We start from the raw sequence: 72089 nt of genomic DNA, 5'->3' as shown, positions 1-72089 counted from the left end.
AAGATAAAATAATTTTAAATTATTATATCATAAATACTATTAATTATAAGGATTTGTTATTGGCTAATGTATGCACAATAGTTAATGCATGATTTGATATTCAAACTATAACACTTATTTAAGTGGACTAATGAGTTAACCACTAGACCAACTCAATTTAGTTAAAAAATATTTTAATTTGGTTAAAGTTAAACCAAGAAAGGATTTTTCTTTTCTTTTTTTAACTTGCAAGAAAGGATTCTTTAATGTGACTCTCCCTTTTTGAAATTAGCCCGTTGAATAAAACGAGGCCCTTTCATGAAAATAATGGCCTAGTTTCATATTCTGTGAATTAGATTGGATATTGGCCCATTAAGAAATCATATCAACATCCATGACCTTAACCTATCTTCTTGTTCGTTACTTTTTAGGTTTAACCATTTAGGCTTAGGCTCAAAAAAAAATTAATGCTGCATCTCGTTTTCATTGACGTAAGTTCGTGACTTCTGACAAGTCCCCCCCTCCCCCCAAAAAAAAAACTAATGCTGCATCTCGTTTTCATTGACGTAAGTTCGTGACTTCTGATAAGTCGTGTTAAGATTAAATCAATTTTATATGCTGTTGTTAATTTAATTGATTTTCCTTCTGATCAATCATTTAAGCAAAGTTGTCCCTGTTAAGTTTTAAAAGTTGAAAATATTTTACTATATGTATAATAAAATTAGCTACTAAAATCAGCTATGATGAATTTGTACATAAATATATATTATTTAACTTATTTTTAGTATATATTTTATATTTTAACATGTATTTTATATTAATAATTATTTTATTAATTGATTTTAATATATACTTAACATGGTTGTAAAAGAAATACGGATTCACTTTTTAGCATGTTGTGAAAAAAGTGAAAGAACACATGCGAATAGAAAAAATTAAGAGAAGAAATGAAATTAACATAAACTCAATCTACAATAAAAGAACTCAACTAGCTCATTGCGGCAGTTGAAGTTGGGACTCATGGGTGATGTTGATGGCTTCTCTTCTGTACAGAGAGAGATGAGTGCCTAACAAATTAACAACGCCCAATCTGATGTATGTATGTGTTTAAACGTGAACCAAGTCAACCAACACCTAACACAAATAGAGCTTTTAATAACCTCGTAGTCACACGATTTCTCATTTAATGATAACAATAATAATAATAATAATAATAATAATAATAATAATACTTAGAACCACCATGTGGCTTCTGCAATAATGTGGATCTGGTTTTCTGACCATGGGCAGATATAAAAACATTCATCCTTCTATTTTAAAATGGATTGTTTTACCTATAATTTTGAGACAATTTATCTATTTAATTAAAGAATTTAACTAATCTGCCTCATAAATGCACATTTTAAAAATATAATAATAATTTTTTTTTATATTTTTATTTATTCAATGCATTAAAACTTTTAAAGAAAAATTATTTTTACAATAATTTTTATAAAATATATTTTTTAGTGTTTAATCTATGTCTTTAGGAAGAAGTTAGCAAAACTCTTAATTAAATAATAGATTACATCTCGAGTGTTGTGAGGACTAGTTGAATTTATTCACTTTTCAAGTACTTAGTAATCGAAATGTGTAATAAAAAAATTTGACTTAATTGCGGTTGCAATTGAGATATGACAATTTTGACAATTACTTTTATGTAAAAAAAGTAAGAGAAAATAATAGAAAAATAATTTGTGTCTGTTCAAAGTTATGTGAAATAATATAATATAAAAAGATATTTATAGGTATTAAAAAAATTGAAATAATAAAGACGTAATATCTTATAATATATGTTTAGATATGTTAAATAATTTTAATGAAAATTAATTGATCTTAATATATTTTAGCATCTCTCCAAACTCAAGTGACAACTTGAGTTTGAAACTTATTTAAAACAATGAAATAAAGAGAAAAAAAACTGCATAAATTGATGGAAGTGTAAACGAAACTGCCAGAAAGAAACGTAGACAGAACTGTCGTCAGGAAGCGCAGACAAAACTGTCATAAGAAAAGCACGGACGAAACTACAGTAAAAAAAAGTGCAAACGAAATTGTAGCAAGGAAAGCACAGACAAAACTGACGAAAAGATGGTAAACCACCCAAAAACTGCGAAGAGATGGTAAAATAATAAAGGATGACGAAAAATATTTGGTTTCTCCGTGAGAATAGGTAAGTAGCGAATAATAGTGATGTTTGATTCATTATACTTGGAAAGACACAAGTCAGAAAGAATAGGCTAATCGGTGAGGTGAAAAAACAATATTAAAGGAATGATAAAAGACAAAGAAAAATGACATAAAAAAGTATAAAAAATACGATAATTTCACTTGAACAAAAATGACCCACCTTTTTCAAGAAGGATACCATGTTAAAAAGGTAAGAGATAATAATAAAAAAAAAGAACTGTGTGTCTGTTCAAGGTTATGTAAAATAATACAATATAAAAAAATATTTATAAGTACTAAAACAATTGAAATAATAAATATTTAAATATGTTAAATAATTCTAATGACTAATATATTTTAAATAATTTTAAGGGATAAATTTGTTCTTCAATCATTTGAAATTAAAGAGAATTAATTTTACTCATGTGGTTTTATCTTGAAAACCGAATCTACCACCTAAAAAAAATCTGTTTGATTGAACTTTTTTGTTCAAAATAGTATTTTTTGTCCAAAAAATACTTAAAAATGATTTTTTTATCTAAATTATTTAATTTATTTAAAAAATAAAATATAAAATATAAATAAATTTATTAATCTGTCTAAATCGTCAAACTAATTATAAATGGTCCAAGTTTGAAAATTGAGACATTGAATAAAAAAAATAAACGAAATAGTCCGTATAACTCACCGATTTAGACAAGCCAAATATAAACGAAAAGAACTTCCATTTGACAATCTTAACTTTTCGACCAGTTTAAGCACAAATCACTCTTTCACACGTCTAACTTAAAATCATTAAACAAACAAAATTGTAAGTGGAAGATAACTCACCAAGATACACTTTTTCTTTCTTGTACTTTTAGTTTTAAAATCGTTAGAGTGTTAGCTCAGTAGTTTAATATAGGTTTAATTACTCTATTAGTTCTTATAGTTTCGCAAAATTTTTAATTAGGTCTTTATATATTTTTTTTAATTGAGTCTTTACACTAATTTTTTTTCAATTAGGTTCTTTTTAACAGTAATTTGTTTAACTGTATAGAGACTCAATTAAAAAAAATTTGGTACAAGAACCCAAATAATAAAAAAAAAAGTATAGAGACCTAATTAAAAAATAAAATTTGATGCAAGGACTCAATTAAAAGAAAAAAAGTATAGGGACCTAATTAAAAATTTTGCGAAACCATAGGGACCAATAGAGTAATTAAACCTTTAATATATACACACATCCATCCTTGGCTTTGTCACCTGATAAACTTTATTTTATCATTCTGAATTATATCAAAAAGTATAGAGTTTATCAACTATCTTACACAATTTCAGCTCAATTAATTAAGTTTTTCGAATCTTGTTTCTGATGAAGTTGTTTTTGAAAAATATACTTTTTATGTACCTAATTATTAATTTTTTAATCTCTTTTTATGTCATTCGATGCTATGATGAATTTTTTTAAGTGTTTCAGGGTTAAGGTACATTAACAGTCTCGAAAGATCAAAAAGAATGGAGCAAAGAAGTGAATTCGAGAAGCGATTAGATTGCTTGCTAGCACCTCGCGTGAGCAAGCATTCCTTGCGTGGGCGAGCATTCCTCGCGTGGGCGAGTTCCTCGTGTGAGCGAGTATTTCTCGCTTAAGTGAGCTTTCCGCGTGAGCGACAATTTCTCTCGTGCTCGAGATTCTCGCGTGCACGAAATGACTACACGTACTGAGTTAATGAAACACGTGCTTACTCATGTTTTTTGCTTTTCAAAGGTTCACAGTAGCTATTTTCTGATGTATTTTGAAGTCAAGATGAAAAGAAAAAGGAAAACACTCATACACTTTTTATTTTTTCGTTTTTTAAATTTTTAGAACTTTGAATTCTAGAGAAAAGCTCCGACTTCTCTCTAAAATTTAAGAGTTTTTTAGAATTTTGTTTCTAACTCTAAGTTTTAGTTTATAATTTTTATTTTGCTACTCTAATTTTTTAGAGGTTCTTGTTACTTTTATTATGTTATTTTAATTTTATGAACTCTTATTGAATTCTTTTTTTTTTAATGAATTTGATGTTTTATACTTTATTCTTACTTACTTAAATGGGGTAGTTATAAATTTTATTATTCTTGTAATTTATGATGATTTATACACACTAAGTGTTTGATAAATTGTTTGTATTAGTTATGAAGTAGTTTTTCTCTTTTTTGGCTTGGGATTAAGGAATTAGGTAACCTTGAGTTATTGATGTTGAATATTGATTAGTAATTTAGGATTATTTATTAATTTTATTTTTATTAACATTAATCTTTTACTAAGTCAATTAGTAAGTTAGTTAGGACATATAAAGTAAAAAAATGACGTAAAAACCAGTTTAGGTATTTATATCTAATTCTTTTTAGGGATTTAAACTCTTTGCTCACGTATTCAAATTGATTTTATCCTTTAAATGCGATAATTGATCAATTATATAAATTTTTGTTTTTATTTTAAATATAATTAATTTTGATATTTACCTGATATTTATGAGATTTTTTGTTTGAGTTTTATATTAAAATATAAGACATTGATTAAGATAAAATAAATAATAAAGAGTTATATATATTAACCGAATAGAAAAGTATATGTAAATAATTTTTAATTAGTCAATTTTAAACAATTGTAATTAATAATTATTAATTTTATATATTTTTAAAAAATATCTTTAAATAATCATTAATTAATGATAATGAATTAATATAAAATAAATTAAAAAATATTTGTTAATTTATTATTGACTAGATCTTTGTTGATCACGTAACGAAATTAATTTTAAAATATTATAAGTAAAATTTTACGATAAATATTGGTGCTATAAATATTTTTGATGTGGTGAAATTCGAACCTACTCACACTAATAAAATCGTAGCTCTAGTTACAAAAATCCAATTAAAGAGGTTCCAATGGTGTTTGAATTTTGAAAGTTAAGATAAAAAGCTACAAAATTAAGACAAAATTGCGTAAAGCAAAATGTTCAAAACGGCTCACGCTCAAGTAGCAAGATATTACTTCTTAAGTGTCTTACACAAATAAGAAAAACAATGAGATGCATATGCATTATTTATTTTCAACCTAATTCGATCCATCCTAATGTTATAAAATTTGTCCAACAAAAGGAGAACAGGAAATCTAGACACTAAGATTCTAAGAAAGTGAGAGACTAGCAAAAATTATATTACTTTTAGAATTTATACTACAAAAAAGTTATCGGATACTCTTAGATTTATCAAAAAATTTATTGGTAATTTATTTACAGTCAGATTTAATATTGAAATAAATTTAATGATATAAATCTCGTCGATAATTATTTATTGGCGAATTTTTCGTCTGCTACTAATTTAGTGGCGGGTATAAACTTTTAATTGTAAAATTTTAGAGCTTGTTATCGTTGGAATTTTTTTCGATAAATCCGACGATAAACTTATATTTTAATTTTTTTAAAAATTTGTTTAAAAATTTAATATATAATTTTAAATATTTAAATTTAATAATTTATAAACTAACAAAATTTAAAATTTTACCATTTCTTATAATAATTTGTCTATAATTTTTAGTTTAAAGTTCATAAACAAGTTTAAGTATCAAAGTTTATTATTAAAAGAAAAAAATTTTAAGTAAGCAGAAAAATAATTTTTAAAATATACCAATTAACTAACAGCTAGTACTTAATAAATTTATCGTTCACAACATCAACCATATATTGTCATAAATTAAGACAATAATAACCAAATTAAACACTAATTCATAACCAATAAAAATTTTATTATGAACCATTATTAATATTAATCATCTGAAACAATTCTAAAAGTTGAAAAGTAAATAAGTTTTTTTAGTTATCTAAAATTCAATGTTAGTTCTTCAATTAAGTTTAATAAAATTTGACTTGTCAAATTGTTTTTATGTAAAAATCTGCAATAGTAAAAGAGAATTTAATAAAAAAATAACAAAGAATAAAAAAGATAAAAAAAAACTACGGAAAGAATAATAAATTAATAATCAATAATAAGCAGTAGACAAAATAATGTACAATTTATGTATGAGTTATTTGGAAGAGAATGAGTTACTATATATACTTATTTTTATTATCAACTTTTGGTTTTACATCCGTTGACTTTACAAGTCTCTATATATAAATAATTTAAATCATGGCAAAAAAAAGATGTGCCAACAAATCTATTACCAAATAATTCTTAATTTAATGCAACAACAAAAAGTTAGTCTAGACTAAAAAAGATGTGCCACATACATATATAATTTGTGATACATTTCGGATCAATTGCAATACTGAAATATGTTTTATAGACAAATCAAAGAAACAATACAGCAAATCACAAGAATAATGCGAACTAATCACAACATAAAATTAATATTAAGGTTATTGAAATGCAAAATTTTAACAAATAACTTGCATCAAATACTCAAGCAACAGTAATACTATCAGTACTATTATATGTATAAATTTCAGAACAATTATTATTTAAATACCCAAGAACTGAATTAGACAACCTTTTCAATTCAAAACCCTTTAATATTTACAATGAATGATATTTTAATTACAAAACAGTCGCAGGATGATAAAAACTGTGGAAAAAGCAGTGAAAAATTTACCTGAATGGACAGAAGAACCAGAGACAGAGGTGGATCTAAATGGTGGTTCAAAAAAGAAGTTAGAGTTTTTTATTAAAAAAAAATGAAATAGGAAGATGGATAAGGATAACCTATTTGGACAATGGAGGAGAGATACAGCTTCAGGGACAGAGGGAGCGGCAGCTTTTCTAACGATGGCGGAAACAGATAGAACAACTTCGTTTGAGACAATAAAACACGATTTAAGCAACTTGACACAGACTTTAGAAGAGAATGGAGGTAGGCAGCGTTTGCGGAGGGTGGCCGGAGGGACTGCTGGAAGATGTTGCAAGAAAGAGAGAAGAGAGAGGAGAATGGGAGAGAGAGAAGGGTGTTCTCAAAAGTAAAGTAGAGAGAGATGGTCATGCATTTTAAATTTAGATCAGATTTACCGTTGAATTTATCCAACGACGGTAATGCATTGCATATGACCAAAACACAGCGTTCTATTAATTGAGTTTTACTGGCGGATAAATCTGACGATAAATTCTATGGTAATCCCGGCCCCAATTACCGACAAATTTACTGTCGAAATATCAAATTCGACTGTAACATTTTCATCCGACGAATTTATTGTCAAATCTGCCGATAAATCTGCCAATAAAGCTGCCATTAACGTCGGACGATATTCAGCATTTTTTTTTGTAGTGTTAGCTTTCTTCTTCTTAATTTTTTCTGTACTTTGCTTTATTTTTTAATTTTCTTAATAAGATGTGCCAATAAATTTAGGATTGTAATTTTGCACCAAACAATCCTTAATTTAATGCAACAACAAAACGTTAGTATAGACTAAGAAAGATGTGCCACATACATACATATAATTTGTAATACACCCTGGATCAATTAAAATACTAAAATATATTTTATGGACAAATCAAAGAAACAATACAGCAAACCACAAGTATAGTGCGAACTAATCACAACATAAAATTAATATTAAGGCCATTGAAACTCAAAATTCTAACAAATAACTTACATCAAATACTCAAGCAACAGTAACACTACCAGTACCATCATATGTATAAATTTCAGAACAATTATTATTATTTAAATACTCAAGAACTGAATTAGACAACCTTTTCAATTCAAAACCCTTTAACATTTACAATGAATGATATCTTAATTACAAAACAGTCACAGGATAATAAAAATTGTAGAAAGAGCAGTGAAGAATTTATCTTAATGGACAAAAAAATCAGAGGCAGAGGTAGATCTAAATGGTGGTTCAAAAAAGGGGTTAGAGTTTTTTATTAAAAAAATAAAAATAGAATGGAATAGGGAGAGGGATGAGGACAACCTATCTAGACAATGGAGGAGAGATACAGCTTCAGCGACAGAGGGAGCGGCAGCGACAGAGGGAGCGGCAGCGACAGAGGGAGCGGCAGCGACAGTTTTCTAATGACGGTGGAGACAGATAGAACAACTCCGTTTGAGGCAACAAAATACGATTTAAGCAACTTGACACAGACTTTAGAAGAGAATGGAGGTGGGCAACGTTAACGGAGGGTAGCCGGAGGGACTGTTGGAAGATGTTGCAAGAAAGAGAGAAGAAAGAGGAGAATGGGAGAGAGAGAAGGGTGTTCTCGAAAGTAGAGAGAGAGGGCCGTGCATTTTAAATTTAGATCAAGCTTACCGTTGGATTTATTCAACGGTAATGCATTGCATATGACCAAAATACAACATTCTATTAATTGAGATTTACTGGCGGATAAATTCGACGATAAATTCTACGGTAGGTAATCTCGGCTCCAATTACCGGCAAATTTATTGTCGAAATATCAAATCCGATGGTAACCTTTTTATTTGACGAATTTATTGTCAAATTTACCGATAAATCTGCCAATAAACCTGCCGTTAACGTCGGACGATATTCAGCATTTTTTTTTTGTAGTATTAGCTTTCTTCTTCTTAATTTTTTCTGTACTTTGCTTTATTTTTTTTTAATACTTTGGATCAATAAAAATTTATACTCTTTTTATTTAGTTTATCATGTTTATGTTTTTCATGAGCGAGTAATTTTCTATTCTAGCTTGAGATTATTAACTTAGAATATAGCAACCTGAATACCAATTTTTCATGGTTGATGAGTTTAGACATTTAATATGATTAATTTAAATTGATATTAACTCTAATTAACTCTCATTCTCTCCTGGGTTAACTTGTTATTAACGTGTTAACCAGATAAAAAAAACTCCCACAAATTTTTCATGTCTTGATAGTTAACTTGTTAAAACATATTAAATTCTAATTTTATTAATTAAAAATTAAAATTGATTATAACTGTTTTTAGATGAACTCTATTAATTAAGTACTCTTCTCCCATTAATTTATTCTAGTTCATTTAATCATTCAACGAATCAAACACTCAAACCACCAACCTCTGACCTCTGTGATCAATTGTTAAATTCCTTCTTCATCAAGAAACTTGGTTGGACACACTAAAACTACACTCATAAAATGCAACCAACATCTTTTAAAAAATTAATTTTAAATTGATTTGATAAAATAACGATTTTGACACTCGCTATTTTTTTTCTTCACCTATTTCTATATTGCTTAAGACAGTGCCACATACAGCAAGCAAACTTTTTCTAATAGAACGATCAAATTAAAAACTAGGTAATTGGTATAGTGTTTAATAAATGGTGCTTAACTTGTCAAAAAAAATTTAAAAATAATATTTAATTTATAAAATAAAAAATAAATAATTTTAAATATTTAAATTTTATTATAGAAAATAAGTTAGACAAAAAATTAGCTATCACTTTATAAGACTTCTAGAATAATAGTGTCATTTTTTCCCGTCAAACAAGAAAAATATCAAAATTCAGAAAAGCGACAATTTTAATCATATTTTATCATTGATGAAAAAGGTTGACAATATCGCCAATCAAATTATGATATCTCAATAAGATGCATTATTTCTCTCCCTCTATTAAATTAAAAATTGGTCTGTCCATTTCCGGGGATAATTGGGTTCTAGACTTCTAGTGATCCTATGTCATTCCGATTGTGACGGATATATATACCTACCAAAATTAATTGATTCACTAAGGGTGCGTTTGGATTTTTGTTTTCTTTATTTTTTTTGAAAATTTTTGTGAACAAATAAAAAAATAGCATTTTAAATAGACAATGTAAACTCTGTGTGGATAAAATTTAAAATAATTTTATACATCCATCTAATCATATAATATTATTATGTCAACAAAAATAATTATATTTTATATTAATTTTTTAAATAATTATTAAAAAATAAATATAATTAAATAAATTATATAAAATATTTTAAAATATTCTTTAAATAATCTTAACCAAAGACAAAAATTCTGATTCAGGTGTCAAATAGTGCCTCTTAGTTTGGGGGTTTGGTGCACCTGTCACAAGTCACAACTGTGTTTGGTTTAACTGTTCACAACTACAAAGTGGACTTATATTACAAAATAAAAAGGACTAAAAATAGAAACGGCTAAATTATAATTTTTATATCTAAAGTTTTTTGAAGAAAATAAAACATATCTCTAATTTTTAATTTAATTCAATTTTATTATTTATGTTTAAAATACGTTTAAATTATATGATCATTAAAATGTTATAAATATTTTTAAATTTTTTCGAAAACTTCTCTTTTACTCATGTTACATGTTTATCCTTTAGAAATTGTTGTTCTCCATGACGTAGATGTCGATCCCTTGACGCTAAGAAGAGCACTCATGTCATGTTGCTTTTCTCTGAAGTTTGATCTTTAGTTACATACAACTACAACTGTAATAGGGCGCCCCATGCATTTAGATTGAAATTATAATTTAAAATTTTTTTGTTAAGATTAATTTAAATTATAATAATTTGATTAATAAAAATATAATATATTATATATTATTTATTTTTTCTTAATCTGATATTAAATGTATTAACTCTAAAATAGTTATTAATTAGTTTTAGTAATTTACTTTTTTTAATAAATCAAATATATATACTCAATGTGACCATAAATAACTTAGTAATACTTAGACCCACTAACAATTTTTTATATGTTATTTTACTGTCAAGTAAGAACATATCAAAATCAGTTCAAAATAAATAATAAATTATTAGAGAATTCTAATGCACAAAATTCTCGAATAAACAATAAATAATTTAAACCCACTAAAAAATAACTCAACATTTTTTTTATACCTGCAAAACATATACCTGAAATAATATTGTATCAATGTTAGTATACAATTTTACAATCATCGACTGTATTTACTATACGTGACTCCTTCTTAAAAGTTATTCTACATACGTGTGCAGTCGAAAGATAAATTACTTGACTTTATTTTATTTTTCTAAATTACTATAATTATACATTATCCATTAAATGCTACTTGTAATATAATTGTAATATTGTAATATAATTATAATAAAGATATTTTTCTACAATAAATTTAGAAGAGAGAATAGTGCTTTCATTTTGGAGAAAAAATGAATTCATGAGGAATTGGCACTTCACTTTTATTAGTTGATAATGTATTAAATATTGATTTTGTATAATTATAAAAAAGATATTTTTCTAAATTAGTATAATCATGCATTATTCGTTAAATGTTAAATGTAATATAATTATAATAAAGATATTTTTCTAAAATAAATTTAAAAGAGAAAATAGTGATTTCATTTTAGAGGAAAAATGAATTCATGAGGAATTGACACCTCACTTTTATTAGTTGGAGGAAAAATCCAGTTTTAGTATATTTCTCGTTATTATATATTTTTCTCTAATCATATATCCACTGTTTTCTTTCCTTCGTTTCAGCATTTTGAATCTGAGTTTAACTTGTCGTAGTTCTCACTTCTGAGTCATTCTATTAGATGTAGTTATAACTATTGAAATTCTTTGATTAACATAGGAAAAAAATATATTATTATATGATAAAATTAATATGAGTATATTTTGTTATTAAATATAAAAAGTTAATGTAAAATAAGATTATACATAAAAAAAGCAAAGAAAATAAAATTAAAATAGCAAAAACGATAAAAAAATTATTTTTACAATTTTGTTTTGTCCTTTTTATGTATAGAAGATTAGAAAATAATAAACTTTTGACTAAATTAATTTTGTATTTGTTGTATTCAAATTAAATAATTAATAAGTTATATTATTTTAATTTATTCCTTAAATTTATATATCATAAAAATCAAATCAATATACATAATTTTAAATTATGTGATACTTATATATCTAATCAAATCAATTAGTTGATATAATTAATACATTATAATGAATTGTATTTAATGAGTTAAACAAAATAAATTAAGAAACACTCTCAGAAACAATGCTAAGTTCACTCTATCATTAAATGTAAAAAATTGATTTTTATATAATAGAATCGATAATATAATAGACGGCGAGAAAGAGAAAGATAAACATTTTAGATCCTAGGTTGTTTCATTTGGATGTTGTAATGTGGGTATCACATTATTTTACTTATTCTATCCTGTGGACTTTTTTGCAACTTTATTTCAGTATCAATAGAATTTCACTACCTTTTAGTAATAAATTAAAATCCAAAATAAAACTGAAAAAAAGTAAAGAATATAAAATTATTGATTGAAATTTTATTTTATTTTTTGTTATTATAACAGGTATTTTTATTTAATATACCAACACCGTACAAAATTAATCAAAAAAAAGTATAAAATATAAATAAATATACTGAATTAAGAGATAAAATTATATTTGTTATCTCATTTTTACTTTTAGCAGCACAATAGAATATCATGTACTCAACATAATTTAAGATGCAAATTATAATTAATTATACTTTTTATTTTAAAATATTTAAAATTAATCTTAATATAAATAAAAATAATTAATATATTAAATAAATTAATAGAATAAGATAAGTTAACTATTTTTTATTATTTTTTTCTGACTGCCTTTAAAATTACGACTTTTCTTTTTAAATTTGACCGTGAAATAAAATTAGAGTTGTTGGTTTACACCATTAAAAAAAATAATACTATGCAATTATATTTGTGCATATAACATGTTCCTAAATTTTTATATGCAAAACTTAAGATTCTGTATTTCTTTATTTATGCCATAAATAAATATTATTTACAATGATTCGTATTGATTTAAAAGCTTAAAAACTTTTGTACTTATTAATTTTATATTTAATATTAAAATATGAAAATTTACTATGTTATTTTACTATTAATGTATGTCGTATTACATTATAAAATATAAAAATTAAAATGATTATTATATAGCTTAGATGGATTGAACTAATATAAAAATATAAAACAAAATTGTATTATTAAATTTTTGTAATTTTAATTAGTTAATAATATAAAATAAGATAGAAGTGACTATTTATAATTGAATAATTTTGATTGATTAGACTAAAAAAATCGAAAAAAAAGCCAAATTAACTTTAATATTAAATTCATTAATACGATTTTATTTTTATATAATAGTTAGATAATAAATTAGTAAAAGCAAATAGAAGGACGACTTTAATTAGTATTTGATAAAATATTTATTTAGAATAATTAAAAAAAGTAAAAGTATGATATTATTAAAAATAATACATTTTTATGTTTAAAATACATTTAAATAAAATATTTATAAAATATAAAATTTAGAATAACATAACTTCATGAATATTAATCATTAATCAATTATGAATTAATATAAAATTATAATACAATTTATTGACGAAAAATAATCAACAATTAATATTAATAAATATAAAAATCATCCAAACAATTTGATTAAAAGTATGAGTGGTTAATTATCATTTATTATTAATAATATTTTGTTTATAACTAAAACTAAAAATATAATTATTCAGATTTAGATTTTAGAAGAATAAACGTATAAGTAACAAATAATTTATTTTATCATGCATATTATAAATTAATGAATTAAACTAACTGATATAATGAATTATAATTAATTAATTGGTATAAATTATAATAAATTATATGATATTTAAAAAAAAATAAAATGAATAAGAAGAAAATAAAAAGAAATAGAAGAGATAAAAGACTACAATAAAATAAATTGAGTGTGATAGTTTTATTTTTTTTTTACAAATTTTATATCACATCCGTTTCAATAATAATAAATAAAAATACATCAACTTAATATCTAAGAGAAAATGATGAGAAAAAATCATAACACAGTTCTAAAATAAAAGCTTAAATTAAACCATAATATCATTGCACAACACAAATTAAAAGTAATTTCACACTATAATATACCACACAAATAGGTAAATGACTTAAGCTTAATTACAGAATTTTTTTTTTATTTATGCATACATGATAACACCATTGTCTATAAATGCTTCATGGATAACATATCATATATTGCTCTGAATGATGAGCACGGGAGTTGAAGAGTGTATGGTGGTTTGTGTCCACGATAGTTGACTTCTTGCGACGACGCCTCATAGGAAGAAAAAGAATTGTTGTAAAAGCTACCTAATAAAAGAGTAATTGGTAAATGAATGATATTTTCTTCTAACATATATGGTCTTTTATGAGTAAAATAAAAATGAAAGGAATAAAATTTTATATTTTTATATTTGGAATAGAATTTGATATTTATCGTAATAAAATTAAATAACTAATCAGTTATAATTCATGTATTTAAATAAATAAAATAATTTAAATAAAAATATGTTTAAGAATTAATCAAATCAGTTAGTTGATACAAATAATTAGTATAATTAATTTTATTTTATTTATTGAATTCAAAAAAATAAATTAAGAAATAATTGATTGAATTAATTAGTTGATATAATTAATTTATTATAATTGATTGGATTTAATAAATTAAAAAAATAAATAGAAAAACATATGAGACAATGATTTTTTTAACTAAATTAATCTATATTTATTGTATTTAATCATTATAAGTAACAAATCATCTATGCTGTACCTTATAAATTAATGAATTAAAATAATTGATATAATAAATTACAATTATTTGATTGATATGAATTATAATAAATCGTGTGATATTTAAATATCTAATCAAATCAATTAGTTGATATAATTAATTTATTGTAATAAATTGTATTCAATGAATTATAAAAAAATAAATTAAGAAACATGCTCAAAAGTAGTGACGGATCCAGAAATTTTAAATAGTGGAGATAAACATATAGCATATAAAAATAATAAAAAATATTTATAAATATATCAAAATATATAAAAAATAAATAATATAAAAATATTAAATATTAAATAATTTTTATGTAATCATTATCAATATTAATATATTGATAAATAATAATATGGTTATTAATTTAACTTTTTGTAAATTAAATATAATAATAATAATAATAATAAAATATAAATAGATTATCTTCTAATCAATAATAAAAGTGAAATATATTTTTTTATGAATTATATACAATAAATTATTTCACGGTAATTATCATTATCATATATTATTATTATTATTATTATTATTATTATTATTATTTTATCAAAGATAGAAGACTCGAACCCGCAACCTCTTAATTGAATATGGGAAGACTATGTCATTTGAGTTATAACTCATTAGCTTATTATTATTATTATTAAAAGTATTTTTAATTGATAATTGATAAGTAGTTTAATAATGCATTAAATATTAATTTGATATAATTATAATAAATATATATTTTTAAATTAGTATAATTATGTCTTATTCATTAAATATTAATTATAATATAATTATAATAAAGATATTTTTTATAAAATAATTTAGAATAGAGAATAGAAAAGTTCATTTTGGAGGGAAAAACGGAGTCACGAGAGATCGACACCTTACTTTCATTAGTTGGGAAAAAACCCAATTTTAATATATTAAGTAGATAAGTAAATATAACTATTATTAATAATGAATTTTTATCTAACAATTTAAAATTTACAAAAAATGTTTTATAATATTATATTAGAACTTTTAGTCTTTTACTATGAAAGAGCCAAGTGTTCGATTTTTGAGGTCTTTTAAATAAAAGATAAAATTTTAACACAATTACATGAATGAGGGTAAGACATCTTATATATTGTTAGTTAGAGCTGCAACAAATAAAATTGGCTTCCAACAAATTCAAAAATTATAAAATAATAAAATATTGTGACGTGCGGCATGCATCACATATATAAGTTTAAACATGTCAGAGGAAAGAATAATCTGAAAAACAAATAATTTTTTGTTTTTTTTTTCATTTTTTCAAAAACTGTTAATGAAAAATAATTTTAAATGTGTATTTAATTACATAATATTACATAATAAAAATATTTATTATTTATATTGACTAAGTAAATAATTATTTAAAAAAATATATATAATTATAAGATGATGTAAAATATTTTAGGACGAGAATAAATCAAAATTAAATTCTATCTTATTTCGAAAAGTAAATTCTTTTACCCAAAAAGAGATATATAATTATAAGACTACGTAAAATATTTTAGGCTGAAAATAAAATAAAATAAAAATTAAACTCTATATCTTGTTTGGAAAAGTAAATTCTTTTATCTTTCCTGGAAAAGAATACAGCTGTCCACACTTAACAAGAAGAAGAGGGTCTCCCAAGGTCATCTTCTATGCTGACAAAAGAAGGGGGACACAAAAGATAAGAAATTAAAGGGTTAGCTGCGAAATTCCTTTCGGAAAATTTCTTTTCTTAACCTACTCAAATAATTAAAAAACCATAGGTACACGTGCAATGACAATGATAATAAAGAAATCGAAAGAAATTATATATAGACGAATGAATAAAAAAAAAATACATATTAAAAGATTTAAAATAAAAAAATACAATCAAAATTTGTAAAGATTAAAATATATCTAAAAATTAATTATAATAGATAAAAATAGGTGAACTCTATTAATTTGGCTAAACTTTTTAAATAAGCTCTTTTGAAAAAAGAGTTTAAAATATAAGGATTTTTATTAATAATAACTTTTAAATAAATTATTTTGTGTTTGGAAAGTTATTATAGAAGTACTTGTTTTAAAGTTGTGCATTAAATAAGAGTGATAAAATAACTTTTAAAAATAGGAGAAGTCATATTTTTTAATTTCTTCAAAAACTCTTAAATAATTTTTTGAAAAGTTAAAAGTTTATCTAAATTAAAAAATTGTACCAAACACTATTAACATAACTTTTTATAAGTCAAAAGCTAAAAAACAAAAGTAGCTTTTGGAGTTTTCCAAACGGATCCATATATCCTCTTTAAAATAAAGGGTAAATTACCCCTTGTGACATATATATACAGAAATTATTGATAAATTATCATTTCATCAGAATTCCAAAATTCACGTTATCTTCTCTTTTTTTCATGTTTTTCTTGAAATTTAATATCCGTGTTATTTTCATCGTATTAACCAAATACATATCTTCCCTAATTTAAAAAAAAAACTAATGCATTAGTGGGAGCATATTAAACTATTATATTGTCACAAAAAATATTAAATATTATTCAGATAACAATAAGACAAAATGACATAAGTATTTTAATATTTACATTCGCCTCAAATATTAATTAATTATTTTATTATTCATGTCATTAATTACCTACAAGAATTTTATTTAAGGTGTAAATTTATATTTATCATACAAATCCATATCCTCTTGCTTCTCTCTGAATGTAATATCTTCTAATACGAAAAAAATCTTAGAAAGAATAGAGCTAAGAAATATAATTATTGTGCTTGTTGAAATTGGAGATTAAAAACGTAAGAATAAGTTTAAAATCCTAACTTAATTGATTGGAAATGGTGATTTGATTTGAAAGAAATTAGAATTTTAAAATTGGAGAAGAAGAAATGTATTTGGTGGGGATGAGAAAAAATGGCATTATTATCAACTATCAAAAGAAATATAGCTTCAATTAAAAAGAAAAGAGAAGATAATGTAAATCTTAAAACTTTGGTAAAAAATAATTATCAATAATCACTATATATTATAAGAGATAATTTATTCTTTATTTTAGAAAAAATACAGTAGAATTCATCGTAAAAATATATTCTAAATCTTAGAAACCCTTAACAATATTATACTTTTGTTCATAAAAAATAATTTTTTAAAAATATTTTAATATTTTTGTTTTTTTTTTTAATATATAATTGTATCCATCTTAAACTTTTTTATGGTAAGTTTGTCTATTTACAATATAGACAAATGTGTGGTGGACCAAGCAACTAATATATGTGCGTAAGATGGGCAAAAAAGGAAAGCATGTGATCAGAGTTCAAGTTTGATTTTCAATTTTAAGAGAAGAGTTCTTTTAGAGTAGATAAAATTGTAAAGGGTAAATATATTTTTTTTGTCTTTAAAATTTGATACAAATTTTAAAAATATTTTTAAGTTTTATTTTATTTTAATTTTGTCCTAAAAATTTTTAATTTGTATCAAATATATTTCTGACAATTAATTTTTTAAAAACTTTAAAACTAATTCAACAATAATTTTATAAAAACAATCTTTAATACAAGTAAATCAAACATAATTTTCATACATTATTGTTAGACTGATCTTAAATTTTTTTGAAAATTTAACCGTCGAAGATATATTTGATGCAAATCGAAAACTTTCGAGACAAATTAAAATTGAAACAAAATAAAACTTAAGAATATTTTTAAAATTTTTACCAAACTTTAAAAATAAAAAATATACTTTACCCAATCATAAAATATAAAAAAAGGGATAATAAAGGAAACCTTAAAGAACATTATTGTTGTCTACCTAAAAAAGAGTGGCACTTCTCTTTTAGTCCGTTTATTAAAATAAATCGGTTTTTATAATAGTTTTAATGTAATTGTATTGGTTATTTTTTTATTAATAATGTAATAAAGTATATAATTGACTAAAATTATTATTAATTAAACTGATATAATTAGCGAATTAATTTGCTCACGAGAAACAAATTTTTTCATCCAACAAGCTAGAGAAGGAAAAAAAGAAAAACAAATAGTTAACTAAATATTATTTGAAAAAAATTCAACCAAACAAAAAATTTCCCCCTTAGTAGTAGTCCTTAATATTATAGTTTACGGAGCTCACTCCTAAGGAAATAGTTTTTAATTCCATTAATGCCCTCCACCAACTACGTACGTTTACCAATTCTACTAGTTTCTTGCTAGTTAAGTTTCCTTAATTTAATCCTTAATATTAGCTTTTCTTATGGGTGTGTGTAGTTAGAGGGAATACAAGTATATTCCCACAAATTTTGAGGTGGGAATATCTATAGTTTATCTCACTCGAAGGGAAGTCATTTTAATTCCTTTAATTCCTCACTCCCCCACCTACACCTAGGCACCTATTATGTCGTTGTCTTTTCCCATTTCAACCATTGTTTAGTGGATCGACAATAACATTACAATTCTTAATAATAAATTAAGGAAAAGCCTATAGTAAGTAATTTTTGTGTTTTGTGTTATCATTTAACCATAAAAAAAATGAGTGATCTTTTATTATTGGATGTAATCTTATATCATTAAAAATATTATTAATGATCAATTGATAATTATAAAACACAAAAATTATTGGCCCTAACACTCCTCATAAATTAAAGGGTAAAAAACTTATATGTGCCAAGGGGGTTTAAAATTACCCAAATCAGCCAAATGAAATTCTGATACATCAATCCACCAAAGAACAAATATATGTAATTCGAATCAATACAATTCGAATTAGTTTTCAACGTAATTCGAATTGATATAACTCGAATTACTCGAAAAAATTGGCAACACGTAATTCGAATCAACATGTAACGAATTATTCACAACCATTGCGTACAAGTAATTCGAATCAACTTAGAACGAATTATAAAAGCATAATTCGAATTGTCTCAATTTGAATTAGTAGGAACACGTGAGTAGGAGGAAGTTCGAATCAAATTGATTCGAATTACTCACATTTCGAATCAAATGGCTAATTACACATTGTACAATAAGATACTAGAAAAAATACTATATAATGTAAAAAATATATACTAAAAGAAGTATAAAACAAGATTATAGTAAATTAAATTAAAAATAACATATAAAAATGTACTTGTATTTATTAAATTTTAATAACATATAAAAATTTAATGACTTTTTAAATATTTTTTTTATAATAGGAGTACATTTTTATATACTTTAAATATTTTGTATAAAAATGTACTTGTATTTATCATACAAAAATAAAGTGTTGTGCCAATATAATAACATTATAATATTTTAAATCAATTTTTGTCTAGGATTTTAGATTAATAGCAGCACATGAAAAAGTATTATTGGTATTTTAAAGCTAACTTAATTAAAAAAGATAGAACTGTATTTTTTAGGATTTTATGTACATAATTAGGCTAATTTTTTTTAATATTGATCAAAGATGTGTGTTACACTATGTTATTTGATTTTAGGTAAGTTTTACTCTACTATATTTTTTTTTTTACTTTTCAAAAGACACAAATCTAAAAAATTTTATAAATTAATTTAAAAGAAAATATCATTGACATTTTATAAAATTTTATAAAATATCATTGACGTTTTATAAAATTTTATAATTCAAAAGACACAAATCTAAAAAATTTTATAAAACGTCAATGATATTTTCTTTTAACTTAATTTATAAATTTTTTAGATTTGTGTCTTTTAAAAAGTAAAAAAAAAATATAGTAGAGTAAAACTTACCTGAAACCAAATAACATAGTGTAACACATATCTTTGATCAATATTAAAAAAAAATAGCCTAATTATGTACATAAAATCCTAAAAAATACAGTTCTATCCTTTTTAATTAAGTTAGCTTTAAAATACCAATAATGCTTTTTTATGTGCTGCTTTTAATCTAAAATCCTAGAAAAAAATTGATTTAAAATATTATAATGTTATTATATTGGTACAACACTTTATTTTTGTACGATAAATACAAGTACATTTTTATACAAAGTATTTAAAGTATATAAAAATGTACTCCTATTATAAAAAAAATATTTAAAAAGTCATTAAATTTTTATATGTTATTAAAATTTAATAAATACAAGTACATTTTTATATGTTATTTTTAATTCAATGTACTAATAGGAGTTAAAATTAATTTATATTTAATAATTTTCTACTAAAATTAATTTACTATAATCTTGTTTTATACTTCTTTTAGTATATATTTTTTATATTATATAGTATTTTTTTTAGTATCTTATTGTACAATGTGTAATTAGCCATTTGATTCAAAATGTGAGTAATTCGAATCAATTTGATTCGAACTTCCTCCTACTCATGTGTTCCTATCTCAATTCGAATTATACTTTTATAATTCGTTCTAAGTTGATTCGAATTACTTGTACGCAATGGTTGGGAATAATTCGTTACATATTGATTTGAATTACGTGTTGCCAATTTTTTCGAGTAATTCGAGTTATATCAATTCGAATTACTTGAAAACTAATTCGAATTGTATTGATTCGAATTACATATATTTGCTCTTTAGTAGATTGATGTATCAGAATTTTATTTGGCTGATTTGGATAATTTTAAACCCCTTAGCACATATAGATTTTTTACCCTAAATTAAATCTCACTTGCCGGTCGTTATATTATGCTATTTTTTTTGTTAAGAAAATAATATGAGTAATATATTTTAATATTGTAATTTTTTTTGTGTTTTTTAAAATTAAAAGAGGAGTAAAAATTAGAAAATTCGATTTTGTATCTTAAATTTTTTATTTTTTTAAATAAAAATAAAAAAATTCAATTTCAGAAATCAAAAAATTTATTTTTGGATTTTAAATTAAAAAATGTCACATTTAAACTTAACATTCAGCCGTTCATAATCCAAAAAAAAAAAAAAACCATTGTGAATCTAAATATCAAATATAAAAAGTAATTATAGTAAGCCCAATGATTGCTCCGAACAAATATCGAAAATAAAAAGAAAATGAAAAAGCATAGTAATCATAATTCATAAGTTGTAAATATTGTATAACGATAAAACAAATAAATAAACAATAAACTTATAAATATGAGTTATTTTTATTTTCAGAAATTTAGGGATGGACACTTTAGTATATACTGCACAATTATTTCATCATAGATAATTTAATTAAAATGTTATATATTATACAAGTCATATTGTATCTCACAATTTTGGCTTAGTTAAAATTTTGGTCTTATAAAATATTTATTTTCTAGTTTTGGTCCCTGTAATCTTTTTTATTTTTGTTCAATAAAATTTAATTAAGCTAATTATTTTTTTATTCTCAACCATTAATTTCGTGTCTATAAAATTCTTATTTTATTGTTTTGTTTCCTGTAAAATTTTTCTTTTGATTGTGATCGAGAAAAATTTAAAATGTTTTTGATCGTTTTAATTTCTTGCATTAGTTTCTTTTATACATTAAGCGCTTACATCACAAGTTAAATGTAACATGACTTGCCACATAATTTATCACATTAATATTTAAAACTAACTGGAATTAAAATTAAACTCTTTTAAATTTTATTAGACCAAAACCAAAAGAAATATTATACAAAGTAAACAAAAAAAACTATTATTTGTGCACTAAAATTAATTTCAAAAATTAGTCATCATGTATTTATGTATAAGTATATATATAGTTTAACTTATTTTTAATATATATTTTATATTTTAATATATATTTTATATTAGTAACTAATTTTAGTATATACTTAAAATAATTAAAAAAATATTTTATAAAAACAAAATCCATTTAAACCACAATCTATCAATCTATTATATGTTATTAAAATTGAACTTTTTTAATTAATAGAATTGCTGACATGTCATATTTTTTAAAGTATTATTTATTTATTTAAATGTGTTAATTAATTAATTATTTGATTAAAATAAATATCAAATTATTTAATATTTTATTATACCACATTGACTATAACTAATTAAATATATTAATTATTTGATTTAACTAAAATAAATAAATAAATTTTATTTTAATTTGTATTAATTTTTTTGTCTTGTATATTTTTATTAATGATTTTTATTTTTTAAGAATGTCATAATTAATCATTTATTTGATTTTATTGAGATAAATATCAAATTATTTAATATTTGGTTTGATCACGTTAATTATAACTAATTAATTATATTAATTATTTAATTTGACTGAAATAAATAAATTGATTTTGTTTTAATTTATATTAATTTTTTTCATCTTATGTATTTTGATTAATTATATTTAAAAGTATTATAATTTATATATTGCATATTTCTAAGATATTTATTTAACTTACTTTATTTATTCATTATAATTAATTTATTGTCATATTAATATTTGATTAGTTATTTACCAAAAAGTTCTCTTTATTTTTTTTTAATCTTAAATTTCATATATTTATTCATTGTTCATATATTTATTTTTATTTTAATATTAAATCTAATATTTCTATTAATATTTTCTTATAATTTATTGTCTTATATGTTGACCATCAATTATATGATCATGAATATTGTTTTAATTTCTTTAAAAAACAAAATTTTATTTCTTTCTCTTTTATTTTATCTATTTTTTTATTTTATAACTTATTCACTATAAAATATCATATATGCTAAAAGAAAAATTCATTTTTTATTAGATTTTCTTTTATTTGGTAATATTTTTTCCTTCCCGTGATGCATTATTAATTTATTTTTACTCTTTAATATTTTTATAAACTATAAAATGTTATTATTCATTATTGTACTCTAATTTTTCTATCTCTTTTATTTTATTTTTATTTATTTGAGTTTTTATATTTTTATTATAAATTTGATTATTTTAATTCCATATAAGTTATAATTTATCATAATTCTTCACATGTGGTGTCTTTTCAATATTTAAATTATATTCATTATGGACTTAATTTTATTTTTAATTTGGGAGATTGAGTAATGAAATAACATTGATGAAGAGTGTTATATATCTTTTTTTTTTTTTGTCTTTTTGGCTTACCTTCCTTTTATAAAGATTAGGCATAATTATATACAATATAATAGTGGTTATGTATAAAGGATAAGTATAAATTATATTTTATCTATTTATTTTAGTAAATTTTTATTATCTATCTTAAAATAAAAAAAAATATTATAAATTACTTTTTGAACTAATAAGTCTACTAACATTGTGATATGATATTGTGCATTTATTTTATTTTTAACATTTTTGGTAAGTATTTAAACTAACAAAAAAATATAAAATTATTTTCAGGTACAAATATAATTACTTTAACTCAAGAATAGATAAAATATATTAGTATATTTTAAACGATAACAATATTGGTCATATTACTTTAATTTTAAAAATAAATATAATAATATAATATAAAATAATTCTAAATAGATTTTAACAAAAAATAGTTTTTCATAATATTTTTTTACTATAATAATAATAAAAAAAATTCAAAGACAATTTTATTTTATATTAGATTTACTTGTTTAAATTGATTTTAACATAATAATAAAATAGTTTAAAATTTTACTCATAAATCATAAAAAAATATTTACAAATTTATCCATTAACGTTATTTCAAAAAATCTTTAAAAAGATAAAATTCTAATATAAATATTTTAATTTAATCACAAATTATATATTATTATTAATGAATAATTATTATATTTTGAAAATAACTAAAATTATTAATTATTAATTTTATTATTTTTAATATTAAAAATAATAAAGCTTTAAATTTAATTAACTTTATAAACTTTTTATAATAAAATTTACTATATATTTTTTTATTTAAAAAATTAAAAAAATACTTTATATATTTTTTATATTATTCCGTGCGAAGAGTACAGATACATATACCAGTTTTTTATTTAAGTGTCGGGTTCTCGTATATTTATGGTGTCTGTAAGTGTATTTCGTATATAGTATCTTTGCCTGTCTTGCTGGTTGCTACAATTATCCATTTGAGCAGATACAGCACAGCGGCCATTCATTAATTAATTAATAATATGATAATGCAGATAACGTTTTTTTTGTTTGTTTTATGCAACGTGGAGTGTGGATCTATGTTGTTTTTCTATTAAAAATATTATTTATATATTAAAATTAGTTATTAAAATTAAGTATTAATATTTTTTTAAATAATATACGTATATTTTAATTTATTTTTATATTAATAATTAATTTTAATATATATATAATATAAAATTTAAATTTTTAAATTTTTAAAATTTATTTTAAAAAATAAAGTATAATTTATTATTATTTATTTAATAGATGAAATTAAAAAAATATAAAAAATATTTAATAATGAGAGATTTAACTTTATCTTTTAAAATAAAAATTTAAAATTGAGAAGATGCAAATTCTGTAGTATATTTATTTTCCTAGCTATATATAACCCCATTCTCCCTCGTTGATTTTGAAGCAATTCGTTAATGAGTTTGCATGAAGAGTGAGTGAGTTAGTTGAGTTGTTGACAGTTGAAACCGTCTGATATTCATGGCTTGGTTTCTGACAGTATGGATCTTTCTTCTTCTTCTTCTTCTTGAGGAGGGTGCAGGTGGGTCCATTTCAAGCAGCAGTTCAAGCCGGCGGTGTTACAAAAGAGTGTACAGCTTCGGAGATTCCCTTGCGGACACCGGAAACACCTTATACGGCGCTTCCACTCTCCCTCAGGCGTCAGAGATAATTCCGTCATTAAATCTTCCATACGGAGAAACCTACTTTCATCACCCAACTGGAAGATGGTCGGATGGCCGTCTCATCATTGATTTCATTGGTAATACCGGTATCTCCCTATCTCGTTTGTTTTTTTTTTTTTTTTGGAATGGATATTTTTAATTTTTTTAATTATTTTTTAATTGTTTAGTAAAATATAATTTTTTATTATTTAATATTCTTTAATATATTTTTTAGTTTTATTTAAAAAATATAAAATAAAAAATTATATTTTATCAAATAATTAAAAAATAAAAAATTTATTTTTATTTTCTCTTTTTGGTATTTTTTAAATCATAATTTATTTATCTAAATACTATTTACATATTAAAAATATTAACTACCCAAACTTTATATATTTATATATAAATATATATAATTTAATTTATTTATAATATATATTTTATATTTTAATATATTATACCATATCATGCTTGATCTTTTATTATTAGAAGCAACTTTTTTCAGTTTTTACATTTTAGCATACTAAAAGCTTTTTCATGCCAAGGACCAGGGATGCACTTTAAGGCTTTGCACCAAGAATTATTTTTGAATAATTTTTTTAATCAAATTAATCTCTAAAAGATTAATCATGTTTGTCATTCTATTAATATGGTAACAATTTCCGTTAACAATTGGCTACATAAAACGTTAAATAATAGACCACCCCCTAAAACGACATCGTTCTAATTCATAAGAGAAGAATTGTCACAAAACCACCAATGACCATTACCGAACGTCATAGTTTCAGAAGGGGACAAAGGATTGATCGTTTTCCAACTTCAAATAGAAATGAGTGGGATCATTGCATTTTTGAATCAACTAAAGAAAGAGAATAAGAAATGCATTGAATAGAATGTCTTTGTTGTTGATAAAGGATTTTTGTTATTCTCTCTAACAATTTTTCGTAGGGTAATAACTCTTAAAATTTTTGTACTCTACGGATTGTGTGTTGATTCCTCTTATTACCAATATATGTTCCTCTTTCATTCATTGTTGGTAGCTGAGGAAATGGGGATTCCGCTGGTGAAACCATACCTGGGAATCAAGAGCGGTAAAATAAAAGATTGGAATCCATTATTGGAGGGAGTGAATTTTGCTGTTGGGGGTGCCACTGCCTTGGATTCTAGCTTCTTTAGAGACAAGGGTATATTTGCTTCAACCAACTATACCCTAAGTGTACAGTTAGATTGGTTCATCAACTTGCTCCCTTCTCTCTCTAACTCTTCTTCAGGTAAACTACTTTCTTTCCTTCAACTTAGTTGGATTCAACGGGGAATGTTAGGGGCAGCAATTTTGGTATTTTGTAACTATCAATTGGTCATCAATAATGTTTTTAATGGTGTGAGATTACATTTAATGGTGGAAAATCACTCACTTTTGTTTTGATGGTTAAGTGCTTGCAAAAAAATACAAAAGTTGCTGGCTTATAAACTTTTTATGGATTCAACTCTATATTTATTTATAATATATATTTTAAATTTTTTTATATTTTATTATCTTAAATCTGTTAACCATGTTCAATCGATTTATCATTTTTTTTTATTTTTAACTAATTCACTGACAACCATATTTTAGTTTAAATCGAATCAATTTAATATCGAACTAGTAGGTTCAATTCGGTTGTTAGAAGAACTATGGCTAGTTGACTACATATATATTAATATTATTTAATAAGAAATGCAAGAAATGGAATCATTATAAATTTGAAAAATAACATTTTTAAAACGCGACATTTTTTTTTGTTTTTCGACATATATCGTCTTATTATTAGTATTATGAACAGGTAACAGGTTGATGAAAATCAATAATCATACATATAAAAAAAATAAAAAAAAAATCTATTACTAGTATTAGCTTAGTATTTTATCAAAGAAGCTAGATAAAAACGTCTAAAATATTTTTTTTAAAGATATTTTTTAGTAATTAAAATTTAATACATATAAGAGTAAAGTATTATTTTTGTTCCCAACGTTTGGGGTAAATTCTATTCGTGTCTCTAACGTTTAAATCGTCTTATTTGTATTCCTAACGTTTGTAAACGTGATTCAATGTTATCTTGCTGTCAATTACACATCATGAACGCTTTAGTTTGAGTTTTAAAAATCTCTTGAAGTTAGAATATAAATGTTTGGGATAAAATCGGTGATCCACTCTGAAAAATAACTCATCAAAAGTTGAAACTAATTCCTACAACATTTACATAATTCACTTTTCTAGGGACATAATTGAATTTAAACACAAATAATTGGTATAATATTAAAATCGAACACATCTAAGTGAGACCTAATTGATAATGAATACATCCAAGTGAGAATAATTGAAAAATATAATCTAATTTGTTAGTATAATTGATCGTAGGATAACATTGAATCACTTTTATAAACGTTAGGGATACAAATAAGACGATTTAAACGTTAGGGACATAAATAAGACTTACCCCAAACGTTGGGGACAAAAACGATACTTTACTCTACATATAATTGATTAAATCGTATTATTTTTGTCAAAATTAGACCAAATAAATTAATTTACCTGAAAAAATAGTAAATTAAATCTTAAACTGTCTAAATTAATATTATTTTTTATAAAAAATAACTACAATATCTTTATTATAAAAAATGACCAAAATATTCCTATTATATATATTAATTTTGAGAATTCTAAATTTTAACCCTTTACTTCTTGCCATGATAGGGTTAGGAGTATTTTAGATAATAGAAGTATTTTAATTATTTTCTGTAATAAGGATATTGTAGTTATTTTTTATAAAAAATAATATTAATTTAGATCATTTTAAGATTTGATTCACTATTTTTTTGATTAAATTAATTTGACTGATCTAATTTTAACAAAAATAACATGGTTTAATTGATTATATGTGCTAAATTTTATTATTGTGCATAATTTTTAAATTGAAAATTAAGCATGAGACAAAATAAGAAGCTTTATGGTAGAGTCAAGAGTGAATTAAAGCAATAATAACAAGTTATGATGAGTGGAGTTGGAAGTGAGTTGAGTTGGACTAAGATTAAGTTTGACTTACAAAAATTGAGCTTACTTTACGGTTCGACTTATTAACAATTTAGCCTAATTTTTAAGCTTAATCTCGACTCACCGAAAGTTCACGAGCTGACTCAAATAATAGAAACATAATTTATAATTTTATATCAATAAATTATAACTTATATATTTTAAAAAATATTTAAAAAAATTAATTTTATATATTATTTATCTATCAATAAATTATAAATTTTTTATTTATGTCCTATATTAAAAATATATATAAAAAATAAATATAAAAATTTAAATAATTAAAATTATTAATATATATTATTATTATTATTATTATTATTATTATTATTATTATTATTATTTCATATGTATATATATAATATTAAAAATATAGATTAAATATTTATAAGATATATGTATTAATAATATATATATATATAATCGAGGTACCTCACGAGTTAATGAGTTGAGTTTATTCAAATTTAAACTCGACTTATTTAATTTATGAGTTCAATTTTAGATTTAAATTTAACTCACCAACTCATAAATTTAGGTTATTAAACTCTTAACTAGTCGAATTTGAGCTGATTCATGAGTTGATTTTATTCACATCTAACACTAATAGTGAGTCATAAAACTTTGGTTTGACTTACAGGGTTGAAAGAAATTCTTGGGAGCTCTTTGTTTCTTGTGGGAGAGATTGGTGGAAACGATTTCAACCATCCTCTCAGAATACATAAGAATATAAAAGAAATCAGAAAATATGTGCCCCTCGTGATTAATGAAATCTCTTCAGCTATCAATGTAAGATTTTTTTTTATTTTTTTATACAAGTACATTTGAATGGCTCATTTGATTTTCAGTTACTAGCAGGTCAGGCGTCAGGGAGGACCCTTTCAAATTCTTTGCAAGTGTTATATACATAATTTGAGAGATATGTTATAAAGTTATAAGTCAGAAATAAGAATTTGAATAACAAAATATAAAAAAAACTCAATAAATAGTTACTAGGGCAAATCACTATAATAAACTAAGGAGAACAAAATTTTACACAAATCTGTTAAACCAGAGTCTGGTTCAAGAATCCACTAAAATACGTTTTTATGTAGTTTGAAACAGTGTAATTCGAACTCCAAATTCATATAATTCGAATTATGTTAATTCAAACTACGTTGACATGCACACACCCATGTAATTCGAATCCATCTTATTCGAATTATACACTAATAGTAATTCGAATAAGAGTGATTCGAATTACTCCCTAGCACGTAATTTTAAGTAATTCGAATTTGACTGATTCGAATTATTCATAGTATAATTTGAATTATGCTGTTAAAAAATTAATAATTTATTAAAAAATTAATAATTTAAAAATTAAAAAAATATATATTTATTTCATACATTAAAAAAAAGTTAACAAAATATTTAATTACGAGACTTTTTTAAAATATTAATGAGTTATCAATTCGAATTCCATACAATACTCTTTTGTCCATTTTTAATAGCTCATGAATATTTTTTAACAAATTTTTTTAATAAATTTATTTAAATTATACTACAAAAAATATTTTATTCTATGCAAAACAATTTTAAAAAAATGGCTTAAAAAATATTAGGAGTTCTATAAAAATTTGTAATGTTCTAATGACTTAGGTAAATATATGGGCATGTACTCAAATTTTAAATAAAATTATCTACATAGTCAATTTTAATTTAAAAATTAAAAAAAATATTTTATTCCATACAAAACAATTAAAAAATATATTTTATTCTATACAAAATAATTTTTTAAAAAATGACTTAAAAGATGGATTCGAATTACATGGATGTGTGCATATCAACGTAGTTCGAATAAACATGATTCGAATTATATGAATTTGGAGTTTGAATTGCACTGTTTCGAACTACATAGAAACGTGCTTTGGTAGATTTTTAAACCAGAATCTAGTTTGGCGGATTTGTGTAAATTTTTGTTCTCCTTGATTTATTATGGTGATTTGCCCTAGTTACTATGTATATATTTTTATATATCTTTATAATGAAATAATCAACTACTATATAAAATAATTAATATTTTATAGTAGAATAATAAAATTTTCCATAAAGTAACTGCCAATTTTATTTTTTATATTTTTATTTATATTTTTAAATGTAAATCTAATTTATTTATATTATATATGAAATTTGATTAAAAAATTAAATATAAAATAATTTTGTATTTTTATATTGTGGTTGACTTTTTGTGTCTATATACCATCACAGTTTTTGCTTGACTTATTTATATATATGCTTTTACAATATTTTAGAAAATATCAAATTAATAAAACAAAAAAAAATATATTTTAAGAATTGAATTTATTTGATCTAATTCAAACAATATAAAATTATATCATTACCATTATTCATAAGAAAAAAAAAAGTTTGAAATCTAAATTCTTTAAACCAAAATTTTGTCAATGTTGTGTTTCTCTCTTACTCTTCTCTTTCCTGTTTGCCAAAGAATTAATAAAAAAAAAAAGAGTTGGTTTCTTAAATAGATTCTTTATCAAAATATGAACGAAAGAATGTCTTAAATATTTAACTATTTTTTTCATGAATTTGAAATAAAAAAAAGAAGAGAGGATTGTACGATTTATTATATATTTTTACAATTTCATACTGTACTATAATATTAGAAATAAAATGATAAATAGTAATGCATACAATAATTTAACAAGAATAAAAAAGTAAATTTAATTAAAATGATAAAATCCCTCTATTTAGGAACTTAAACATACCAGGTTAACAAAATCTTTCAAAATCATTATCCATGCGAACAATCAACAATGTTTAAGCGTTCAAATAATTCATTTTCAGAAATTGATCGAGGTGGGAGCACAAACTCTGGTGGTACCAGGAAACTTTCCTATTGGGTGCAACTTCAAGTATTTGACAATGTTTCAAAGTTCAAATAAGAGTGAATATGATGAAGCTGGTTGTCTAAAGTGGTTAAACAAGTTTGCTCAGTACTATAACGACATGCTTTATGCCGAACTTAATCGACTTCGACTGCTTCATCCCACTACAACTATCATCTATGCAGATTATTACAATTCTGCCTTAAGATTATATCGTTCTCCAACACAATTTGGTATGAACTACTCTCTATTTTTGATAATGTTATTTTATTTTTTTATTTATATATACAAAAATTCAAAAAAATTATGTGTAGAATGATAACTAAAAAAATAAGAATGATATTATGATACTGATTAGTTATCACTTATTTAAATGATATTATTCATTAATAAGTGCTTGTTTGGGTGTCATTAAATTGATAAAAAAGAATTTTTTTGCAATAATTTTTTTTTTATTTTTTTAGTGTATGTGTTTGACAAATTTCTAATAATAAAAGTAAAAGTACTAAAAAAATAAAAAAAAAAAATCTTTTTTGAAAAGTTACAATTTACATATTTGTTTAAAAGATCTTTTTTCTTAAAAAAATATTTTTCACATAATAAATATACAAAAAAGTACTTTTATCTTATTTTATCTAAACATAATTGATAGATAAAAAAATATTTTTACATGAGATATCTAAATATAAAATTATTTCTACTTTTGTAAAAGATTATTTAAAAAAATATCATTTAAAAAAATATCTTTTTTAAAAATAGCGCCCAAACCAACCCTAACTTATAAAGAGATAATTAAAGTGTATTTGATTTATGTTTTTAATTTTTGTTTTCATTTACAGTGTTTTTTATTTTTAGAAAATTGTAAGAAAAAAAAAGTAAAAACAATACTTTTTTATTTTCTTTTTCTTTTTCACAAAATTTTAAAAATAAAAATATAAACCAAATTATGTTTTTTATGTTGTAATAGTACATGACTAGGTGTATATTATTTTTACCACAAGAATGCATGAAAATTAAATTTCTGTTATGGTATAATTATAAATTATAAATAAACAGATTTCACATTAGGTTTAAAATGGAATGAAGATTATTTTAGGGTATGTAATTTATTTCTTGATGATGAAAATTCAGGTATTACAAACCCAATTTCAAGTGCATGTTGTCCGCTGACAGATGTAAACCATCCTACTGATTTGCATTGTGGCAGCCCAGGGGTCATAGCTTGTGTTGATCCATCTCAATACATTCCTTGGGATGGATGGCATCTTACTGAGGCAGCATATAAATTGATTGCCCAAGGTTTATTCAATGGACCATTTACTAATCCTAAACTTGATCTTTCATGCGTACATAATTCAGAAATATAGTATGATCTATGTTATCATCCAAAGAAATTAATCAAATAGATTTCGTTGTATTTATTTTACTGTTTCAGTCAGTCTAAAATCATAAAGATATATAGTTTGTTAAAAGCCTTCCACATATGTATTAAGATAAACGTGTATTAGGGATATGCTCACATTAAGAAAAGGTTCGTTACAAGAAATAATAAAATTTACATATTGAATCAAATTTGTTTGTTAATATTAATTATAACACACAGCCAAGGAATTACATATTGAAACTAATAAAATAGAACTTGAAAACATGCACTAATCAAGATTGTTCTAACAAATTTTCCAAATAAAGATTTACTAAGTATCTTCCAGTGGACAAAACATCAAGCCTTTTCTCGCTTGGTTCGTATTTTCCCTTCCGAAGCTGATAGCGATGTGTTACTGCTGAAATTGTATACCCTTGTCCTTCAATTGTCACACTCTCCCCACACTGCAGGTTCTGCTTTTTGGGGTAACAAAGAAGTTGGAAAACATTATGTTATGCACCAATTTAAATTGCATGTGCCATTTCTCGAGGAACTTTTCAACCATTCATAGTAGATTAACAATTTTAATAGGTCCTAATTGGGAGTAATTTAATATATCCAAATCTGATTGTCATATCTGTTTTCATGAAAAAGAAAAGACCGTGTGAATCATTTTAATTTTTAACCACAAAAGATGTAAATTAATTCGATAAATATCAAGGATTTGGTTAGTTCGACAAAAGTACCAAACTGGATAGTTTCTTGGATAGTTTTGCAAACTAGCTCAATCATTGATGAGTATCAAATTAGTTTACATCTTTCATATATTGAATTGTCAACATTTAAATCTCTGACGATCAGAAATTAAAGTTTATTTTAAAACTTAAGCAAACATATACCAGTTATCCAATGCTACCCTAGGGATATCTTACAAATTCTTTATTGGACTCACTTATCACATATCTAGTTCATGAGCACTCATTCAGGATGCCAAGCATCCTAATGGCTGCCCAATAAATATCATCGACACTTGCTCTAGTATCTACCATGGCACATCACACCTTGTGCCCCTCAACCAAGGACGGACTCTTCATCCTAGCATCCTCCCTAAACCATGTGACCATGGTGTGCACTGTGCACTTTTCTAACATTGTCAAAGGGGCATTCATGATGCTTGAATTCACTCCATTATTCGTCATCACCGCATCCGGTGTTAATTTTGGCTCTTACTAATTCACTATCATCCAAGCCTAACTGGATAAACATCATGCTAGTAGTGTCTTTGATGAACTTGTTGCTAGACCTTTTATAAAAAGGTGGGAGTATAATTGACAGTTAAACTTCGAGTAGCAACTATCCTAACTCTTACCTTAACGGCTTAGAATGGGAATTATTAGAAGTGATTCCAATTTCCAACAGCACAACTCTCTGAGCAAAGTCTCATAAGGTAGATTTTAATCATGACAGCACATAACTGTCTACACGGCTTCGGAAATAGTTTTGAACAGCACATGATTTCTTCTTCTGCAAGAACTATCAATACAGAAACAGAATTCAGCCACAATAGTTTCTACTTGGCAGTGATCACCAGGTTTTCAATTTTCTTTCTATCAGACCAACTTTTCTTCTTTTTGAGAAAAAGAAGAATTTCAATAAGTAGGACAGGGGGATAAGGATTCGCCTATACAAAAGCAAAGAAACTAAAAGATTTATCTATAAAACAAAACTTTCAAATTTCTCAACTTGACTTCATGAGCTTTGCACCATATAATCCTAACCCATAAAGTATGCTTGTTAAAAACCTGTCATTGAAAGTTTGAGCATTAAGCTCCAACAAAATAGTCCAAATACCGGTGAAAACTGCACAGCGCCAGAAACAATTTGTCTCTTATCTACTACCAAACCCAACACAGCAAACCTAGTAAAAAAATCTCATGTAGGGTTGCAGGGCACACCAAACATTCATAAAAAATGCTACACAAATTGTCACACCAACTTATTCTATAAGGGTGTTATTCTGTCGGTGAATGCTATGGTGCTATTATATTGTACCCAACTTATTAAAAAAGATAAATAAATAATATTTAATAAATTTTAAATATTTTATTTTTACTTTAAACATTTTATTGTTTATTTTTAAAAATAAGTTACACAATTTAGACATCACAATAAAAGGTCACATAGAATTCATCAATTCTTAAAAACAGTGGTTTACGGTAAAGATATTATATATAAATTATAATAATTAATAATCCTAGTAGAAAGAATTACTCAACCACTTTAGAGGGGGTGGGCACTTACAGGAGGAAGGCAACGAACGCCAAGACATTTGGGCGGAGGAGTAATCTCAACCACTTTGTACGGATGGATGCTACCCCGTTCTCTGTCTCTTTCTCTGTCTCTCTTCCTGCACGAAATCTCAAACGCCATCGTCTGCTGAAAAGAGGAGAATATGGTAAATTGACAAGTCTCAAAAGTTATATCCATGGGGAAAAATTACAAATCAGATTATGGTTACCTTTTGATACGAACCAAGGCTACTGTTCCATGACGCCATTGCCATTCTCTGGACTCCAACAAAGGGCTATTTTTCTTTCTTACTTTTCTATTCTGTTTTGTTCTTCTTTTCAGGTTTATGTGAAGTCCTGAATTCGCGGTGCCGATGTTCGAGCTAGAAGAAGCAAAATGGATAGCCCAGGGCCAGAAAAATCTGATTTTTCTTTCTCTCTTTCTTTCTTCTTTTTATTTATTTATTTTTAATTTTTAATTATGGTGGGACGTTGAGAGTGTAAGACCGTGGTTTCAATTTTTCTGAACACGAATAAAATAAAATAATAATAATAGGGATTTTTTTTCAAATAAATAATTCAATTATTTTATTTATCGAAATATATGTAATTTGACTTATCTCATTTACATTGAAATAATTATAAATGTATCTAGTTTATACCGTTAACGAGATAATTAATTTGACTTATACGTATTTTGTTTATAAATGCGATATTTGTAGTTTGGAAAAAAATATATATCTCGTTTTCAGTTTAAACGAGATATATGTATCATTATAAAAAAATTTGCGATTAAAATAATATTAATAATTCAAATTTTTAACATGCAATTAGTACTAAAAAAAATTAGTAAAAAAAATTAAAATAGATATGTTTGATCAATTAGTACTAAAAAAGAGTACATAAAATTTTTTAGATTAAATTATAAATCGAATTGGATTGATTTAAATTTAAAAAATAAAATATCCTACTTGTTGGGAATCGCTTCTCTGAGTATGTTCGGTTTGCCTACATAACTCATACCATTTTTCTTGGCGCTTTCCTTTATCCATCTCAATACGAAACCTTGTGAAAACTGGTGGCCCAGTTGCTTTTCTGCGTATGGATGGATTAGGACGCAATCGTGTCCTGTACCACTCCAGCCACAGCTTCTCGTCTGGTATCGATGGGAGCTCCACTTCATACACCTTGAACACAGCCTCTTGCCTTACCGGATGAACATATGTTCCCCACTTAACACTTGCAGCAGTACAGGCGGCAAGTGCATGGTGACATGAGAAATGGAGTGATTGGAAGAGATTACAATCACATGCGCCCGCATTCAACCGAATACGGAATGAACCTTGAGACCAACCCTCGAAAGGATTTAACTCCTCTACCACAAACACTGAAGCCCTCCTGCCATAGTGCGTAACACACATCTTCGAGATCCCCTCCCTGATCTTCTCAACGGCGGCTACCCGTCACTGAGGAAATTGATTTTCCGCGGCCAATTGTGTTTGTGCCTCTCCGCCCTTTCTGACGAACAACTGTTGTAACCTCTCGTAAGTACATTACACGATTGCTAAAATCGATAAATAACGCATACCCTTAAGTACTACATTCATGCACTTAGAGAGGTGCGTTGTCATATGCCCAAATCGGCGACCGCCGTCACAGTGTTGTAACCATAATTTCTTTTTGAATCTACTAGCCCAGTCTGTCATCTCACACGACAAACCTCTCAATGCATTCATGTACCACTCATACCCCACCTTACTTGGACTATAAGCAACATTTATGAGATATCGCTTGCTTTGGTAGATTTGAAACAAGACATGAAGTTCACGGCCATGTGCCTGACACAATAAGCATGGAACGCTCTAGAAGGGTTCCAACCACTATCGTTGGCTCTCAGTGCAGCCTTGATTGCTTGGGATTTATCAGATATAATCAACAGGCCTTCTTGCAGTGTCACATGTCGTCTCAAGTTTGTAAGGAAGAACGACTAGGATCTGTAGCCTCAGACTCAACAATTGCAAACGCCACAGGAAGGATATTACTGTTATTGTCTTGTGTCACTCCGATAAGCAACACACCGCGATATTTGCCATACAGATGTGTGTCATCAACGGAGACGAAGAGCTTGCAATGCTTGAAAGCCTCCACACAGGCAGAAAAAGCCCAGAATACCTTATCAAATTTGTTATAGTTGCGGACCACCAAGTGCACATCATAGTACGGTACGACCCTGAAATCACATATTGTTTCGAGGCAACAACTTTGCAATGCTTGGAGCAGTCTCGACACCTTATTGTATGACTCCTCCCAATCACTGTATATCTGTACAATTGCTTTTTGTTTCATCATCTAGACCTTTTTGTATGAGAGTTTGAAGTGATAGCTTTGCCTAACTGCACCTTGTAAAACAGGTATACTAACTAATGGATTGGACTATATCAGAATCAGGATGACACTACATATAAGGTTGCTATCCAACTGTTGATGATTCTAAGACATGGTGGTGCTAAATAGGTATCCGCACCTTCAAATTTACGCACCTCCCTAACGAAATAAAATATACATGGTAGGCATTTATAACCAAAATAAATATGATAAATAAGAATATAACACACAATTAAACTCTACTCGCCAATATCCGAGATTCTGCCGGAGGACAACATGGATACTCCAAGGACATCCTGATGCAAATTGCCGGCAATGGACATGGTACTTTAATCGATCCGACTCCACAACTCGGTACTCATCACTTCTGCGAATGCTGTAATTCTTCACACCTTGCATTACTGTCTCTCTGTTTTTGAATCTGTGGTCAACCTTGAACTCCACACTACCGAATATGTTGTAATTGTATCCCCTCATATTGAAAAATAGAGTTTTCTCGTGCATCATGTCCAGATCCAATGTATGATAATGACTGGGTACAGTTGATAAAGCCAAAATTGGGTGCACAGCGCAGGAAGAAGATACTGAACTGATGCATCGACTGAAGTCTCTGGTACAAATTCCTCCTCCTCATCATCATCTTCAGAAGAACCACTATCGTTGCTATCGGCTACATACTACTCATCGGATTCCTCACCGTCCACGCCCATGTCTTCCACTGGACTAGCACAGTGTATCGATGGTGGTGCAAGAGGTGGGTCATCCTGCACAAAATTTGAGTACCAGATCTACCGCCACCAACATTACCAACCTCCGCGAAAAGCTCCATCACTTGTTCCGTCATGATTCTCCCATGGAGGTCAAACATGAGGCACACATGCTCATCGCCATAGAGTCAAAAAAGACAAAACTGAAAAACTTTATTTCCCATCAGTACTAACAACCTATATCCAACTCTTCCAATCTCTTTACTCCCTCTAGTACCAATGCTTCTCAATATTAGACTCTTTAGCTTGAACAAAGAACTTAATCTCCGAATGTGCAATAGAATGATATTATCACACTCAAATTTTACTTTAGTGGCACTGTTTCTCATATGACAATTATGATACATACTTACAATCACATATATACTAGACATTTTCTCTTAATTTTTGGAAGAAAAGCGGAGGAGAAGAAGAAGTGAAATGTTTGTGAAGAATACAAATGGTTGCAGATCCTTTAATAGCTGCTGAAATTTTGTTGTACTATATCTCGTTTATAATGTAAATGTCATAACTTATCATTTATTTCGTTTATAATATAAACGAAATAACAATGTTGATGGTAATCAGTGGCTAAGAGAAGGGGGTTGAATCTTAGCTTCCTTTTTCTACTGAGTATTCCTTTTACTTTTTCAACAGACTTCAGAAGATATTTTCACTTTTGTCTTGTAACAAGTTGAGAGACATTTTAATTTTGTCTCCTAAGTAACAGAAACAGAAACGAACCAGAGAAGAGAGAATCACACCAAGATGTATCCTGGTTCGGCTGCTAAGTGCAATGCAGCCTACATCCATTTTCCATCACAACAGTGACGGAATTTTACTATCTTTCAACAGAATTACATTCACCAATTCTCCCTAGGATCTACCTAATCCAATCTGGGACAAGTCCAGATTCTAACCCAACATGAACTTGACTAGGTCTCATCCTAACTTTCAACAGCAAAGTGCTCACCCAACTTGTCAGGGAATAAGTATAAATTCTAATCCAACCTGAACTTGACTAGGACTCAAACTTAGCTTTCAACCGCAAAATGCTAACTCAACTTGCAAGGGAATCCCCTCAGGATCATGACAACAAAACAAAAATACATACAAATAATTTCTGGGATAATTATGGCTTTTTCTTTAACTCTCTACCTTTTTTCACTCGTTGGCTTTTACTTACAAAACCTCACATTTTGTCTTTTACTGATGAAACACAGACAGACTAAATTGAGAAAAAGAAATATTCAATGAAAGTCATGAAGGAGAAGAATAAATAGCTCAAAGAGCTATAGGAACCCAAACGTGTGCTCTCACTCCTTGCTCCAATCCTTGGCCGTTCACCCCTATTATAGAGGAGTGAAGCTTCTAGGGCTTGAAACCTTCCTCAACACATGTTGGTTCTCTTCTCCCAATACACATGCAACAACGGCGTGACAGAGGAGAGAGAGGGTAGAAGCAGTGACCAAATCAAACATGCAACCATATCTTCAATCTTCTCTTTCAACCTTTTTCTTCAAGAATATTGAATCTGAGTCATGCTTTCTTGCTTTGGCTCCAAGTTTTAATTCTGACTGTTGATGAGGTTCTGACCCAAGACAGCTTCAAATTTTCTATTTTTGCTTCTTTTCCTCTAGGGATTCAGAGGCTATTTTCTTCTTGGTGGAACAAAAACGGAAATAAATCTTCGCTGTGCCTTCAAGATAGATTTGCTTCATGAACCGAGTCCTTCTTTTCCTTCCATGACAAAGAAATCTTTGAGACCTTCCTTTAAATCTTTCCTTTTATAGAAAATATCTTTCTGAGCCTTTCTTCATAGCCTTTTTTCTGAGGCTTCATTTTTCTTCTATCTTTTTTTTATGATAGACGTGACCGAAAGAGAGAGAGGAGAGAGAAGGGAGAAACTTTCAATGGAAGCCATCAATGCAAATTAAATTAAATTAAATTTGGAGTTTGAGTTACCAAGGGTGTAATAATGGAAGCTTATTTTTAATGAAATTAAACTCAATTGAATTTTTTACTTCCATTAACAAAGAATGATAACTTTGCAAAGTGGGACCCTTTGATTTTGTGATCACCGTATGGGTTCTTAAAGGCTTTGGGCAACTTTAGTTCTCTTCCTTTTAATTCATCAATTTTATTTCATGGGCTTGTGATTGGGCTTGTCTTTTCTTTCTCAAATTTCAGCCACTAAGTTTTAGATCAAGTATTTGTGATGGAGTTTGACCAAAGAGAGTGTTAACTTGAGTTTTAGACATTTGTTCCTTAGACCAATTGGTTTCACTATCCTTTTAAAGTTCAGCTACATGATTTGAAATAAATCTGTATAGGCTAAACTTGTTTATGGTCAAACTGGACTTGCAATAAATGGGCCAAGATAAAAATTAATTTTCTTTCCTACACACAAACCAAATTCATCAAATAAAATAATTAATTAATAATGTTTGATGATCATCTTAGTTTTTCAAACTCAACAAATGTGTATATTTCATTTACACTGTAAACAGATAATTACATTAAATATATCGTGTCTTATTCATGTACAGTGTAAATGAAATATACACATTGTTATTTTGTTTACACTGTAAATAAGATAAATAATAAAACGTAAATTCATAAAAACGCTACAAATTACTTATATTAATAAATAAATTATTTATTTTATTTATTTAAAAAAATCCGCTATAAAATGGGTATTGTAAGTGATTTGTAATAAAAAAAAGTATAAGCAACCACCTTTTCATCCTACCAACTATGTAATAAATTAGCTATTTTTTTAATTTAATTTTAAATGAATAAAACTAGTTTAATTCTAATTGTGTAAAAAAAAAAAAATCGCGCCTTTCCTATTCCGTCTCACTCTTTCTTGATTGCAAAAAGGGTGTTGTGCTCCCTTCCTTGCCATGGTGTTGTGCCCTCTCCTTGCCAGCATGTTGTGCCGTCATTTTGCACGTCTATTTCAGCACGTTGTTGTCTTCATCGCAATGTTAAACACGTTGATTCTGCAGCAGAATTAATGCTACTAATTGTCAAATCATCTTTAATTTTGTGTTCTCTATTCATCATCAAAATTGCAGCATTGTGTGCTTCTTTCTTATCATTTTTTTACACAGATATTGTCATCGTTCATCATCCTCGTCACCGCGTTTTGATCCTCGTCAATTGTCCATCATGAATGGCTTCCCCAAACAATGAAGGAAATTCAAATTTCATTAATTTAGAAGTTGTATCTGTGAATTATCCTTCTCTTAAAAGAGAATTCTGAGGATGTTACTCTTTTTCCTCTTCATCATATTCATGAATTCAAATTAAGGGTGTTCATAGATCGGATCGTATCTGCAGATTCACAATAAATATCCGCATTCGATCCGAAAATTGCGGATATCTGCATATCCGATTCGCGGATTCGCAGATCCGCACAATAATAATTATAAATAAATAAATATATATGTGTTTGGTATTATATTTACTTGTTTGTATGTTTTAGTTAGTAATTATTATTCATATATTGTATTATTTTACTTTTGCGATTTAGAAAAGTTTGATTAAAAATATTTTAGGAATAAATAAGTTTAAAAGTGTGAAAGAAATATTTTTATTGAATTTTTTACCTAGAAATATGATTAAAAAGAAAAAGTTCAATTATGCGGATATCTCCGATATCCGATCCGATAAAAATTGTGCAGATCAGATCGAATTTTCGGCCATATCCAATCCGATCTGATCCGCGTACACCCTAATTTAAATACTTTTTTATTAGATTTTGTATATTTCTTTCACAAGAGTTTTGGATTTTTTTTTATTTGGTATGTTTTGGATATTCTCAAAATGATTTTAAATGTTTCTCGTTTGTTAGAGTTCAGAATTTTTTTTGGCAGTGTTCGGATGTTTTTTTGGCTATATTTTAAATGTTTTTTGATATTTTTGAATACATCTATTATTAGGTTTTGAATATTTCTCCTTGATAATTTTATATGTTTTTTTGCTGCGTTTGTATGATTTTTTGATATTTTTGGTAGGTTTTAGATATTCTCTCATTGTAAACGTAGGTGTTTTTTTTTTTTTTTTTGCCTAATGTACAAATAGAGTTAGTACAGATGGACGAGGGTATGTGTTCCTTAACCATCTCTTTCGGGTTCGATACTCACTGGAAGATGGAAATGGAGCTTGCTTGTTTGGGAGGGTCGCCCACTTTGCAGTACCCGAAGGATTAGTTATTGGGCTTTCGGCCCGATAGATACCCTGGTGCAAACAAAAAAATGAATTAATATATTTATTTATAATATATATTTTAAAAAAAATTATATTTTATTATTTTAAATATGTTAATCGTTAAAAAGTCAAATTAGTTCGATCAATTTATCAATTTTTTATTTTATTTTTAGTTGATTCATTGACCATTAATTTTAATTTTACTTTAAATCGGATCAAATTAGTAAGCTCAATTTGATTCTCGGAACTATAGTTAGTTGGCTACACATTAATATCATTAATAAGAAATACAAGAAACGAAATCATAATAAATTTGAAAAATAACATTTTTAAAATGCAACATTTTTTTGTTTTTCAACATATATCATCCTATTATTAGTATTGTGAACACGTAACAGGTTGAAAATCATACATATAAAAAGGAAACAAAATATTAAAAGAAATCTATTACAAGTACTTTTTGTTGTTTGCGCTCACATTGATCCTGCGAATAGCAATGATCTTAAGGATCTTCTGCCGTATGGTTTTGCAATTCATCATGTTGGAATGATAAGGAAAGATCGTGAGCTTGTTGACTGTTGAGTGTCTCCTTGCTAAATGAAGGAATAATTGTTACTGGCCATTGTTGGGCTTTGTTAGCTTGCTTATTGGGCCGGTTTGTTTTTTTCGGATTACTGCACCATTAACAAATTAAGTTACACACATAATTGGTTATTAATTCAACAATAATAATATTTATTCATCATCAATAATTATAATTAATTCTTTAAATTCAACAATATCAATAAAAGATATTAAAATATTGAATATAATTATATAATTTTAGTGATAGAAACTTAATAATTCATCCGATGAAAACAAATTTTTGCATTATTCTTTTGTTATTTCTTATAATAACTTAAGATATAACTATAAATAATAATTTTTTTAGTTATTAGGTATATAATTTAATATACTAAAAAATAATCTTTAAAAATATTATTACACACTGGTACAATTTTAGTTTTAATTTTTTGATTAAAAAATTATAGATGATTTTTGTTAATTTAAGAGATATTCAAATGATGAATTTATAATAGAATTGTACAATAATAAGAAAAGCTTTTAAGCCTTTTAAATAATAAAATTTTAGTTAGTAATAATAATTATTATTGTAATACCTATGATTTGATTAAAAATATCATATCTTAAAATAAGTGGTAACTATAATTGGATTGTTGTTCAAGTTTATTTAATTGATCATTATAAAAATTTAATTTTGATTTAAATTATTTTAAAAATTTGTATAAAAAAAATAAAATATAAAATATGATGTATAGCTGTATTTACTCATGAATAACTATAAGTTACTTTATCAATCTTAGTTTACACACTGATTTTAAGTTCTTAACACGACTTCTACTCTCAATTTTTTTTCTTCGATCATTATAAACTCAACCATCTTAACAGAAAAGTGAATTCCAGATATAAACACCAATTATTATAAGCTGATAAAGTACTCTCAATCTTTTGCATTGGACGTGTACTTCCAAGTTTTAATTTGTTTTTTGTGAGTGCATCTGACATAAATAAAAAGGAGCCCATGACAGATCATTTTAACCAGGCAAGGATTGTAAAAGTGTTAGGAGAAATTGTTTGTTTGCCAATAATCAAAATAATAATGCAACAACAGTTTGTAGAAGAAAACAGAAAAGATTTATGAATCCATGCAAACGACTACTAAAGAAGTTTCTGTTCGATGTGGTCCACACACACTAATCCATGAACCAATTTTTTAGATGCTAAGCCTCCTTCTTTCATCAAAGAAGGAAAACGGTTCAAAGCAATAGTAACTAGTAACCGTGCCATTCCTCTTTCCCTTAAATTTGACATCATCATTCCTCCTTCCAAGCCCCAGCACATGGTATGTCCATAAAAGTTCATTGTGGGAAACCTTATTCAGGAACCTTACTCTCTTCTTTGTTATAATATTATGCAATAAAATCCTTATTGTATATCATACATGACGCATAAGCCTGGTTTGTTAGTTGTGATGGATCCTCTCTTCCTCCTTGCAATTAATTACATACCTATTGCGTGGGAAGTACCTTCCGTTTAATTGCTGGTGTAAGAATTAACAAAGAAGGATTCAAAGATGATGGATGGAGTGGGAAAAGCATTATCTTTTTGCTATATATGTATATATATTCCAACAGACTCCTTCTTTTTATGAAAGTAGAAACGTATATGCCTACATATCAATTATTGAGTGTTCGAAATAATAAGTCTTTTTTCTATTCAAGTTTGTTTACTAGTCCTCCGCCATAAGTTTTTTCTCCTCCGCCTCCCTCACCTTCACCTTACTACTACAAATCTCCCCCACCACCCTCACCCTCTCCCCCGCCACCCTACTACTACAAGTCTCCTCCTCCACCCTCCCCCTCTCGCCTCCACCTTACTACTATAAGTCTCCTCCACCACCTTCACCCTCTCCCCACCACCATCCCCCTCTCCCCTGCCACCTTACTATTACAAATCCCCACCACCACCTTCACCATCTCCTCCCCCACCTTACTATTATAAGTCTCCACCCCCACCTAAGGAGCCTTACTACTACAAGTCACCTCCTCCATCTCCATCTCCGCCTCCACCTTACTATTACAAATCTCCACCACCACCTTCACCATCTCCTCCTCCGCCTTACTACTATAAATCACCTCCTCCCCCATCTCCTGTGCCTCATCCACCTTATTACTACAAGTCTCCACCACCACCAGTGAAATCTCCACCTTACTATTACAATTCTCCTCCTCCACCAGTTGTATATCACCACCACCCCCATCACCAGCTGGTCGTTAAGGTTGTAGGTAAAGTCTATTGCTACAAATGTTATGACTGGGCATACCCGAAAAAATCTCATAACAAGAAACACCTCAAAGGTATGTTATAATTCATATATACTTCTTTTTTATCCGTTTATAGATATTATTTCTAGTATGAAAGTATTCTTTCTTTTTATTTTTTTGGGTTATAGTTTAGGAAACATTTCAGGTGCATCGGGAGTACCGGTGCTCTAATTGTTTTAACCGTTGATCTGAATTATAAAAAATATATATAATATATATTAATTAAAATCAACGGTTAAAACAACTGGTACATCGGTACTCCCTGGTACACTTGAAATGTTTCCTATGGTTTAACTTTTAGTACTATTTAATTGATGCAATGTGCTTTTTCATTACTTTTTGGAGAAGCAAAACGACTTTTCTATATACTTCTTTTAAAACTCAGTTAAAAAAAAACTCATGTTTCTATTACTTTATTAAGGTCAACAATAACTTTGCACAATTTTCCTTGTCTGAAAACGATTTTGTTTATTATCAACAAATGCAATACGATTTTATTTATTTTTTCTATTCAAGTTTCTATTAAAGAGGAATGGCACAGTTACTAGTCACTATTGCTTTGAACCATTTTCCTTCTTTGATGAAAGAAGGAGGCTTAGCATCTAAAATTGGTTCACGGATAATTAATGTGGAGTTGTGGACCACATCTGTTTTGTCCTTCTTCAAACAAACTTCTCTAACCTTATCAGGCAGCTCTTGCCACTCATCAGAAAAAGTTGTGGACATAGTGTTTAGTAATATATGCTATTGTATCTGAACATCTATTATTTATCTACATTATCCCTAGCTTGGAATATCATTCAAACTGTGATTAGTCATCACCTTGATTAGTGATTACATATTTACATTATTATTCTCTATGTGCTTAATGATTGGTTCCTGGTGGGGGGGCCAAAATATTAATCATTTTATTAAGCTATTTTATACTAACACGGTATTAAAATTAATTTCTAGTTTGAAATGTTAAAAATAATATTTTGTTTTGTTGCTTTCGCAAAAAAGAAAAAATATTTTTATTTTTTAAAAGGCTAAGTGCTTATCAAATTACTCAAATGATTAGATATCTAGTCACCAAAAAATTTGTAAGTCACCAAAAAAATAATGATTAGATATCTATAATTTATTGTACATATTAATATTAGGAAATAATATTTTAATGAAAAATGTTAGGAAATTTTTTTTTGGGTTAAAATTATATTATTTTAATTTTTAGATCCTAAATTATAAATTTTAATTCTATTTCTTAAATTATAAATACTAAATATTAAAAAAATTAAAATGAATTAGTATTGACTAATTAAAAATTAAATTTTCATACCTTTTCTATTTTAATGTATAATAAAAAATATATAATTTAATTTTAAAAAATTAATAAAAGAAAAACCGATAATATATAAATTGTTAGAATAATATTTTTCTGCAATCAAATAATTTTAAATTCAACTTTTTCAACTAATGAATAAGGATTAAGAGGGAAAAAAATAATTTAATCAAAATCTTTCAAGGCACATAGTCAGTACTTTCTTCAGCTGCCACCACCTCCCTCATCCATACCCGCATTGTTCTCCTCGCCACTGTATTTCACTTTCTAACACCACTCCACCAGGCAGCAGCATATACCCTTTTTTATTTTTTATTTTTTATTTTTGTCAAAGTTATGGTTTACAATACAGAAACAGATAAATAGATGTGAATAATTGAATCAGACTCAAATCATGTAAACCATTCCCTTTCCCTTCCCATCCCCAGTTCTTCTTTCCCTTCTCCTTCTCCAATCGGAAGCTTTTTCCCTTTTCCTTCGACTTCCCCTTCTCCAACCCATCCCCAATTCCCCTTTCACTTTCCTTTCTCCTTCTGAAATTTTTCATATAAATCAAATCACAGATAAAATATTTTTAGCCTCTTCTACTTGCTAGGTTGAAAAGATTAAGAATAGCTGCATGCGTTTTCTATGGCATCAAGTTATTTACAATCCATCCTGTCACCACTTTAGTAGGAAAAGTCTTAGTTTTCCCTCTCCAAATTTCAATTCCAATTGGTTGGTTCATATGCTTTACCGGTCTTCTGGTCTATTAGTTATTGAAAAACAGAATCGTCTTGTTTTATATTTGTTATGGAATTGGCTCTATCTCTATTTCTCAAGCTTTCATGCCAGTTTAGTAGTTTAAACTTACAGCAAATTTTGGTTTCACAGTCACTGTCAGTGAAGAGTTGAAGCACTTTTTGAACTATTTAAGAGCATAAGCAGTTCGGTTGTTGAGGATAATCTAATAAGCAAGGTACCGTATAGCAAATGCGTTTTCCTCCTAGTCTCAAACATAGCTGTATTTATGGCATCTATTTTGTGATGTTCATTTTATTATGAGATATTTGGTATGCTTTTTTTATTTCTTGATATGAATGATCAACAATATACTATATTGTTTTTTTGTGCTTTTCATTTTCTTAAATAGAATCTGTCACACAGTATCATGATGAATTGCTTATACAATTACCAATATTTTTTATTTTTATTTGTTCTTCACATTCATTTCATAGTCTGTTCTTTGATTACAGTGTTCTTTCTTTGCAGGAAGAATTTCAATTGGCAATCTTCAATAATAGGAAAAAGGAAAATATCTTTGCCAATCGGGTACTATACAAGTATACATACCGCATGCGTATGGTTTATGAATAAGGCCTTCATTTTTAAGGTTTCTTGCATGCATGAGTGAATGCCTATCTAGCATCACAAATGTACTTTGTTAAATCGATGATTTGCAATACAAATAGGTTAATGAAGACATTGTTCTATCGCCATATACTTTCGGAAGAAACTCAATTTCTTAATCCCTTTAATAACCTGAAACATAAATGCTTATGATGACACACTTAGTTAGAGGTCAGTATTCTTTTAGATATAAAGGCACATGCATCTCCATATTTAAATTTTCATATAGAAATAAGTGTTTTTTTGAGTCTTCGCTAGTTGCTACTTAGTAATAAGTTTCATTGTTTTTCATGGTATCTCCATGCATTAGTCATTTCAGTTAACTGAATGTCCTTTTGACATTAGAATTTTACTGCATGCAGATCTTTGATCTATTTGATGTTAAGAGGAAGGGAGTAATTGACTTTGATGACTTTGTTCGATCTCTCAATGTCTTCCACCCAAATGCACCACTGGAAGACAAGATTGATTGTAAGTTGAAGATTCAATTCTAACCCCTTTTCTGGTTAAAGTAGATTTCGATTGTGAAACTCATATTTTAGGTTTTGCAATTCTCTTGCAGTTTCATTTAGGCTCTATGATTTGGACAGCACAGGCTTTGTAGAACGCTAAGAGGTAGCATATAAGTATATAACGCAATCCTATTATGTGTCAGTTTACTTAGATTTTCACTCTGTTTTTCATGATATCAAAAAACAACTAGTCCTACAGAAGTGTGCTCTACGAACACTTAATAAGTGATATTCGCCACTAAAATATGATTTGTTATAGTGTTCATCTACGTCTCCGCTAACGTCCGATTAATTTTACTAATCCTAGCTTCATTATTCTTTTGCGTTATTTCTAACAGGTCAAGCAAATATTGATTGCGCTTCTCTGTCAAGTCACATGCCCTCCTCAAAGAATTGATGGAAAGTCAAGCAGCAATCAACGGTTTTATTGATTGTGAACTCATTGATGCTCCTAAAGTAATTCCCATCTCCAATACTTATAAATCAAATTCTTCTTAAATAATTATTACAAAAATAATTTCATTGCTGATAGTAAAATCACATAATATAATACACTGTTTTATTATTTAAAAAAAAATATTCTCGATAAATAAAAAGAAAACTACTTACATTCTACGTTAGTAACATCATTTTTTTTAATATTGATTATTGATTAATATTACCATATTAGTTAGTTACCTGTAATATCATCAGATAACGAAGGAGTTTCGAGTACATACTGATGGAAACAGACACAGATGCATGACCATATGTTCCATAGGAGTGAAGTTCTCGTCTTATCGATTGCATGTCTTTCTTTGTTCTCCCCATCTGCAACTCTAGATTGTGCATCTTCAAAATGCTTTTTCTGAAAATACGCGATTGCATAGGCATCAACCATAAGAGTTTTCATTGCAGTGCACACTGACACAAATCCAATAAAAGGACAATTTCTCCAAGGATGATCGTCCAAGTAAAATAAGGCGAAGTTAAATTTTCGAATACATCCGGCAACACATGGATGAAACTAGTGGCTAAGATGACACTCTCAGCAAAAGCCTTAATTACGAAAAAGAAGTCATTTTCTAGGCTGATAACAGGTATAATTTTGCCAATAAAAGGGATACAAACCCCAATTGTACTAACTACTAGAATAGATGCAAGAGCTGTTATCTTGTATGTTAACGCGGCTTTGTCTTGTACTTCTTGTGATTTATCACAAGGATAAGAAGTGCAGGACAAAGCCAAGGCGTTAATACACAAGATAGTAGCTCTTGTATCTATTTTGGTAGCTAATACAATTGGAGTTTGTGTCCTTTTTGTTGGCAAAATTATACCTGCTATCAGCCCCAAAGAAGGACTTCTTCGTAATTAAGGTCTTTGTTGCGGGTGTCATCTTAGCCACTGATTTCATCCATGTGTTGCGGGATGCATTTGAAAATCTAACCTCGCCTTATTTGAACGATCATTCTTGGGGAGATTTTCCTTTCACTGGTGTTTGTGTCAATGTGCACTGCGCACTGCAATAAAAACTCTTATGGTATATTTTCAGAAAAAGTATTCAAGATGTACAATCTGAAGTTGCAGATGTGGAAAACGAAGAAAGACGTGCAGTTGATAATGACGTGAATCTTCACTTCTATGGAACACATGGTCATACATCTGTGTCTATACGCACCAGTATGTCTTCAGAATTCCTTGAGCATGGTAATTAATTTGGTAATATTAATCAATATTAAGAAAAAAATGGTCTTGCCAACGTGTACGTAGTTTTCTTTTTATTTATCAAGAATTTTATTGTTTTTTTTTAAATTATAAAATATTGTATTATATTATGTAATTTTACTATTAGCAATTGCAAATCTATTCTAAATATTTTTGTAATAATTATTAAAGAAGAATTTGATTTATAGGTATTGGAGATAGGAATAGTTGTGCATTCCGTAATGATAGGAATTACTTTGGAACGAGTTCACAAACAATTAAATCCTTTGTTGCTGCCTTGACTTTCCATCTTTGAGGGTATGAGACTTAGGGTGTGTTTGGGAAATATGTTGGGGAGGAGAGAAGCACGTTTGAGCTTCTTGAAAGCTTCACTTTTATGTTTGGCCATTTTTATTTTCCTAAACGCAGAATTGATTCTGCTTCTGAACCACGTTCAGGAGAAGTTAAAATTTGTAGCTTCTGCATTTCACGTTCATGGTTGCTTATTGTCTTTGGAAAATCAGGTGAAAATTTTATTTCTTTTTTACCAATCATACCCTTCATTTTCTTCTATAAAAAGGATACCACTAACTATTACATTCACAATAATTCTTTGTAGTTTTTCCTACTTCTTCATAGTTCTTAGTTACAATTTTTTTTCATTAAAATAGTTCAAATTTGTTTTAATCACTAGCAAATTGAATATTTTATTTTTTTTATTATTTTTAATACTCATTTTCATATTTAAATTTTTATGTTTTTATTGTATTTTTTACTTATTTTTTTATTTATATAATAAATATTTTTATATTATTTGTGTAGTGTTCTGATTTCTCATGTTATGTTTTTATAAGTTTTTTTTTTATTATTTACTATACTATTTTTTATAGGTATTTTTTTATAAAATCTTTTTTTTTATTTTTGTTTGACTTTGTTCATATAATTATTTATTTATTTTATTGTATTTCTTTTATTCATATGACAAATATTGTTGACCTTTTTTTTTGGATATTTTTATTATTTTTTTCATATGAATTCTTTTTTTTCTATCCTTTCCTGCATTATATTTATGTTGTGTATGAAATTTTTTTACTTTTTATTTGATTTTATTCATACGAATTTTATTTACTTTTTATTGTATTTTTTTGTTCATATGATATATGTTGTTGATTTTATGGAATTTTTATTATTTCTTATCTGTATGATTTTTTTCCTATTCTTTGATGTACTTTATTTTTGTTTTGTATTAATTCTTTTATTTTTTATTATGACTTTATAAAATTTGTAATTGTAATTATTATATACTACATTTATTATCAAAATTTTGTATAATATAAATTATGATCATATAAAAAAGGACAAAATAAATAAAAAATTAATTATAAGTAACAATAAAGCCATAAATAATAAAAATTTATAGTCCAAAATAATACTAAATTAAAGAGTACTAATAGTACTAGAAAAATTATAAAATATTTTCTTTTTGTTTGATATTATAAAATTTATAGTACTCTCTTTCATATTTATTTTATTGTATTTATTTTATTTATATGATAAATATTTTTTATATTTTTTTGTTAGTGTTCTATTTTGCATACATATAAAAAAATTTATTTAAATTGATGTCTCTTTTAGTAATTTTTCATCTAAAAGTGATTTTGAATAGTATAATCCAAACAACATTTGTTTTACTATAATCAATTTTGATATAAAGATTGCCAAACATAAATCACGTTAACCCAAACTTACTTTTCATCAAAATCAATTTTACAAAATCAATTTTATGCAAACTCTCGTTTACAAACTGCAATCCAAACACACACTTAGAAGTTGTATAAGTCAGGTACTACTTTAATTATTAGAAATTAAAAAAATAATTTATTTTATATTTTTATCGGATCTATTTATTATTTAATTTTTTTATTTAAGTTGGATTTACATATAAAGAAAAAAAAGTTAGATCCATTTGCATCGTTATAAAAAATAATAAATAAATTATTTTTATAATAAATTTAACTAAATATCTTTTAAGTTTATTATTTTTTTACCTACTTTACACTCTTTTTTATGTTTTTTTTGGTCCTATCTATAACAATTAATGATGAGAGATCACACTTTACTCCCCTAATTGTTAAAAAAAATTGAGAGGATCTATTTCCTCCCAAAGTAATTTCTATTACTACCTAATGCACAACTATTCCCATCTCCAATACCTATAAATCAAATTCTTCTAAAATAATTATTACGAAAATGATTAGAGTAGATTTATAATTTCATTGCTGATAGTAAAATCACATAATATAATACAATGATTTATAATTTAAAAAAAAGATGGCATTCTTGATAAATAAGAAGAAAACTATTTACATTTTACATTGACAACACCATTTTTTCTTAATATTGATAAATATTGATTAATATTACCATATTAGTTACCTATAATATCATCCGATCCCGAAGGAGTTCCGAGGACTGGTGGGAGCAGACACAGATGCATGACTATGTGTTCTATGTGAGTGAAGATTCTCGTCATTATCCATTGCATGTCTTTCTTTATTCTCCACATTTGCAATCCCAAATTGTACATCTTGAAAATATTTTTTCGCGCCTGCATAGGCATCAATCATAAGAGTTCCCATTGCAATACACATTGACACAAATCCAGTGAAAAAAAAAATCTCTCTAAGGATGATCGTCCAAACAAAGTGAATGTTCGTCCAAACAAAGTGAATGTTAGATTTTCGAATGCATCCGGCAACACATGAATAAAATCAGTGGTTAAGATGACACCCGCGGCAAAGGCCTTAATTACAAAGAGAAGTCTTTTTTTAGATTGATAACAGTGGTTAAGATGACTGCAGGTCTTAATTACAAAGAGAAGTCTTTTTCTAGACTAATGGCAGGTATAATTTTGTCAACAAGAAAGACACAAACTCCAATTATACTAGCTACTAAAATAGATGTAAGAGCTGTTATTTTTTATGTTAATTCGATTTTGTCCTGCACTGCACTTCTTGTGATTTATCACAAGTACAATCACATGGAAATCTAAAGAAAATAAGAATGCTATATATCTTCAATCCTTCCATGTTATTGTTGGAAGCAAGAATAAGAGATTTAAGAAGGAAGAATGTTAGAAGGTTAAAAAAATAGATTACGAAAAAAGAGTGTTACTAAAAAGTTAAATTGGAAGTGTGTGGAATAAAGAGGGGACCATTACGTTTGTGATGATGTGCGAGGTTGAGAAGAAAGCAATAAAGAATAACCCTTTATATAAGGTCTTGGAGGGTGCATGGTGGGTATGTTAATGTTAGCAACATTGCTGGAATTATATTGATTAAATTTAAAGAGGATATATATAATGATTTCAAAAGCCTAAATTAATACCACATTATTATTTGAAGTGTGTCATGAAATTATTAGTTTTTCGAATAATTATATTTCTAATAAAATATTTATACACAGCTCTAAGTATACAATGATGTAAAGTATTATCCCAAAAATATAAAAAGCTCAACAATTATAGTCCAAAAGTATTAGGGGCCAATATTTATTTGCCTTTTATATTTATTTTATATTTAAGCCAATACTAATTATTTTTTTACTAAAAATATTTTTAATATTTTTAATATTTTTAATACTTGGTCTAATGTAGGATAATCAAACTCGGATATTAATTTAAAATATTTTGAGGTATATTGAGAGGTGATGATGAATTACATCATGGCCATATATATACATATATACATATATTTTTAATAAAAAGATATATTTTTAATAAAGGTTGTTTTTATTTTCACTCACTTCTAATATTACTCTTTTTTCGTAATCTATCTTTATTAAGAATAGATATATTAAAAATAGAGACTTATGAAAATAGATTACGAAAAAACAGTAGTATTAAGAATAATATAAAAGATATATTAAAAATATATGAAATAACAACCTTTATTTAATAGTGGAAAAAAAAAATGTAACCTTAACAACCTTGCCATGAAAGTAGCCTTAACAACTTTGTCATTTTGCACAAGAAAACAAACTTGAATAGAAAAAATAAAATTAAAAAAAAAAAGAAAAAATTGTAATTTTATTTTATCTCGATTGTTAATTTGTTATATAAATTATGATAAGATGTTAAAAAGAGGTATATGTTATTAAAAGTTAGGATTTTTAACCCGGAGTATATATAGTCTATGGGATCAAATGAGCCGCATTATTTTTAACCGGAGAAAAAATAAAATAAAAGAAATAAAAAATATCAGCTTTTTTTTTTAGCAAAAATTACCATACCTGTTCCTATAGTTATAGTTATAGTTGATAGTTATTATAGAAAAAATTTTAAGTGTATCAAAAATACCGGTGTTTCAGTTGTTTTAACTGTTGATTTCAATTAATATATATTATATATATTTTTTATAATTTACATTAACGGTTAAAACAATTGGAACATCGATATTTTTAGTATACTTGATGTTAGGTATATGAAGATGGTAAGATGACAAAATCTTATATTTATGTAGTGGTTTCAAGGCACGATTAGATCGCTTTCTTTAGAGAGATATTTGTCTCCACACTTAGTTGCTATAGGGTTAATGACAATACTCTCCCAGGATACAATGAAACCTAAGAATTTCTTAATTAGCAATGGTAAGAAATTCTCAACTCTCTTGAACAAAGAAAATCTCTTAATGATTGAGTAATTTGTACACTTAGTACGTCATATCTGAAATAGTGAACAAGGACTTATTTATACATATTGCACATAGCAATTATGATTAGTTACATATACAAATGGTTGTGTCTTTTCTATTGCCAATAGATACAATGTTTTGAACATACACAACTTTTAAAGAGTTGTGTACCTTTAGCCAATAGACACAATGTTTTGAACATACACAATCCTTAAAAGGTTGTGTCCCTTCAACCAAATAGTACTAAACGGTTAGTAATCGTTTATTAATATTAATAATATTAATAATAATATCAATAATATTAATAATATTAATTAATCAAATTTGAAAATACCCTTCAATCCCCTACTATTTACAAAATTTAAATATCATACAAGTATATGCATAAAGAATGTGTCACTAAGATTAAACATTCTTTTAGTGTAAATTTTAAAGTTCTAACGAAGTAATAGGTGTCTAATCGATTAAACCTATACTCCATATGTTAGTACCAAAAATCACACACATTACTTATACCCTCCAAGTTCAAGAGTTTACAATTTTAAGCACTTATATGGCCTTGTGCTCATCCTGGTTTCATGAATATTTACGAGAATAAAACCTCTAAAATTCTCGATTAGAGCGGCACCACTTTTATATTCATATAGGTGGAATCTTTTGATAGATAATATTATCATTCCATTAAGAGTTTAAACTCACCCTCCTAATTTATTGTAAATAGCACTAAATCCTATACCTTAGTGCTCCAATTGCTAAATAACTTGTTATTACCCATTAAACCTTGAAACTAGTGGTCTACTAGAATAAGGTTGGGTTCCCATCATTTAGCAATAATAGGTTTTAATCCCATTTTAGCAGTAGTTTCTTTGATTTTATCCCTTGACAAACCTTTAGTCAAAGGGTCTGCTAAATTTCCTTGAGATCTTATATAAGTAATGGTAATTACACCATCATCTATTAGTTGCCTCACAAACTCATGTCTCAAACTTATATGTCTAGACTTTCCATTATAAACCTTGTTATATGCTCGAGACATGGTTGATTCACTATCACAGAAGATTGAAATGGCTGTCATCTGCTGTGGCCACAGCTTTATATCATATAACAAATTTCTTAACCATTCCGCTTCTTTACCTACGGCTGATAAAGCTACAAACTCAGCCTCCATAGTAGAATGTGTAATACATGTTTGTTTATCACTAAGATTTGTTACAAATCCACTCAACCTCCATAGTAGAATGTGAAAATCCATCCTGAAGTGGATTTGTTATCACTAAGATTTGTAATCCAACTTGCGTCGGAATAACCTTCTAAAAACTGCGGGATAATCACTATAATGTAATCCCAAGTTTATGGTTTTCTTGAGATAACCAAGAACTCTTGTTATAGCTTTCCAATGTTGATTGCTAAGCTTTCCTGTAAACCTTGATAATTTGCACACAGCAAATGCTGTATCAGGTCTAGTACAATGCATTGCATACATTAAACTTCCTATAGCACTAGCATATTCTAATTGTGCTATAGGTCTTCCCATGTTTCCTTCTAATTTAAGATTAGGATCATACGGTGTATTGGATTCTTTAATTGTGAGATGATCAAACTTTTCCAATACCTTTTTAATATAATGAGATTGACTTAAAGTAAAGCCAACTTCATTCTTATGTACCTTTATGCCTAATATTGTATCAACTTCATTCAAATCCTTCATCTTGAATTTAGAAGTTAGATACTCCTTCGTTATACGAATTCCTTCTAAATTTGTTCCGATGATTAACATATCATCAACATATAAACAAATAATTACTCCATAATCTTTAGTAAATTTTGAGTAAATACATTTATCCGCACTATTATGTGAGAAGCCATTTGATAACACCACTGAATCAAACTTCTCATGCCATTGTTTAGGCGCTTGTTTTAGCCCATACAAAGACTTAATTAATTTGCAAACTTTCTTTTCATTTCTGGGTAGCACATAGCCTTCCGGTTGCTCCATATAAATTTCTTCATTAAGATCTCCATTTAAAAAAACCGTTTTAACATCCATTTGATGTATATGAAGCTTATGTATGGATACTAATGCTATAAGAGCCCTAATAGAAGTCATTCTTGCCACAGGTGCGTAGGTATCAAAATAGTCTAGACCTTCTTGTTATCTAAACCCCTTGGCCACTAACCTTGCTTTAAAGGTTTGTAATGAACCATCAGTGTTATACTTTCTTCTAAATACCCACTTACATCCTATAGGCTTTGATCCTGGAGGCAAATCAACCAAGACCCAAGTATTGTTAGATAATATTGAGTCCATTTCATCGTTTATTGCTTCTTTCTAAAAAGCAGAATCCCTTGAAGCCATAGCCTCTTTGAACGTTTGAGGATCACCCTCTATATTCATCACAATAGGAATCTTGTTTGTTACAGAATTCCTAGTTCCTTCTACCAAAAAGGTGATAGCCTGAGAAGAAATAAAATCTGGACCCAAGTCCTTTTCTTTTCTTACTCTCAAGCTCTTCCTTGGTTCAATCAACTCTTTGTCGTTTAGACGTTTATTATTTTGATTATTTATTTCTTGTGAAATATTAGTATCATTTTGGAGATACTCTGAATTAGAAGTTGAATCATTGATAAATTTATTTTCAATAAATTCTACTTCTCTTGATTCAACAACTACATTAGACACTAAGTCTAATATTCTATATGCTTTAGAATTTTGAGCATATCCTATAAAAGCGCCTTTTATGGCTCTTGGCCCCAATTTGGTTCTCTTTTGATCAGGAACTCGATAAAAGGCTAAACACCTCCCACACTTTAAGATAATTTAAATTAGGTTTCCTTCCTTTCCAAATTTCATAAGGAGAAACCTTTCTATGTCTTGATGGTATCCTATTATGGATATGACATGATGTCAATAATGCTTCACCCCACAAATTGTAAGGCAATTTTGCATTTAGTAACATTGAATTAACCATATCCACTAAGGTACGGTTTTTCCTTTCCGCCAAACCATTTTGTTGCGGAGTATATGGAGCGGAAGATTCATGCACAATACCATGTAATTCACAAAAGTGATCAAATTCATTAGAAAAATATTCTCCACCTCGATCACTACGAAAAACTTTTATTTTCTTATTATGCATATTTTCTACTTCCATTTTATATTTCTTAAACATTTCAAAAGCTTCATCTTTATTTCTAAGCAAATACACATAAGTAAATCTAGAACAATCATCAATGAAGGTTATAAAGTATCTTTTTCCTCCTCTAGTAATATTGCCATTTAGTTCACAAATATCACTATGAATCAATTCTAATAAATGTGTATTTCTTTCAACCTTAGGAAAAGGTTTCTTAGTAATTTTAGATTGTATGCAAATATCACATTTCTTATTAAAATCCTTGTTACTAAGATCAATATAGTTATTCTTTTGCATATATTCAATTGATTTGTAATTTAAGTGTGCTAATCTACTATGCCATAAATCACAAGAATCAACAACATACAAGGAAACATTCACTTTATTAATACTAAGTTTAAACATGCCTTCAGTGCAATATCATTTTCCTATGAATACATCATTCTTAAGCAATATCACTTTATCGGATTCCATTATAACTTTGAATCCTTTCTTACACAAGAGACTAACAGAAACTAAATTTTTTCTCAAATCTGGAACATAAAGTACATTTATTAAACTTAATTTCTTTCCAGATGTAAAATTTAATTCCACACTTCCTTGACCACAAACTTTGGCTGAGTTATCATTGCCCATCAAGACTTCTCTATTGTTCACTTCTTCATATGTTTTGAATTGGTTGCGATCATTGCAAACGTGAACAGTAGCCCCAGAATCTAACCACCACTCAAGTGATTTTCCTTGTGTTGCTATGTTAACTTCTGTAACCATGCCAATATGCATGTTTTGTACTTTTTCTACAACCATAGCAATTAGATCCTTTTCTTCCACTAAGTTGGTCTTTGATGCTTCCTTTTTCAGAAGTCTACATTCTTTGATATAGTGTCCTTTCTTGTGACAATGATAACACTCACTTTGTCTCTTCTTATCTTGCTTTGAATCTTTAGAGAACTTTCTTTTCTTCTTATTGATGTTATTTTCATCAATATGATTCACTTTAGAACTTTGAGAAAGATACACAGCATCACGTTTTCGAGTTTCCTCCTCTATACGTATATGCCTTAGTAATTTCTCAATTGTGAAGTCCTCACCAAGATGTAAAAGTTTCTTCCTATAACCATTCCAAGATGAAGGCAATTTTGAAATAATTGCTCCAACTTGTAATGATTCAGGGATCACCACTTGTAGATCACGAAGTCTACTTACAAGGATTTGTAATTCATGAATTTGATCCATGACAGGCATAGTATCATTCATAATAAATTCAAAATATTTCATCATGATAAACTTATCTGTTCCTTGTCGTTCGGTATTGTACTTTTCTTCCAAAGACTTCCAAATCTCTAATGGTGATTGAATTGACATGTAGAGATCATAGAGTTGGTTGGATAAAGTGTTGAGGATATGACCTCGACATGCGAAAGTATCTTCATCACGTTTCTTCTTCAATTGAACGATCTTTTCTTTCTCTTCCGGTGTGACATATTCAGCGGCATCGGCAATTGGTGTAGTCTTTGGGTCAATCACATATGCAAGATTGAGAACCGAAAGAAGAAACATCATCTTGTCTTTCCAACGGTTGAAGTTCGTTCCATCAAAGCGATCTAACTTGATAAACTCTTGATTCATGACCTTGAACGTGGTGTTTTGATCTTGTGCCATCTTCAACTAATATCTCTCTAAAATTGTTAGGTATATGAAGATGGTAAGATGACAAAATCTTATATTTATGTAGTGGTTTCAAGGCACGATTAGATCGCTTTCTTTAGAGAGATATTTGTCCCCACACTTAGTTGCTATAGGGTTAATGACAATACTCTCCCAGGATACAATGAAACCTAAGAATTTCTTAATTAGCAATAGTAAGAAATTCTCAACTCTCTTGAACAAAGAAAATCTCTTAATGGTTGAGTAATTTGTACACTTAGTACGTCATATCTGAAATAGTGAATAAGGACTTATTTATACATATTGCACATAACAATTATGATTAGTTATGTATACAAATGGTTGTGTCTTTTCTATTGCCAATAGATACAATGTTTTGAACATACACAACTCTTAAAGAGTTGTGTACCTTTAGCCAATAGACACAATATTTTAAACATATACAATCCTTAAAAGATTGTGTTCCTTCAACCAAATAGTACTAAACGGTTAGTAACTGTTTATTAATATTAATAATAATATCAATAATATTAATAATATTAATTAATCAAATTTGTAAATACCCTTCATTTGAGACTCTTCCGTTATTAAATTATAGGAAGCTTATTGTTCGTTTTACTTGGTTGGAAGAAAATGTTCGTTTTTTTTCTCAGATTTAATTTTAAAAATATGGATGATCTAGATTTAAGGAAGTGGCTTATGGTGACCGCAACCAAAAGAGGTACATGGTGCGCAAGCAACTGTTTCACTCTTTGGTCAGTTTATAATAGTTGAACATTTCATTAGAAGCTACAGCCTACAAGAGTGTTGGACGTTTAGTAAAGTTGGTTGAAAGGGTTAGCCAGAGTGATATGTTATTGGGCTTTATAGTTGTGAATATTCACGCGATAAATGAAAATATAAACTATTTTTGATGATGTAATATTACGTGATTGAATGCACATATAAAATTATTTGTATATAAAATTATTAAAAAAAATATATTTTTTGTAAGTATAAAGTTAATTTTATTCGTTCAAATATAAATTTTCTAACATTTTAAATTACATGAATAAAAATTATAATTTATTGGTATTTGAATCATAAATTATACTATTAATGATCTATATATAGTCTAAACAGCTCTTGTAATTGTTTTACAATTCATACCGAAATAAATTTAAAACTCAATCTTTTATAAAATTTCAGTTAACAATTGATATTTTCAGCATCAGAACAATGATCCATTCGTGAAAGTAAGTTATAAGTAACATTCCAATAATTCAATGCTTTGAACTATTCTAATCTTGGGGTTTATTTTCTAAAGTAAAGAAAAAAGACAGGCAAAATTTCTTTTGTGTGAGACTTATTATTTCGAACACTCAATAATTGATGTAGGCATATTGTTTCTATTCAAGTTTGTTTACTTGTGCAAAATGACAAAGTTATTAAGGTTACCTTCATGACAAAGTTGTTAAGGCTACTTTCATGAGTTAATAGTCAATTTCGTCCTTGAAAGTGTCATCGATCTTTATTTTTGTCTCCGAAAGTCAAAATTAATAAAAAACGTCCTTGAAAGATATCTTAGTTGATCACGTTCGTCCTTCCGTCATATCCGTAGCTGAGATGGCAAACGGCCGCTTACGTGGCCCGTTAACTGCCAAGGTGGCCAACGCCAGGTTGTAGCTTGTTGTTGCTGACGAGATAAGTTTTGTTTAAGACGTCAAATTAGTCCTTCGAATGTATAAACCCTAATCCCAATTTGAACGATAAATACATCGCCGTGATCACTTTCGGTGGCAGTAGAGGTAAGTAGGAGCCGTAATCCCTGGCTGGCTGAGTGGATGGAGATAGGAAATGGTGGTTGTGGTGGCGGTTTGTCACATGCATCGCACGACAGTCATGGATCTAGTGTTTTGATGCGAAGGAGGATGGTGAATTCTCATGATGGATCATGTTTCTGTGGGCTGAAGATTGTGATTAAGAAATCTGGGACAACAGAGAATCCGAATAGATTGTTCCATGCATGTCCAAGGTACCGGGTGAGTGATGGCAAAAGAAGTTAAAGCTTTTTCATGTTGTTATATGCTGTTGGGTGTTGTCTGATTTTTTTGTTTACTCCCATCTGAAATTGCAGAAGGGCAGTCACTGTAATTATTTTAAGTGGGTTGATGATGATGAATTTGAAGCAGTGGGTGTATGTGGTACAAAGAAAGATGCAGGAGCTGATATGTAAGTTGAAGGTGAGTATGATGAATGGAGGGTGAAGGTGGCATGAAAGTTGGGCACTTTGGAAGCTGAAGTTAGAGTTTTGAAACTGCTAATGATTTTGCTGTTTGTAGTAGTAGTAGTTGTGATACTTTGTTGTTTGTTATGTACTTCTAAATAAACCCAGTTATCCTCTATGAACATGTAATGGTGTATTGAATTTGTTGACTTGAGTGGGAGAAGTTATTTGAAGTTGGAATTGATTCCCTGTCAAATGTGGATAATTTTATAAAATTTGGCAATTAATTCTGTGTCTCTGTTTGTATGAATTATGTTGAGGCATAAACAAAATGAAGATAGTAAGTAATCTTAGTAGTAACTTATCATTGAAGGCTAATTGTCACATTGTCTTAATAGAAAAATACCACAACAAAGTCATAAGGTTCTTAACTGACAAATACATTGTCTGTAGACTAAATTACCATACACAAAAGCAACAAACAGAATGTTGTGTCATACACAAGATGAGTCAACCATAACACATTCCTAACAAATCAAACTTTGTCATCAGTCTTCCTTGGAGCCTTGAAGCCTGGAGTAGGCACAAAGGTCATGAAGTTGGCCAGCCGCTTAGCAGTTCTAGAATTTGTCCCCTTAATGGTCTCAGCAGAAACAGCCACAGATCCAGTTGCAATATGCTTAGGGAAGGACGTTAACCTTGCTTTTCTTTTGATCACTTGCAACTTAGGTGGCCTACCTATCAATTGATCATGTATGATACAGTACCAAATGAGTTTGTTACATGATTAGGCTACTGTGAAATTTTTTTAGGAGTGAGGAGTGATGATACTACCTGTAGGGTTTCTTGGGTTGGTGGGATGCATTCCGATTCACTACTGTCAATCTCTGAGTCAGGCTGAGTGGGTGATGGAAGTGAAGGCAAAGGTGCCTCAGCTTCTGTACCAATATCAGTATCAGTAGGGGCAGCATTTAGTGCGGGTTCAGCACCTTCTGTAGCAGGGGTAACAACTGCCAATTGTAGCTGCATCTGCTTGGCATGTTCCTCAGCGTCTACAGCCTTTTTCTTTGCGCACCCTCTTTTGTTGTGTCCAACCTCACCACAGTACATGCACCAGATTTGGTTGTATTTTCTTTTCATTTTTGTCTTTGACCCACTCAGTTATTTTTCTTTGTCCCTTCTTCGCTTCTTTGTAGGCCTTCCAGGTTTAGGCTTCACTGGGGGTAGGACTGGTGCTGGATGTGGTATTTTTTCCCATAGATCCTGCCCCTTAACCGGATTGACATTGAAACAGTAAGTACACTTATACGCTTCCATCTTCAACCACTCATGGCAATATTCTTCAGGTCTCTTGTCATTCTTATCTTGTATTGCCGATATTGCATGCATACACGGCATTCCTTTCAAGCCAAACAAAATGATATAGTAAACATACTATCATGAATGAAGACATTGTTAATTAATTAAGAGAAGAAAGTTGTTACCTGTAAGTTGCCAAAACCTGCAGGTGCATGTGTGCTTGTCCAGTTCAACCACCATATTGGTCGGCCAGCCATGCACTTCGTACAACTCCTCTTTTTCATCACCAGACCACTGAGGAGCCTAATGGCGGGACAGCACTGTCATAGCTTCCAACCTACTTTGCTGAACAGGAGGGAGAATTCCTTGATAGTTCTGCAACTTCTTCCTGTTATCAACCATACTCTTCATGATGATTCTTCTAACTTCCTCAGCCAGGGTCAGGATAGGCTTACTCCTTTCGTGTTTGATCTTTGCATTGAATGACTCACAGACATTGTTGCATATATTATTCACTTTCGGAACCTCACTGAAATGCGCCTTCGTCCATGCCTCTTTTGGCCATTTATCAAGATACTGCTAAGCTTTTTTGTTGATCAACTTAACTCTCTTCATGTTTTTATTAAATTCAACTGTTGTCCTTGACCTTGCACATTCCCACACAAGGTCTTTTAACTCACAACTACCCCACTGTTTCAAGAAATTGCGCCACAAATGCCACACGCAGAAGCGGTGGTGAACTCTTGGAAACACTTCCTGCACAGCAGGGATTAAACCCTGCACCAAAATGCCAAACCCGAAAAGATATTAAATCATTTCAGTCCCCAACAAAGTAATCATTAAATCAAACTAGTCCTTTAAAGAATATTCAGTAAATCAAATTAGTCCTTACAGAATTCATTACCTTCTGCATGTCTGAGATGAAGCACCATTTGTTCTCTCTATAGTCTCCAAGATCACTGTGAAGTAGTTCAAGAAACCATTGCCAATTATCCTTGTTTTCCACGCTGACAATTGCATAAGCAATCACAAAGATGTGATTGTTAGCATCTTGTCCGCAAGCAGTAAGTATTTGTCCTCCATGTAGTGTCTTCAGAAACGCTCCATCTAGTCCAACTAGAGGTCTACAACCCGCCTTAAACCCCCACTTGCAAGCATCAAGACACACATAGAACCAATAAAAAAGCGGAAGACTCTCAGGCATAGGGATGACACCAACTTGCACTCTGGATCCTGGATTGCTAGTAAGTAACTCGTTTGCATAATCCCACACCAAACCATACTGGGCTATCTCATCACCCTCTACAATTTTCCTAGCAGCTTTTAGTGCCCTGGTGATGCATGTGCTATTGAGGTACACATTACACTTTCGCATAAACCAATCATACACCTCTCGATGCTTCATAGTTGGGTGCTTTCTAAGCTTGGGTACTAGCTTGCTAAGTGTCCAGGTTTGGGTGGCAGCTCTATTTTTCCTCTTTCTAGGGCAGGTGTGATTATCAACTAGCGTTTTAATTTGTCAAGACAAGTCTTTACTGTTACATGCACAATAAACCACCCATGGACAATCGTTTGACTTACAAACAGCTCTAACCCTAACTCTATCATTCTTTGTAAATAAAATATTTCTGCCCCACTGGATAGTATAATCCCTAGTGACTTGTATAAATTCAGCTTTTGATTTGAATGTCATACTAACCTCAAACTTCAGGTTTCCAAATTTGGTTTTTTCATTATATTGGAGATAAACACTTGGTGTCTCCTCATCAGAGTCTAACTTGTTGCCAGAATCCTCTGAATGCCATGAGTCAGCATCTGAGAAACTTCCAAGATCATCGTCATCTTCGTGTACATCTACCAAATCATAACATGGAAGACATTAAAATTTGGCCAAATGAAATATTAAAACAGTAGCACAACTAAAACCCCCCTCAACTTACTAGATTCAGAGCTTTCTTCATCTTCGAAACCCTCATAACTTGAGTCATTACTGTCAATTTCTTTATCCCCTAGTATAGACTTAGGAGGCCTATGCTTCTCCCTGGCTTCAGCTTTCTTTTGCTTTCTTGGTGAACCTTTTCCACTGTCACTGCTGTATAAATTGTCTCCTAGAATCTTCGGAGGCTTGTACAACTCATCTTCAGTACTCTCATATGAGTCATGAGAGTCAGAATCTTCTTCCTGGATGGGACATTCTCTTACACATCTTCCAGATCTTGTGACTCTGCATGCACTGGTATTTCCTTTCTTGTTATTACTTTCTGGGTTCTTGGCTGGTTGAGAGGATGTTTTGGAATGATGTGGGGCTGTCTTCCCCTGAATGTTGGTTTTGGTTTATTGAGGGTGGAGTTTTGTTGACTGCAAGGGAGTCTTTATGGGCTGAGAGGTGGTCTTTGAGGCTTGATGTGTTGGTTTGGTGGGCTGAGAGTAAGACTTATTGGGCTTATTGGGCTGTGAGGCTGGCTTAGTGGGCTGAGAATTGGGCTTACTGGGCTGAGATTTGGGCTTACTGGACTGTGAGGCTGCTTTAGTGGGCTGAGAGGTTGGTTTCTTGGGCTGAAGGTGCTTCACTGTGGGAGTCTTCACAGGTTGGGAGTGGTGCATCTTGGCCTGGGAACTGAACTTCTTCTTACTACTTCCTGCTTCCAGAAGAGCTACACCTTCCCTTATGTTGTCCACTACACAGGGCTGTGAGATGCAGTCCTCAAAGTATAGGTTGATCAAATATTGGTTCCTCCTACAATCCTTGCACATTGCAATCAAGTCAGCATCTGTCACCAACTTCTTCAACCCAGATGCAATCAAAACTCCAGGAACTTTCCACCAATAGTTTCCAGCCTCAATGTATCCCAACTCCTTATAGTAACCCCTTACAAAAAACACATCAAGTGTGTCTCCCTCAACACCCATCAATACCTCTGTATTATCAGGTTCATAAACCATGTCTCCATCCTCACCCGTCTTAAACAACCCACCATGGTAAAAAACAAACGTCATGGGAGGACCCTCCATCTACAATGACAAACACAAAAACATCATAAACAAACATGACCAGCAACAACTACTTTGTATGTATCACCACCTAGTACACCCAGTTGGTACCAATCAACCATTAACCCAAAAAAAAACATGCAACAGAACCATCACTAAATTTAAACATCCCTGACTACCATCACAGAGCCATACAAAGTAACACAATCTCATACATGAAAATGCTAAAACAACACTAATACACCCTTCGTCATCCCAAACCCTACCTTAAATCAGACGAACATTAACACCACCACAGTAACAATACACCACATCACAAAATAAGTCAGAAATCATATTATGAGTTCAATCCTTACCTCTCAACGTCTCAATGCCTTCTTTTACTAGCAATGCTGCTCCAGTATAACATCAACTCTACATTCAACGGCCAAAGCCTTTCCATTGTAATCGTCCAGCAGCACTAACGATCCTTGTCGGGGTGGTGCAGAGCTTCGATCAAACGCTTAGGGCATACCTTGTGGGAGACGACACGTTTTGGAGCAAAAGACAGAGCGATGGTTGATATGAGACAGGGTAAGGCATCGCAACGTTTGAATCCCTCTTCAGAAGACAAAACGGCGACGTTTCAATGCTAGTAGCACATTCAACCAAAACGACATCGTTCTGCTTCTCTGCCACCTTGGCAGTTAACGGGTCATGTAAGCGATCGTTTGCCATCTCAGCTACGGAGATGACGGAAGGACGAACGTGATCAACTGAGATATCTTTCGAGGACATTTTTGATTAATTTTGACTTTTAGAGACGAAAATAGAAATTGAAAACACTTTCAAAAACGAAATTGACTATTAACTCCTACTTTCATGGCAAGGTTGTTGAGGTTATATTTTTTTTCCACTATTGAATAAATGTGGACCACATCTGTTTTGTCCTTCTTCAAACAAACTTCTCTAACCTTATCAGGCAGCTCTTGCCACTCATCAGAAAAAGGTGTGGACGTAATGTTTAGTAATATAAGCTATTGTATCTGAACACCTGTTATTTATCTACATTATCCCTAGTTTGGAATATCATTCAAAGTGTGATTAGTGATTACATTATTATCCTGTATGTGCTTAATGATCCTGATTGCATCCATTATTCGTTCCTGGTGGGGGCCAAAATAATTCAGTTATTAATAATTTTATTAAACTATTTTATACTAACACTACATTAAAATTAATTTCTAGTTTGATATGTTAAAAATAATATTTTGTTTTGTTGCTATGGAAAAAAAGAAAAAAATTTTTAAAAAAATTATCAACTATATAATAAAGGCCCATTTTTTCTTCAATTTTTAAATCTGTTATAGCAAAAAAAATTACTGTCTTCTTCTATTCTTTATAACATTGCAACTTTAGTAGTCGTTTGCATGGATTCATAAATCTTTTCCTGTTTTCTTCTACAAACTGTTGTTGCATTATTATTTTGATTATTGACAATGAACGAAAACTTTTTCTTTTTTTATAATGCTTAGCATTTTTTCTATTAGACTTGATCTGATGTTAAAAGATATACCTTAATTGTAGCTGATATCTCTAAAATATTTATTCATTAATATGAATGAACAAGTTAATTAAAAAAATTAAAATATTTTTAGAATATTTTTAAATTAAAAATTTGATAGTTCCAGTAAAAAGATAGATGGAAGCAAAAACGGCATGGCCTTAACACTTGATGCTAATAGAAGAATGTGACTTTTTATTTTTTAAAAGGCTAAGTGCTTATCAAATTACTCAAATGATTAGATATCTATAATTTATTGTACATATTAATATTAGGAAAATTTTTTTTTTGGGTTAAAATTAATTAATTTTTTAAAATTATATTATTTTAATTTTTAGATACTAAATTATAAATTTTAATTCTATTTTTTAAATTATAAATACTAAATATTAAAAAAATTAAAATGAACTAGTATTGACTAATTAAAAATTATTTTTTTATACCTTTTCTATTTTAATGAATAATAAAAAATACAAAATTTAATTTTAAAAAATTAATAAAAGAAAAAGTCGATAATATATAAATTGTTAGAATAATATTTTTCACTTTTTTAATTTTAATATGAGGCTAGCTTTGGTGTATTCCATGGTTATTGGGGTCTGGCGTGCATTACATGGGTGTGGGGGCTGCGTAGGTGAAATCGGACGGTCCGATTTAGGGGGCATGTAATCGGACGGTCCGATTACTGGCGTGGAGGGTAAACAAATCGGACCGTCCGATTTGCGTACCACTGCCACGCGTCGCGCATGCACCAACCAGCCAGTGGACCCCTTCTTACATTCGAGTAAAACCCCAGCCTTCCATCCAGTGCCCCACTTCGTTCCTCCCTCACTCTCAGACCCTTCTATCTCTTTCAAAACCCATTTTCTTTCTTCCATTGAAGCTTCAGCAGTAGCAAAAAAATTGAAGGAGGAGGGACCAAGTTAAACAATGTCAAGGAGACGAAGAACAAAAGATATTAATCGTCCAGAATTACATATTGTTAATTATCTTGATCATTCTAATTATGTAAGTTTATTTTACTATTAATTTTTTTAATTTAAATAATAATAATTAGGTTATATGTTATTTGAATATTTAGTTAATGTATGCTGTTAGTTAGTTCAAGTGTTAGAGCTGTGTAAGTATAATTAGTGAACTAAGTAACATAAATTTATTTTTCCCTGATCGAGGTATTATTATTATTATTATTATTATTATTATTATTATTATTATTATTATTATTAATTTTTTCTAGTGACCGTTAGTTTAGGTTTAGTTTACTAATTTAAACTAGTTTAGATAGTTAATTACTTTAGGAATAATGTGGTTAGTTAGTAGAATAGATTATGTATGGTTGTTAATTTAATTTTTATATGTGCCCGTACAGTGATAATAATAATAATAATAATAATAATAATAATAATAATAATAATAATAATATATAACAAAAATGAGGAATCAGTTATATAAATATAAATTAGGTATTATTAATAGTTATTAATATAAACCAAATAGGATTTAGTTTAGATATTAGAATTAGAATATATATTTTTATATTGCTGTCGAGTAATAATAATAATTGGATTTAATTTTAAATTTATTTGAGTTTAACATTTTATTTAGAGAAAAACCTAAATCAACTCCTGACAATTACTTCGAAAGACAACGAGGCACCTGACAAAAAAAATTCCAACCCGGTCCCTGACAAAAAAAAATCCAATCTGGCCCCTGACAATTACTTCGAAAGAACAACGAGGCCCCTGTACCAAAAAAAAAAAATCAATGTTATTTTTTTTGGCACAGGGACTAATCAGTCCCAAAAAAAATTATCAGGAGCCGGATTGGGTGTTTTTTTTCTTGGGGGCCTCGTTATCCTTTCGAGATAATTGTCAGGGGCCGGATGGGGTATTCACTCTTCTATTTATATTAAACGAATGAAATTGTTATTAAGAAATAAATAGGATCTAGATATTAGAAAATATAGTTTTCATGGAAATAATAGTAATAAATAGATGTTTATTTTAGTTTCATTTAAGGTTTATTAATTATGTTATGTTGCTTATGTGATAATGAGAATGGTAGAATGTTAACTTATCAACTACCATTTTTATTGATCACATGTTCGTCATGCTAACTAATCAATCTTTCATATTAATCTATCATACATTGTATCAAAACTACATACCTGCATTCATATACTCAGGAAATTCCGATGTATGCATGGCCTCCAAATCCAGCGAGCGCATGAAACTAGGCTCCACAAACGGATGCTGGTTTGCTAGTGCATTTGCCATATTCGCCACATCTGCCTGCATATTGTCGTCGACCTGATCTCCATCTCCATCCGGATCAAGGCATTCATAATTACTTTCGAACTCCTCCTCAGTATCACTATTATAATTTTTCAGCTCAATATTCCGGTCTGCTTCCGACTGCTCAAATTTAATATACAGCTCGATGAATGATATCTGTGACCGAGTTTTCATGTACACTGAAAACATATCTTGCATGCTCGCTTCATCAGTTACATATTTGGTTTGAAACTGAACGAACCCACCAAATATAGATACTGGGTTCCTGTACAAAATGCACGATATTCTCCTACATATTTGAGAATCCATCTTCTCACAAATTACTCCTTTCAATTCTTCAAACGACAACGTAAATGGAATAACAATATCCAATGGATTTTCACACACAAATTTTACACCTTTAGCTGTTTGTAATAAAATCTGCCCATGATAATAAATCTTTAACAATACTCTATCATCCATTATGATATACTCACAGGAAACACTCTCAAACTTGAAAAAATAGGATCTTCAAACAATGAACATGAAAGCTGGTGCCGAAACAATGAAGAAGAAGAAGAAAGAACTAAAGGGGTTTCAGAAGAGAGATTTCAGAGACTAACAACAAATGGAGACTTCGGGTAATGTTGAGGTATATATAAAACCATAAATCAGACGGTCCGACCGCATTTCAACAGTTAACTTTTATTACGCTATGAAATCGGACCGTCCGATTTTGATCACATTCAAATTCAAAATTTTTAGCATGCAGCAAATCGGACCATCCGATTTAAGTGAACTAATCCAAAAATTTCTCGGCCTCATGTAATCGGACGGTCCGATTACTATGCTCGATTTTTTCCCTCACCCACAAATCGGACCGTCCGATTTATGCACCCCTCTCTCCAACAAAGAAATCGGACGATCTGATTTCTAGCCCCTATTCAGCTAACTAACGCCGTCACATTATTGTATTATCTCCTCAAACCATCATAACGTTGAGTTACACACGTTACTTTATCATATGTAAATTAATTAGCCAATATTTTTCTGCAATCAAATAATTTTAAATTCAAATTTTTAAAATTTTGTTAGAACAACCACTTTTTCAACTAATGAATAAGGATTAAGAGGAAAAAAATAATTTAATCAAAATGCGAAAATCTTTCAACGCACATAGGCTGTGTTTGGTAAAGTTTTTTAAAGAGATACTTGTGCTTTTTAAAAGCATAAGTACTTCATTTTGCGTTTCATAAATTAAAAAGTCCAAATGTTTGTGCTTGCGGTTTTTAAAAGTTAGGAGTGCTTTTGAAAGCACTAAAAATGAGCTTTTCAAAGTTGGCTTGTACTTATCAAAATTAAAAAATCTAATATAATAAATATTCAAAATTACCATTATTAATTATTAACACCAGATTTCATTTATTTTTCCACACATATTTTCGCCATTATATTGCCATTGAAATACTCATATATTTCTAATTTCTCAACCTAGCCTTGATAAATTCTAACACAATCTTCATATATTTTTATTTTTCAACCTAATCTTCACAATTTCAATACAAATACATCTCTATCACGTATTAGGTATGAACTTCTATCTATTTATATTATTTTTTGTGCGTTGTTTTTGTATTTTTTAGTAGATGTTTGTTTTTCTCCGTTCTTTAAAACGTGAAGAAGGAGACCTGATTTATGAAAACCAATCATAAAATTTTCGTATACCAACTTCATGAACATTAGTCAAAATTATAATAACAACATATATATACATATGTAAATATAGATATATAATTTTACTTGAGATATGTGTGCTATTTTCTGTAATTTGTAAAAGTGAGTCAATATATATAGATAGATAATGGACGTATCAGTACTAATATTGGATTACATACAAGTTTTATTATTGACTAATGATAACTCTATTTATATTAATATAGAGAGTAAGTTAAATAAATATTTAAATTATTAGTCTCTAAAATTAAAAAAAAAATTATTTTTCGTTATAAATATGTTTATTATAATTTTTTTAATTTTTAAAAACTGTTTTACCAAATACAATTACAATGCTTGTACTTATTAAAAACTATTTTTAACAT

At 28.1% G+C, this 72089-nt stretch overlaps 3 protein-coding genes across 4 annotated transcripts; 2 read left to right on the top strand and 1 right to left on the bottom strand.

The window, feature by feature from the left end:
* Window positions 1-25123: 25123 nt before the first annotated feature.
* On the top strand, window positions 25124-32819 carry LOC112755360 (GDSL esterase/lipase At1g28600). Its single transcript, XM_025803400.2, has 5 exons — window positions 25124-25547; window positions 26490-26720; window positions 29157-29305; window positions 31358-31631; window positions 32530-32819. Exons 1-5 carry the CDS (start codon window positions 25268-25270, stop codon window positions 32763-32765), a joined length of 1170 nt encoding a protein of 389 aa, XP_025659185.1. The 5' UTR covers window positions 25124-25267; the 3' UTR covers window positions 32766-32819.
* A 67-nt stretch (window positions 32820-32886) lies between these two features.
* Window positions 32887-35573, bottom strand: LOC112755361 (uncharacterized). Of its 2 annotated transcripts, none has more exons than XM_025803403.3 (3): window positions 35280-35573; window positions 35063-35194; window positions 32887-33234 (listed from the first exon to the last, which is right to left on the bottom strand). In XM_025803403.3, the coding sequence occupies exons 1-3, from the start codon at window positions 35322-35324 to the stop codon at window positions 33055-33057; spliced, it is 357 nt and encodes a 118-aa protein (XP_025659188.1). In that variant the 5' UTR covers window positions 35325-35573; the 3' UTR covers window positions 32887-33054. The 2 variants fall into 2 exon arrangements, with proteins under 2 accessions (XP_025659188.1, XP_025659189.1); XM_025803404.2 differs by having other exon boundaries at window positions 35063-35197; window positions 35280-35571.
* Window positions 35574-44397: 8824 nt separating this feature from the next.
* LOC112757708 (uncharacterized) lies at window positions 44398-49001 on the top strand. Its single transcript, XM_072220747.1, has 7 exons — window positions 44398-44413; window positions 44843-45313; window positions 47475-47559; window positions 47853-47912; window positions 48353-48461; window positions 48553-48605; window positions 48841-49001. Exons 1-3 carry the CDS (start codon window positions 44398-44400, stop codon window positions 47522-47524), a joined length of 537 nt encoding a protein of 178 aa, XP_072076848.1. The 3' UTR covers window positions 47525-47559; window positions 47853-47912; window positions 48353-48461; window positions 48553-48605; window positions 48841-49001.
* The last annotated feature ends 23088 nt before the right edge of the window (window positions 49002-72089 follow it).

This window comes from Arachis hypogaea, chromosome 16 (assembly GCF_003086295.3).
Source record: "Arachis hypogaea cultivar Tifrunner chromosome 16, arahy.Tifrunner.gnm2.J5K5, whole genome shotgun sequence".
NCBI lineage: Eukaryota > Viridiplantae > Streptophyta > Magnoliopsida > Fabales > Fabaceae > Arachis > Arachis hypogaea.
Note: the sequence above shows the minus strand (reverse complement) of the source record. Positions and strands in the feature narration are given on the sequence as shown.

What these genes read in the sequence shown, in the direction of transcription:
- LOC112755360 (XM_025803400.2), top strand. Translation starts at nt 25,268, where the DNA reads ATGGCTTGGTTTCTGACAGTATGGATCTTTCTTCTTCTTCTTCTTCTT. An exon ending in TCTCTCTAACTCTTCTTCAG is followed by an intron (nt 26,721 to 29,156) that starts GTAAACTACTTT and finishes TTTGACTTACAG; the next exon opens with GGTTGAAAGAAATTCTTGGG. An exon ending in TCGTTCTCCAACACAATTTG is followed by an intron (nt 31,632 to 32,529) that starts GTATGAACTACT and finishes ATGAAAATTCAG; the next exon opens with GTATTACAAACCCAATTTCA.
- LOC112755361 (XM_025803404.2), bottom strand. Translation starts at nt 35,324, where the DNA reads ATGGCAATGGCGTCATGGAACAGTAGCCTTGGTTCGTATCAAAAG. An exon ending in GCCTTGGTTCGTATCAAAAG is followed by an intron (nt 35,198 to 35,279) that starts GTAACCATAATC and finishes TCCTCTTTTCAG; the next exon opens with CAGACGATGGCGTTTGAGAT. An exon ending in GCGTTCGTTGCCTTCCTCCT is followed by an intron (nt 33,235 to 35,062) that starts GTAAGTGCCCAC and finishes CCCAAAAAGCAG; the next exon opens with AACCTGCAGTGTGGGGAGAG.
- LOC112757708 (XM_072220747.1), top strand. An exon ending in TAACAAGAAACACCTCAAAG is followed by an intron (nt 45,314 to 47,474) that starts GTATGTTATAAT and finishes TTGGTTTCACAG; the next exon opens with TCACTGTCAGTGAAGAGTTG.